Source organism: Peromyscus maniculatus, chromosome 18 (assembly GCF_049852395.1).
Source record: "Peromyscus maniculatus bairdii isolate BWxNUB_F1_BW_parent chromosome 18, HU_Pman_BW_mat_3.1, whole genome shotgun sequence".
NCBI classification, from domain to species: domain Eukaryota; kingdom Metazoa; phylum Chordata; class Mammalia; order Rodentia; family Cricetidae; genus Peromyscus; species Peromyscus maniculatus.
In genome coordinates, this window is record NC_134869.1 from 22915943 (window position 1) to 22988031 (window position 72089).

Here is a 72089-nt window from a genome sequence, read left to right on the forward strand (position 1 = left end):
GTAGCTTATAATAAGTTTTGGGTTTATTCAATCGCTGGGCAAGCTTCAGTGAAACATTTCACTATTAGGATAAAAATTTGTACTATATCAAGATGATGATAGAATAATAAATAAATAAAAGTAAAAAAAAGAAAATGATCTCAAACTTGATAATCACTGTTATACGGTGCTTTTGTACTTTGTTAAGAAGAATAAATGCAAATTGGCAGTCAAACACGGAACTTTAAAAAGACTGTGTTGTAGTTCAGTAAATTAAAAACAACATCCCTTGGGGGGAAAAGATGAGTCTTTTTTTTTAAAAAAAAAAGAACATCAAAAGGTTCTATGTAGGCTATCAAGGTAAAATAAGTAAGTGAACAGTTAAGAATCTTAGCCAGCTGTGAACTCTATGAACTACAATGATGAACACATTCATAATAAGACCTGATCATGGGTGCAATCGTGGCACAATGTTTGGGAGTAACTGTTGTAGAAATATCATTTTAAAATGTGCTACTTTTGTTAATTTTGCATTTGTTCAACTCCATGAAGCTGTGTTACTTTGCCTGTCTAAACACCTGATGGTTCAATAAAGAATTAACCGGCCAATAGCAAGGCAGGAGAAAGGATAGGCGGGGCTGGCCGGCAGAGAGAATATATAGAGGGAGAAATCTGGGAGGAAGAAGGAGAGATAGCAGCCATAGAAGGAGAAGGATTCCAGGGGCCAGCCACCCAGTTACACAACCAGCAAGCCATGGAGTAAGAGTAAGATTTACAGAAGTAAGAGAACGGGAAAAGCCCAGAGGCAAAGGACAGATGGGCTAATTTAAGTTAAAAAAAGCTGGCTAAAAACTAAGCCAAGCTAAGACTGGGCATTCATAATTAATATAAGTCTCTGTGTATGATTTATTTGGGAGCTGGGTGGCAGCCTCCCCCGCAAAAAAAAGAGTAAAAACCCCCAACAACATATAACCAACTACTTATTGGTACAATTTAAGACCCATTCCACAGGAAGAAACATACATCTGGCACTATAAATCTGGTCAACAACCCAAGGTTGGGATGCTTCCAGTTCTCAGGACTCATAAATACATATCTTGATATCCATTGATTAGTGTGACTCTCAGACCTTATCAGTGAAGTTCCTGTGCGCAACATACAGTAATTAACATAGAAGTTCATGACTTATCAAAGTGCAGAGAATAAGAGTTTGGGTCAAGTTCAGCCTCAAGAGGGGTGCAAAGATTGTAACAGGCAGAGGTCGGGGAAGAAGAAAGGGAAATAGCTACCTAAAACCTATGTGTTCAGCTCATCATAGTTGCACATACTTGTTATCATAGCGTTTGGGAGAATAATAAAAATCAAATCATATCAGACTAGCCAAGCAAAAACATGCTCCATATTTCCACCTATGTGATTTTGTCTGACTGTGATGTTCCGTGGTTGATTTCTTAATTATTACAAAAAGTATGTGTAAAATTTTCAGTTAAAAGCATGAGTACCTTTCAATCTGGAGGTATTTACACAATAGCCAACATTATAAGGAGAAAATGAGACAAAATTTAATCTCTACATTAATTGTATGTAGCCAGAATAATCCCTAAAAGGATGATTGATATGTTTTGTCAAATAATAGTAGTTGCTAAAACTTCTGAAACTTTATTGCTAAGATGCATTTCTTTATATTATCTAAGTAGTTTTTCATTAGTAATCATGGCAATAATACATGTCTTCAAACATCGTATCTGGAAATTAAAATAAAAGAACTTATAAAATTGGGAGAAAACAAACAGTAACAAATTTTAAACCTGTGCTGTATGCCACCCCCAGTTGCCAAGAGCAGCACAACATTAATAACCGAGGCAAAGGAGTGAACTTTGGAAAATGTTCCGGGCTCTGAATCACAAGCCTATTCATATATAACAGCTATGAAAGCCAAGGTGCAAAGCATACCATCTTGTAAATAAGTCCATGAATGGACTTATTTTAAATCAGGCCAGCAGAGTTAAACATGCTAGACAAGCATAGAGCAGCTTCAGCCAGAAGAAGACTTGGTATGAATCATCACTAACCTCAGAGTGAAGAACCTAGGAGCCAAATGTTAAGACCGCTAACACAGCAGGTTTGTGTAAACCTTCATACGAGCGCAAGTCGGAGATTTTCAGTTGAGAGTCCCACAAATGCACTGTGTTTAGTTCTCTTACTCTAGTAAAAGCATCTATTGATTTCAAATGTTTTCCAAAGTAAGATATATTTACAAATGAAGACAAAACTTCTTGAGTTTGTGTACAATGTACATAGTATGTGGTTACCTTGCTGATGACTGAAGGAGTCCAGACCATACTAGAAGGCATTCATCACCGTGTGGGGTGAGGGAAACTTAAGAATAATCACTTCGTTTTAAGACATGATCTATCCTGAATCCAATGTTGCAGATAGACTACATGTTCTCACTAGTCCATGGGAATCCCCCAAGGGCTCAATCCCCAAACTTACTGAAAAGCTATAACATCTTAAAATATAAGACAAATAAGTAAATAAAAAATGTATTACTTCATGTCACTGGCAATAAAGGACAGTGCTGCAAATTTAGAGTTCAAGTTAGATTTACAGAAAATCTAAGTTGATAGTTCAGAAATCCACACAACAGATCCATCAAACATTTTGTCTCTCAGAAATGTCTGTGTTAGTATGCAACATTTATCAGTGCTAATGAGCCAGTGTTGTTACATCTTCATTCACTAAGGTTTATAGATAGCTTTTATTAGAATTCCCTAGCTCTGCATTGTATAGCAGAATTACATTCTGTGGATGTTGGTAAATATATAATGTAGCAGACACCATCACCTCCTCCCACCCCATTTCCTGTAGCCTACAGAACAGCTTTGCTATCCCTGAAATCCTTCTATTTGCCTCTTTCCTCTCTCTGTCCTTTTTCAATCTCCTGATATTCTTTTCTAGAATGGCATTTGGGCTAGAATTATACAATACACAGGCTTTGCACATTTGGCTTCTCATATTTAAAAATATATAGTCAGTTTTTTCTAAGCCTTAATAGCTCATAATTAAAGCTATCTGAATACGGTAAGTTTTTAAGAGAATTACAGAAAGTACAACATAAAGAAGACATATGAAAAGGAAAAAATTGAAGTCACATTACAATAACACAGAGAATGTTGATGGTTTCTGATTACAGTAACTTCATCTATTGTTATCTATCTGTCTATTTATCTGTCTCTATCTATCTATCTATCTATCTATCTATCTATCTATCTATCTATCTATCTATCTATATATCTATCTATATCATTTATCTACTTGTTTTTAGTGCTAAGGAATGAGCCTAGGTATTACAAATACTGAACAAGCACTCACTATTTATACAGTCATTTTTCATTTTATAATTTAATTTAATTTTACATATCAGCCACGGATTCCCCTGTCCTCCCTTCTCCCGCCACCCCACCTCCCACAAACCTTCCCCCAGCCCACCCCCAATTCCTATCTTCTCCAGGGCAAGGACTCCCCTGGGGATTCAGCCCAGCTTGGTAGATTCAGTCCAGGCAGGTCCAGTTCCCTCGTTCCTTCACTCAGGCTGAGCAAAGTGTCCCTGCATAGGTCCCAGGTTCCAAACAGCCAGTTCATGTACTAAGGACAGGTCCCAGTCCCACTGCCTGGGGGCCTCCCAAACAGTTCAAGCTAATCAACTATCTCACTTATCCAGAGGGCCTGATTCAGTTGGGGGCTCCTCAGCTATTGGTTCATAGTTCATGTGTTCCCACTAGTTTGGCTATTTGTCCCTGTGCTTTTTCCAGTCATGGCCTCCACAATTCTCGCTCATATAATACCTCCTCTTTCTGGCCAACTGGACTCCCGCAGCTCCAAATGAGGCCTGGCTGTGGATCTCTGCATCTGCTTCAATCAGTCATTGGATGAGAGTTCTACCACAACAGTTAGGGTATTTGACCATCCTATCACAAGAGTAAGTGAGTTTGGGCTTTCTCTCAACCATTGCCAGTAGTCTACTGTGGGGGTATGTTTGTGGATTTCTGGGGACCTCTCTAGCAATTTGCTTCTTCCTATTCCCATGGGGTCTTCATTTATCATGGTCTCTTTTTCCTTGTTCTCCCTCTCTGTTCTTGATCCAGCTGGGATCTTCCACTCCCCTAAACTCTCTTTCCCTTGAACCTTGCCCTTCATTACCCCCCTCACATCTAGTTTGCTCATGTAGATCTCATCCATTTCTCTGTCGTTGGGTGATCCCTGTGTCTTTCTTAGGTTCCTCTTTTCTAGGTAGTTGTGAGTTCTTTATTTTATATTATCCCTGGAGTTGTGAGTAGCAGTCTGGTTATCCTTTGTTTTACATCTAGTATCCACCTATGAGTGAGTACATACCATATTTGTCTTTCTGAGTCTGGGTTACCTCACTCAGGATGATTTTTTCTAGATCCATTTATTTGCCTGCAAACCTCATGATGTCACTGTTTTTTTCTCTGCTGACTGGTACTCCATTGTGTATATGTGCCACAATTTATTTATCCATTCTTCAGTTGAAGGGCATTTAGGTTGTTTCCAGGTTTTGGCTATTACAAACAATGCTGATATGAACATAGCTGAGCAAGTGCTCTTGTGGTATGATTGAGCATTTCTTGGGTATATGCCCAGGAGTGGTATAGCTGGACCTTGGGGGAGATTGATTCCCAATTTTCTAAGAAAGCGCCATATTGATTTCCAAAGTGGTTGTACAAGCTTGCATTCCCACCAGCAGTGGAGGAGAGTTCCCCTTGCTCCACATCCTTTCCAGCATAAGCTGTCTTCAGTGTTTTTGATCTTAGCCATTCTGACAGATGTAAGGTGGTATCTCAGAGTCATTTTGATTTGCATTTCCCTGATGATTAGGGATGTTGAGCAATTCCTTAAATGTCTTTCAGCCATTTGTTCATTTTTCAATTTATTGCAAGGTCTTACTAAGTTGATCAAGCATATCTTGTACTCCCTTTGCAGTCTAGAATGCCCTCAAATTTCTGATATTGGGAGGCATCAGCCTCCCAGGTACCTGGAATTACAGACGTGTGCCACCATATCTAATTTATTCTTTTAATTATTAATTAAGCATGAGAAATTTGAATAACTATTGGGAAAATTTCACTTGCCATAAGCTAAACACAAAGCAGAATGTTATAAGCAGGACACGCTCCCATTACTATTGGCGTCTTCCATCCATTTCACTTAGAAGACAGACAAGAATCATAACTTCAGACAATGAAGCATGGAATCAGCCAAAAAAGCTTTCAGAATATGTCTCTGCTAAGATTCCAAGAGTTCTGTTGTTTAAGATTCCTTCTTCTTCTGTCAGGGGTCACTGAGTCATTAGGGAACATTGATCTCTCAGGACGCCAAAGATTTAAGGGAAAGCTTTTGTACCAAGGTCTGACTTAGCTCATGGGTTTATTGGATAATGGGCATTCATCAAATACCTGTTACTGACTGGAAATATACCAACAAATGAGAGTCAATTCAATAATGTCTTTATGGAAATACCATTCTGCAAAAGGTAATATATGAGCTAATAATTTACACAATAAAGCCACATTGTTTCAAATATTATGGGGAAATTGTTCTTATTTTAAACACAACAGTCAGAGAATGAATAACAGAGGTCACATTTGAGCAGAGCTAGGAATGAAGTGACTAGACAGCCAATATCAACATGAAATTCTCTCAAGTAAACATCTAAAAAGCTTTTTGAATGACATGTATCAGTTGTTTTGATTGTAACTAGTAACACAAAGGAAAATATTTTCATAATATCTTTTTTTCTAGTAATTTAAATCTGAAAGGTAAAAGATGTGGAGCAGGTATTATCACCTCCTTCATTTTCAGGCTTAAAGAAGAGCTCTAGAAAGAGTATCCCATTCTGCTCAGTTACTTTATACAATGTGTAATCTCCTCTCTTGGGAGGAGTAAATTTGATCCTATACAGTTGTAGGCTTTGTATCCTACAGATACATATTATATAAAGTCTGTAATTTGTAAGGACAGAATAAAGCAGGTGGGCATGTAGGGACACTCCTGTAATCTCAGCAGCAAAGAAAGTGGACAAGAGAATCTCAGATTTGAGGCCAGACTGGGATCCATGCATATAAACAGATTGGTAAAATAATCAAGCAGTAATATAGAAGAGGATGGGGAAAAACAAGTCTACTTTCATGTGCAGGAATCAAGCAAGCCTCCTTGTGGTAACATGTATGCAGATGCTTGTACAATATTAAAAGTGACAGGAGGAGAGGCTGAGAGATCAGTGACCGTAAGAAACATGGACCGTAAGAAAATAAAAACAACAAAACACCAGGCACTGTGTAGGGAACACACTTCTCACTTCTTGCATAAACACAGAAGAGAAGTCCAGTTGTATTATAAGTGCAGGTGGATCTGAGAGAAAAGAGCTAATCACTCGGTGTTTATCCCTTTGTGGGAATGAGATAAAGACTATAGGTCAATGGTTCTCAACCTTCCTAATGACCCTCAACCATATTATTTTTGTTGTTACTTCATAACTGTGATTTTGCTACTATCATGAATCATCACGTAAGTATCTGTGTTTCCCAAGGGTGTCAGGAGGCCTCTTTGAAAGGGTCTTTCAAACTCCCAAAGGGGTCACGACTCACATGTTAAGAACTGCTGGTATAGAAATTTTTGTGACAAAAACGCATCTTATCTTAGGGTTAGTAATAGAATCAACATAAAACCACTGTCTCCCAGTCAACACTGAAGCTCGTTGTTGATTTAAAGTCAAAATAGCAATAGTTCTAACTTCTCACGATAGATGGAAAGAGAGGGGGGGAGATGAATTCAAGTGCAGAGAGTTATGATAATGGCAGTTTTTCTGCCATGAGTGTTGCAAGAAAGAGAAGGTAGTGAAAAGATGATAGAGCCCGTGGAATGCAGCTCTCAGACGGCAAGAGACAAGCACATTCAAGAATACCTTAGTAAGACAATGAAGTAACTAGGGTTAACAGCTGGAGGACGTGACAATGAGGGTAGGTGACTGGTTAGGAATGTGACCTTTTTATAAATGAGATGACAATACGATAGCATGCCACCAAGACAAACGGAGCATGCATATGGAGAATCATGTCGCTGGGAATGATGATATGGGTATGTGTGGAAGGTAGGGGGAGCTAGGAAGAAAGCTGAGTGATAAACCCTGATGAGAAGGTTGGTACCTAAGCAAAGTATCATAAAGTCAGAATAGATTTATCTGTTGACAGAGCAAAGAGAAGGAATCTCTTGGAAGATAAAATGTTGGGAAGAAGTTCTCCCATCCTTGAGTTATGTGATGTAATGCAAGTGAGAATGACTGCCAGAGAAATTTTTTTCCAGGCGCTATAGCTCTCAAGATAAAGTAAAGAAAGGAAAATCTTCACCAAGAAACAGAAAACATGGGTATATAGACAACAGGTCAGGCTTGGATGGTCCTAGGAGGGAATTGCATAGGACTATGGGTGCAGGCAACATGGTGCATGTAGGTTTATGATAACAGTGGTAGAAATTGGGTCTTGTACCTTACTAGTGTGGAGAAAGCCTCCAAGGCAATGGAGGATTCATGGTAATAGGTCTTTATAAGAAGATAACAGAAGATTGTGAGATTTGGTTTCATTGATTAGCATCAGAGGGATGAAATGTATGTGTCCTCAATTGTACTGCTTTGATGTAGCCTTTTAGAAGCAGTACCAAGGGAAGGCGACAGATTATTCTCAGAGTTACTACTGCATTTGGATCACCATTGCTACAGGATAGAGAGAAGGCAATCCTTAAAAGAAGTGTTATTTTTTCCCCAGCACTAATGCAGTTAAAGCAATCAGTCTAGTTTTTAATTCTGCAAAGAGTTGTAGCCAAATGATTTGTGAAATGTTTTGGAGCTTAAAAGGGAAAAGGTTCCATAAAACCTCAGTTATGACCTAATACAACTTGTCATAATAACTGATTCCCCTGGGTTTCTGATAAACAAGCTTAGTCTCTATTAGGAAAATTATCAGGAGACTAAAAGATGTTTACTAAGGATAAAACAGACTGGAACTGGTAATTAATTCTTCCTCCCTGCTCAGTGGTGATTAGGCCCCCAGGAGGTTGTTACAAGCTTGAGCAATAACAGTCCAAAATAGATTTTGAAACTTTGCAAGAAGTCCAAACAAGACTAAGGGAAATGATTCAAGAAATTACCAATTTCTATAAGAAATGGAAGTGTGATTAATTTGAAAAGCTTGAGGAAGTATAATTTTTGCTGAAATTTTATACTATGACAAGTGACTTGTCTATTCATTTATTTTATTTTATTTTAACAGAGGCTCGTGTATCCCTACCAGACCTTAAACTTGTGTTAAGGCCATCAGAGGATGGCCTTAAGGTTCTGATTTTCCTTCATGACTACCCAAGTGCTGAGATTATAGGCATGCATCACTGTGCTCTGATTAGGAGGTGCTCCAGTTTGAGCCTCGAGTTTGGCATAAACTTGGAAAGCACTATACCGATATCCCCAGCTAGTCCTGGTTTTTAAATTGTGATAAAATTCTACTACTTTGGTAGATAGTGTTCTGAAACTGAAGGAAGATATCATTTAAACACCAGTTTACCCATGGACATGATGGAGATATTATTTCTGGAACTAATCCTGAAAATTCAGCCAGAACTCTGAAGAAAACTCTGTGTCTATCTAATGCTTCCATTCCTTGGCAATATGTATAAGAAACTTAAATGATAAGAGAAGAAAAGGAAATGTTAGTTATTTTGTGGATTATTACCAACCTACTTATAATTCTAAAGAATCTAAGAGCCCTAGAAACTACAGACAGGAAACCAGGTCTAAAATAGAATCTAAGGAAGTGAGAGCTGCGGTTGCTTTAATCCCCCAACCCCATAGCCATCAGCTAGGTTCAGTATCATCCAAGGCACATGGTCCTGAGTCAAGGTGGGTAGAGGAAGATGTTTTGGGGGCAGAGAAATTTGGGAAAGTGGTACAAAGAGAAAGGGTGGAGCCTGAGAACAGACCTTCATAGTCCACATAAGTTTGCCCAAAACCAAACTGACTTTCAGAATCCAATAAAGCTATTTATATTGGTCATACAGGAAAGATTCTTGATGCACTGAGTAGGGCTTCTAGATGTCTATAAAATGTTAACAGAATAGAAGATGTCACCTTAGTTGTTCTCTAGAAGGAAGGACTTCTGTACTTTGGAAAGTAAGGCATGGAAAACTAACACACATTTTTTCTCTCTCTCTCCCTGTCTATAATAAACCTCACTTTACAAACTATTTCCTGTAAGAAAAAATTAAAACCTTTTTTTTTTGTTTAGAGGAGATTTTTTCTTATGTAATTTGATTTGTTTGGCTCTGTTAGATAAAAGAGGAGAAGGATCCTTTCTAGAACACTCAGATCATATTTTATGTATTATTTCTAGAAATAAGGCTTTTAAAATTTTTTCATGCAAAAGGTTCATTGTTCACTGTTATCAAAGCAGTCCCGGCAATCAGAATAATTTTGGATATCTTTTCTTACACACAGTGAAATGGGTAAGGCTTTTGTAACATTTGAGATTTCAGTTAACATTACTGAAAAGTGATGAATGTAATTCAAGACATGCAAAGTGAGGGGGAATTATTTATTAGACTATTTACTTAAAAACCCCTCATCTACAATAACCTCATGTTCATTCCCTTCCTTTCACAGTTGGTGAATTTGTTATAGACGAGACATATTAAAACTAACAATTTTGACTTATATATTTTAAGGTGTCATGCTTGCAATTATAACTCTAATTAACATCATTGCAAGCTTTGTGTGCCGTATAATTGGGATTATGCAGCTTAGCTCGTGTGACTATAAAATAATGCTCTGTGGTTTTTAAAGACAGAGAAGCATTCTCCAGGTTAGGTTTTCCAAACAGAAAGTTGACTGTTATAAATTCCACCTCCCACAGACCAGAATTCATATCCATTGGTCAGGGGCAAATACCAAGGGCTCTGCTGCCTCGGTTACTTTGTGCCACTTCATCAAGTCGGAGCCAAAGGTAAGTTTTTACATTTGTTTTCTTCTTCTTCACCCTAGTATAACAACCTTTAAAAAAATAGCTCAACTTGCTTTAAGGTCTCCTGCTGGACTTTAATCCAGTGGGTTTGGTTTAACTTTACCGCTGACTGTATATTGATATTATTCTTGGAAAATCCAAAATTGTGGATTTGCTTAGGAATTAATAACATTGGGCAAAATAGTTAATCTTAATAGTTGTAACAGATGTGAATAAAATTATAGTGGCTTCCAATATATGCTTTAAATCAATAGCCCTGACCACAGCTTTTGGGAGTAGAGACAGACAATATTGACTGATATTGATTTAAATACTATGCAGAGGTAGATGCTACTGATGCTTCGGGTGTTTAAAATGTACTGATAATTAAGTGTCACTTTCCTTTTAAACTATCTTTTGTGATAAATATTTTAAAGCTTAAAGAAAGCTATAATTTTTGGACTATTATAATATGAAGTTAAGTGAACAACAAACTGGAAAATTCAACCAACAACTACATTAAATACAAATATAAAGATATATAAAAATATAAAGATATCAATGTAGAGAGATAAATATTTGGAACAAAACATACATAGACAGACACTCTTATCAGTTTTGCTTCACACAAGCTGCTTGTCCTTGTTCTGGTTGCTTTGTTAGGAAAGTCACATGCTAATGATCTCTCATATGCAAACACTTGTAACCAGAGAGAGAACATGAAGTGAGAAACAGAATTATTAAGTGCATGTTATTCTTTGAATGATGGAATTTGCTAGACATGTACAAGGAAACTTTCTTTTCAGTTATGTCTCTGCTAATACACTACACTTGACTCTGGGAGCATGGTTCATGGAGGAATTGTGAAACATGCTGTCCTGCTAAGTAAGATCATTGGTTATTTCTTCTAACAATTCTAAATCCACAGCTTGCAAAGGTATTTCCAAAGGCAACCGAAATAGAGCCAAGTAAATCCAGTGTGAAAAAAAAAAGTATTTGAATTAAACATAGAAAGGTGCTTCAAGTAACTGAAGGTGCATTTAAGTAGAAAAGTAATAAATTCTCTTCTCTGTGTCTTCTGGGGCACTAACATCACAGATACTGTCCTTAAACTCAAAATGGATATGCAGAACATAAAGTCTTTTTATATTACACATTAAGGAAGAGACTATATTATTTTGCATGGTGAACAATTGACTATTAGTTAATATTCTTGGTATTGCCAATATAAACACTTAAAATTAAGCATGAGATTTTTGCTCTTAAACTAAACTGTAGTCAACATAGTACATACAGAACTAAAATCCTTTAGATGATAGGGATATGACTGTGTTTGAACGGCTGCAAAGTCTTACCTTATAACAGAAAACAAATTATGCTTGTTAGCAATTGCAGAGCAAAAGACTGTGCCATTTCAATGTGTGTGCAATCTCCCTCCTAATTGTGAAAGTATTGCCCATCTGATGTGTATTCTTTTGCTTTTTGAGTCTGACTCAATTATTATTAATTAAAACAAAATACTAAGGAATAAAAGTTAATTTTATACTATACTAACACATTAGAAAACAGTGCATTAAATATTAATTTAGAAATAAATTGATTTATATATGCAATCAGATTCCAAGAGTCAGCAAAGGACTGATAAGAGGGATGACTCTCATTAATTTGTTTTGGAAAGGAAAAGCTTTGGACTAGGATACAAAAGGAAGAGTTATGAGTGTCAGTTGTATCAGTAATGAACGCTGTCTCAGTCTCCTCCTCTATAAAATGGCAAGATAATCAATGGCCCTTTTCGTCATTATCCTCATTATACATCTACATCCCAAAGTTAATGAGAGTTCTAGTGCTTATTAAGTGGTAATGGGAGCTGTGATGCTCATAATTACCAGCTGGCAAAAGGTTTGTGAATCAATACATCACAAACATTTCACATCCTAATATTTCCCTTCTTGTGAATAACATGAAACATGTTTCACTGTAGTTTATATTATAAAAATATGAATATATGTGTGAATGGAACATTTGACTTCAATGGTCCTTTGACATTATCAATTTGCATATGTTATATTCTTAAATTACTGTGAAGAAATCTACCAGCTTGAATTTCTTGATGCTGACATTAATCAGTCATTTCTATATAGTGTGAACCATTTCTGAGCTATTATCAATCATGTATTTGCACGATTTTATATTTTATGGTTAGGAAAGCTTGAAAGATGAAAATGCTAGCAAGAACTGTCCTGGTACTTATCATCTTTGATGTTACATTGACGGCCCCAACTACAGAGCTCTTTAACTATGACTCAGAAGTCTACGATGCCATCTTGGAAGACCTGGGAACCTTTTATAATTATGAACAGATACCTATCAACAAAGTAGAGGTAATGTCTTCTTCCCACACGTGGGGCTTTTAAAAGCATTGAATGATGATTGATAAGAGGTTATTTGTTTCTGCAAAAGATTTTGCTTACTTATAAGCAAACGTTGGATCTCAATTTCCTATTAACATTTAGCTGCAACACGTGCAATTTTTTCAGTATGAATGATGAGACAGTCTTTTGGTTCCCAACAAGAAAAACAAAACAAAAGCATTTTAATGTATGTGTGTGTGTGTGTGTGTGTGTGTGTGTGTGTGTGTGTGTGTACACATATTTTTGCACACCAGGACATGTACAGAGATCAAAGGAAAATCTGATGAAGTTGGTTGTCTAATTCCACCATTTGGGGTCTGGTGAGCAACCTTAGGTAGAGGCAAGTGCCTTCACCCATGAACACAAATCACTAGCCTGAAAAGAGCAACAATCCATTAAGTTACAAGAGGTACAATTTTAAAAAGCAGTCAGAAAGGAAAGGAAGAGTTAAAACATTCATGCAATACCGAGAAAAACATGTGAGATTAAAACAGACAAGAAGAAAAACAAACGCAGCAGAGGGAGCACACTGACTAAGCATTATGCTGTGCACCAGGAGGTAATGTGCATTTCTGAATGGCTGATGCCTCTCCCCAGCAGCAAAAGAGGCACTGGCAAGGTTATAGCCCATTACATAAATCTGATATGACATGTTTCTAATTAAATGCTGGGCTTCTTACACTTTCACATAACTAAAGGACACAGGCTAATTCTCATGAGTCAGAACACAAACAGACCTTGAACCATGATTTATGTACAATATTGACAAAAAGTAGATATAAATTAATAAGGGAGAAAATCAGATTACATTCAAAGGATCATTGCAAATTTTGGACCCTCCTTCAAGTGTAAATCTTAGAATTACTATTTTTTTATGGCCTTGACTATAAAATATCTAGACAAGATCTTACATTTAACTTATATGAAATGTAAGATGCTGAAATGTTCAATACACTCATGTTGCCTTATGAAACAGGAATCAGATTTCATAACAAAACAATTTTCACACTTTTTCTTTCCTTCACTCTCAGCCTGACTCTTTGCTCATATTTTATCTCATTTTCTTTTGTTTATAATAAAGTCTCAGTCTCTTAGTGGTTATCTGCCAAAATAAATATTTTAGTTCATACTTATCTGATTTAATTCTGCATTTAAAAAAAGAATTTTGAGCTGGGCGGTGGTGGCGCACGCCTTTAATCCCAGCACACGGGAGGCAGAGGCAGGTGGATCTCTGTGAGTTCGAGGCCAGCCTGGTCTCCAAAGCGAGTCCAGGAAAGGCACAAAGCTACACAGAGAAACCCTGTCTCAAAAAACCAAAAAAAAAAAAAAAAAAAAAAAAAGAATTTGGAAATTAAATAGTTAATGATGATCACCAAAGAATTCTGTTTAAGTATGACTGAGGAGTGGGCTAAGGGTTTTGTTCATTTCCTTCAGAAGAACTCAATGAACAGCTTAAGAAACACAGATTAGTTCTGAGTCTTTTTCAGGCAACATTATGAAGGAAATAACTTCATTTACATAAAATGTAAAGCCCACTTATCTCTGTCATAATCCTGTACATTGCCCCAACTGTCCCAGTATTCTTGTAAATGAATGTAATTCCTCCTGCCATGAAGCAATTTGAGAATATGGCGGTATAAAGATGATTTGGTACACAACCTTCCCTCAGTGTTTGCATATTCTAAATCAGTGCTTCTCACTCAACCTGTGGGCCATGACTCCTTTGGGAGTTGCATATCAAATATCCTACATATCAGATATTTGTATTATAATTCATAGCAGTAGCAAAATTATAGTTATGAATTAGCACCAAAATAATTTCTTAGTTGGGGGTCACCACAGCGTGAGGAACTGTATTAAAGATCACAGCATCAGGAAGGTTGAGAACCACTGTTCTAAATGAAGATACTCCTATGTTCCCACCACATGGTACCTACTTCAGCTCTTACTTCATGCTAATGTCCCTCATTTAAGGCATAGCTTATGCTCACTTTATTCATTGAACAAAAGTTTTGAAGAAGAGTTATTTACTATTTCCATTGAATAGATGTCACTACGAAGACAAAGTTTTTGAACAACTTGCCTAAGATTTCGTGCTAAGGCTACATATATAAACAAGACTATCTCACAACAGAAAATAAATTCCCAAAGAGTACTAAGAGATTGTGTATTCCTTCCCTTGATTCCTACACTTTTCCAAATTATCCCTTTAGCTTGACATTGTGTTTTTTTTTATTTTAAACATAATTCTTTATTGAATCATTAGAAATTTCAAATCACACACCCCAATCTCACTCATATGCCAATCCCTCTTTATCTTCCCCTCACCCCTGAAGCATACCCCTCCAAACTTAATTAGAAACAAAACAAAACAAGCAAGAAACTTACCTGGCCTCTCCATCATTCCAACACCTCTTTGTTCATCCTAATGGCATCAGGAGCTGTGGTGTGTCACTCAGTACATCCCTTTTGTCCAATCAGCCCACCCCCCCCAAAATGTTAATTGTAATGAGTCATTGGTCTGGTCCAAGGCCTCTGGTTTCTGGTACACCATCATCACCGGGCCTTCATCGAAAAACTCCTCTCAGGACTGAATTCCAAATGCTCTAACACCCTTATAAGGGCAAGGAAAGCATTCATCTATATTGGTATAATATGAACTAGAAGTAAGCTTATAGAGAGCTCTGTCTGCAACCTGATTTTTTTAACAAAAGAATAACTCAAGGCTATAAAGAATAATTGTTGCATAGACACTCTGCAATATACGTTTCATTTATAGACAACGGCCTACACACATGCATGTACAAAAATATATTGTAGTTATGTGCTATGTTGTACATTATGTACATACCATATATAGAACATATATCTCCTAATTTAGTGGTTAGGAAAAAAGTTTTTGTACTTGCTTGAACCATTCATCAAAAACTTCAGTTTTCAGAGGCTGGTATTCTTCGTTATGTGGTTTAACTGTTTCTGTTGATTGTGGTTAGTTGCTGTTTTTTATTTCTAAGATTTAATTTTTAGGTTATGGATAGTCCATTTCTCCTAGGTTAAAAGGGACTCCAATCTGTCTTAAGAATATTGGACTATCCGTGAGTATTATATTGCCTTAGAAAAATGTTTCATGACAATTATGGTGCTGATGGCACTTACATCTTTCTATTGCAACCTACAAGGCTCCACCTAATTAGACTTCTCCCCACATAAACTACAGCTTAGTCCTATGTATTTAATTTTTCTTAATCTGGACCACACTGACCCCATGTATTCAATAAACAGAAGTATTGTATTAGAGAATCCAACAGGGTTTGACACTATGGTTGCTGTGAGGTGGTATGGGGAATGTGCCATGGTAGCACACAATATTCTTTCTGAAGATGTATAGGAGGGCTGTCTTTCCTGTAACAGTCACAGGAGTACAAACTTTGAATGGCTTTGCTCTTGTTTAAACCACACCCTATGCTACTGAATGCTCCCATTAGTCTGCTTTGCCTGCTCACAATTCTAGAACTCATCTTTGTCTCCTTTTTCCTTGGTTTCTTGTATCTTCCTCCACCTTTATTTTCTAGTCACCCTAAGACCCTGTGGAGTTTTTTTTTTTTTTTAAGAATTCTTGTATGCTCTCTTAAAATTGTTTTTTTTTTAATGTCTGAAATGAGATGGATTAGATATCCATAAGTAAATATTAACCAAAAAAAGGTTGGCAAAATTTTTCATAAGAATGATGTCCTTGTTTTAGCCCTCCAGTGCTGAGGAACGACTTTCTCATCATGAACTTTTAAAGGTTTGTTTTATTTTATTTAATGAACATGTTATGGTTATTTAGTATATGATTTAAAATTAACAATAAACCTACTATGCATAAAAATAAATTATACATTTTTATGAAAAGGCAGTCATTTTTCATGAAAAAACTCATTGAGTGGTAACAATGGCACTGTTTTATGTTTTTGCGAATCCCATCAGTGCTTGGCCTAATAGAGGTCAGCTTCTCTTTGTATGTGTTTTGTCTTCAGTGTATTTGGCTGCCTTGGTTGGATTCTAAAGAAATCCCACTTCACATAGATATGTGGTTGATAATACAAAAGTGTTTTAGTAACTATTTAAGAGAATTATATACATTCTTTGTTGCTAGTCTAGACTGGGCAGTTTTACTTCAGAGATTAGTTGTACATTAGAATCTGAAGCAGCATCCTCATCGGTGAATTCTCTTCTGCTATTCCTATCCTTTCCCCCAGCCACTCACAAGTCACTGTTCCCCACCATCTCCTCAAATTATACTCTTTTTCTCTTATTATTGTTACAAGTAGATGCACAAATATGTAAATGCAACCCGCTGATTCCATTTCCATTGTTTGTGTGCCTATGATTCCTCTGTACTTTGCACTGGATAACACCATTTTGTATTGGATAATGAGTTAGGTAACTCATTCCTGGGAAAGGTGAATTTCTTTCTCTCCACATTAGTGGCCTGTACTCTTTGTGTAGGGATTTAGATTGTCTTAAAAATATTTGGTTTTCTGAAAAAAAAAATGCTTACATTAGTAGTATTGTTATACCTAGCTCGTTATGTACCACAAGGGAGGAGGGAGACAACACTTATGGGTTCCAAAGATTTTAATAATTTACCACAAAAGCGGGTCTCTGATCAATTAGGGCTTCAGGACAATGACTCAGGAGCCTTGTTTCTCCTGACAGTGCTGAGCAAGATCAGAAGTGGGGTGTATAAGCATGAAAATCAAAAACATTTCTTGTCAAGTCAGTTACAATTTTCACCAGTCAGGATTTAGAGATTAGGGGCTTCTTGAGTGTTCATTATTGTCGATTAATATACAGTGCAAGTCTTCACAACGCAAGTCAATACGGTCCGATCAGATTCAACTGTTCCTTCTGTTATTGGGAAGAGCCATTGTGTTTCTAAAGAACAAAAGATGCATAACAACTATTTCTGTGGTTTAGGGAGGAGGTTGGTCAGCCACTGGAAAGTTCTCAGCTCACCTAGGGCTTGAGAACCTGAACTTCCTTTCACCCTGCAGATAAAATGGAGTCTGAAGATAAAACGGCAGAACCTAGGCCAAGGTGCTTCTGCCTGCTCTCATTAGTATCATTATTATTTATTTATTTGGGTAACAAAATATAAGCTATGATTTAATCTTTATATGTCAATAGTTCTGCTTCATTTGGACCAATTAGAGTGCATGCTAAAGTTTCAAACATGTAGATTGCCTATGAAATGTATTTCTGTTAAAAGAAGGATTAAAAGGCCTTTAGTCCCAGCTCTCAGGAGGCAGAGGCAGGCAGATATCTGTGAGTTTAAGGCCAGCCTGGGATTCAGAGTGAGTTCCAGTAAAGGCTCCAAAGCTATACAGAGAAAACCTGTCTCAAAGAAAAAAAGAAAGAAGAAAAGAAAAGGAAGAAAGAAAAAGAAAGATTCTAACTTATTAACCTTAAATAAACATTCTTTTCTAGGTTTGATGAAAAATAAAAATGAACCTCCCTATTCATTGAAGAGCCTCTCGTTGAAGGTGGAGGGGAGAATTTTACTGATGAATTTTCAATAGACTAATCTGACCAATTATCCAAAATTTTCTTTTATAGAGAGTTCTAAACAATATGATTCTTATTTTCGGCTGTTTTAAAACTGTAAAGCTAGAACATGAAGAAATATACAATCATGGTGTGTCACTGGGAAAATATATTCATAATCTTTGCCAATCACTCACTTGTGTTTGTCTTACATTTTTATTAGCCCATACCCATAAATTAATTCTGACTACTTCTGAAAATAAGACATTATTGTGTCCATTGAATAATAGTAACTGAGGACTCAAATTTTGCTCAAGGTTATTTGTCCAGTAAATTTCAGAGTGAAATTTAAGCTAGATTCTTTTAATGCCAAAGCAAGAAGACTTTGGCACTAACAGCCTCTGTTATTTTTCTGCTTGATCTCTAATCTTGAATTCTTTTAACTATGTCCAAATAGAGCTTTATTTTCTATGAAATTAAGTCATTAGAAAAATAGCAGCTTTCAAATGGTTATAATTGGCACAGTATCACAATATGAGTCTTAGCTGTCAACATTGGTAAAGGCTCAACAGAAGAAAAACAGGTCCTTCTGACCTGAAAGCAGATCATGGAAATGTGAGGAGGGTGCCCACTGCCAAACTCACTTCTCCCTGATCCAGTTTCAAGGTATATAGAAGAAAGCACAGTTTTTACTGTCAAGTGTTCAGAATCACTACTTTTAAATAATTAATACAGATTACTTCAATATATTTGAGGACCAGGCTCAGGTTTAAAGTAGAATTTCTCAGTGCCAAACATATTTGTGTGCCAAGGTGTCAAATTCATCAGAATGCACCATTAGCAACACAAGCTGAAAAGCTCAGAGTCTTTTCACACCCTGGCATAGAGTTGTTGACATAATAGTTACTGAGTAGTGCCAAAATTTATTTGCTCAACTATGAGATATATTTGGGGAGACAAGTAAATTCAGAGATCCATTTTAATCAATATAATCTTTATTTTGTGTTTTAATAAATCTCTAAATGGCATGCGTTTTCAAACACTTTCTCTAAGAAGTAACAGAAGGGGAAGCTATAAGCCAAATAGGATCTGCTGAAGACCAAGGATTACTGGTTAGAAATTGGGTGGCACAGTGGCATTACAAAGTAAATAAGTACACACTTAAGTGGATTTGCTTCTGCATCTCTTTTCCCCTGGCATTGTAGACCGAGCATGCATACTTTCAAGGTGGCAGGAGATGTTATGCATTAGGAACCCACTTCTGTATCAGGATGCAGTTTGTCACCACGTACAGTAATTAGAGTCAGATTGCCTAGAAATGAGCTGCACGTTTGTCATACCAATTGCATGACCTTAGGCAAGCCTCTAAATCCCTCTCAGTCTCAGATTCCAAATATACCTTTTGAAGTTTGGGTAAGACAAACATGTTACTATTTAATGGAAAGCCCGGGGCACAGAGAAAATCTAGTAATTGCAGGTAGTTTCATAATGGGCTCAAAGAAAATCTACAGCAACTTATATTCTGCTGATGTAGATTCTTTCATGGAAAAAACGTGTGTTAAGCAATAATAAGTGGTAACCTCCACTGTGCTTAGATTGACATTTCAGGGGACCTGATCAGACCACTTCTGCAGTTGTTGGGTTTTTTGCTTTTTTCTTCTCTTAGGTCTTTAGTCTTTGGGGGCAGCCACCCAACTCCCAAGTAAATCATATAAGGAGGCTTATTCTTACGTATAAATGCTTGGCCACAGCTTGGCTTGTTTCTAGTAAGTTTTTCTTAAATTAACCCATATACCTTTTGCCTCTGGGATTTTTCCTTTTCTTACTTCTATATAACTTAATTTTACACTTACTCCATGCCTGTCTGTGTGTCTGTGTGTCTGTCCCCTAGCATCCTCCTCTCCTTGTTCTCTTTCTTCTTCTTCTTCCTCTTCTCCCAGATTTCTCCTTCTATTTCTTCTTTCTGCCTGCCAGTCCCACTTAACCTTTCTTCTGTCTCACTATTGGCCATTCAGCTCTTTATTAGACCATCACATGTTTTTGACAGGCAAAGTAACCCAGTTTTACAGAGTTAAAGAAATGCAACATAAGATAATGCAACACATCTTTGCATCATTAAACAAATGTTCCACAGTATAAATGAATGTAACACATCTTAAAATAATATTCTACCATACACTTCTCTCTGTTCCTCAATACTTTTAGTCTAGTAGTCTTATAAATATGCCATTTAAATAAACCAGAGGAAAGGAAACGGTATATATACTATTTTATATATATTATATATATATAAAATATATATAATTATATATACTATTTTATATATATATATTATATATATAATTGCAATATAAATTTGTATGATTCTACTCACAAAATATGCTAATAAATTGTCCATGAATTTATGTTCATTGAGAATCTGCTAGCCAATATGATGTGAATGTATTTTACCTGTGTATTATTCTACCACCTTTTCTGATCAGTGTCTACGGTCACTAATATAAATAAATGTAATGAAAGATATCCCAGCAGTGAAGAGTGTATACTGTTCTTGCAGTAGGGCTGAGAGCTCAGTTCCCAGCATCCATTTCAGGAAGCTTACAACTACCTGAAACTCCAGCTCCAGAGGGATCTGATGCCACTGGTTTCCATGGTCATCATCATTCCTGTGAAAGTATCCACACAATGACACACAGAGAAAAACATATATGAAGGTCTTATCTGCTCTAAAGAATCAGAAGCTGTAGTTAAGTTTCTAGTAACCTTCACTCAAGGTTAATTTGATGACCTTTGGAGACGCTCATATCCCAGGCAAAGCAATTTCCCTCTTCTCCCTGGTTTGTGGGATACTATGTGGCAATCTCAAGCACCAGCACTTGTTTGAAATTCCTTTTACTTTCAATGAATTGGCATTCCCATTTTTCCATACAAACTCTATATTTGTGATGCTTGATATTCATTACGTGTGTATTCTGTCAGATGAAAGACTCTTGGATGAAATCAAGGATTTTTCTAATAGGGCTCTTAAAGGTAGACACCATATACATTGTTTCTTCTCTTGCAGCCTTCCAAGGAACTTCAGCAGTGTGACTTCTGGAGAATTTGCCTGTGGTTCACACTTCTTTTAGTTTTAGTTGAGTAATCCACCTCAGCATATTCTTCAGTGGAAATTCTTCTATAGATATTTCATAAAACTTTTGTTGATTAGTGAGAAACAACCTCTCTCCCTCAGATTTTGAACTGTATAGGATTGAATTAGCCTTCCTGTCTGCTGCTTCCCTGTTCTATATGAGAAAATGCTTCTCTGGTTAAGGGATTATCTGACATTGTCAAATATTTGAAGTGTGTGTGTGTGTGTGTGTGTGTGTGTGTGTGTGTGTGTGTGTGTGTAAACATGGTACACACATGCAGAGGTCAGAGGACTTACTTGGCTACCAACCCTCACCTTCTACTTTGGTAAAATCAGGGTTTCTTTTTCTTTTTTCTGTTGCAGATGTCAGCTTAGCTGGCTCATGAACATCTCCCGGTATAAACCCCAAGATTACAGATGCTCCTAATCTCTAGTTTTCATGTGGGTTTTTAGAATTCAAACTCATGCCTCACATATGGATAGTAAATGTTTTACTAACTGATCCCTCTGGCTAGATCTGAATTACTTCTATAGCTTAAAAAAATCTCCTGAATGTTGAAGCTACACTCACAACACTGAAATCAGTGTTGATCAGTGAGGTTCAGGTTCAAAGTTGAGGTGCCTTTACTGTTTTTTTCAGGGTCACTTATGTTGTACTCTTAGATTAATTTCACATGACCATTTTTCTCCTTTGATAATATGAATATGAGATAATATGTATCCACTTTTCATTTTCCTCGCTCAAGTCCCATCTCTAGCCTTCCTCTAAACACATCTTCTTCCCAAATGTTTGTCTTCTTTTTTATTAGGATAATACACTATATCTAATCAGTGATGCCCATATCTGTGGCCACAACCTGAAAGAAAAATTATTTTCTCTCTCCTAGCAGCTAACAACTGCTAATAGCTCCCTAGCTAATCACCTCTGCTGACAAATTCATCTTCTATGAGTTCAGAAGGCTGATAGCTGAATCATGTCCAGAAGACAGCACATCACAACACTCTATCCCATTATCCAGATCTTAATTTCTTTCTTCTTCCTCCTCCACAATGTCTCCTGGGCCTTGATTGAGGGCAGGTGATAAACATGACCCATTTAGGACTTTTTCTCATCACCTTGACAAGTTATTCATCTTTCTGTTGACTTTGGCCCACAGTAAAAGAAACTTCACTGACAAACTATGAGAGAATCTCAGGCCTAGATATAAATATAAATATTTAGAAGGTAATTGGATTGTATGAACATTTAGATAAATAAAAATACCAAGTTCTATCCTAAGATCTATGACCTCTGAGGGCACAAGTTTTTAAATAGCACTATAATACCAGTCATGAAATTTCTTCCTGTGGAGCATTCTTCCACAAGAATGCTGTTAGTTACTTCATAACGTATCTGCTACTATTGCACCTGGGGGTACTTTTTTCCTGGCAGGTTGGTGGGGCCTGGGGCATGGTGGGTCAAGGATAGTTAAAATGACCAGGATCTTTTCTTCCTTAGCAGTCAACATAGCACCATTCTGTACTAGAAAAACTAGCCAGGAGGGAGGAAGTTTCTAAGTTGTCTTGAGATTGATCTTCTTTTGATGACCGATAACAAAAATGTATGTTGTCTTCGGCAACTGCGTCTTACTATATAGTTCTAGTGGAAAACCAAGGGCATTGGTAATAGCTCATCTTGTTTTGGAGAGCTCTTGGATCTTTCTTGTACAGGAAGCCTGTGCTTTGCAGTGTGATTTTCATTTAATAACCCATGTCTTCTGGGAGTGGTTTTGTCCACTAATGTAGGATGCCTCCATTCAAACTCTTTTTTAAATTTTGTATTTGAAAATTAATTTACTAACTAGTGAATTTTCATTAATCTTTTCTTACATCCTTAGTTTTCATTAGCCCACCCACTAACACTTCTATCCCACTACCTCATCTCTACTTAATCCCTTCAGCCACCAATTTCACCCCCATCTTCTCTCATATCATAGGTAATATACTATCCCTCCAAATACATTCTAATTGAGTTTGTGACATCACACTTCCATATGGCTTTTACCTACAACCTTCCTTTAGATGCTCTCATGTCCCCCTGATCTCTTTACTTCTCTTAGTACTGTGTGTTAGAAGGAAATAGGGAATCTTCTTTTATTTCTTCATTACATTACCTTTCAGGTTTATTATTTCACCTTTCTATCATCATCCCCTAGATTTTTCATTACCTCACATTTCATAGTGACAGAATCAAACTAATGAACACTAAGAGATATATCACCACCCAAGAAACGTTTGAGTATTCCAGGGCACTGGTACATTGGTTAAGTGCTACCACAAATGCTTGAGGACCTTAATTTCAATCACCGGGCAACATGTTATGAAAAAATACACACACATACAGAGAGAGAGAGAGCGAGAGAGAGAGAGAGAGAGAGAGAGAGAGAGAGAGAGAGAGAGAGAGAGAGAGAGAGAGAGAAACCAGGCAAGACATGGCTAGAAATGTGGAGGCAAAGACAGGAGGATCCCTGGAGTTGGATAGGTAACCAATCTAGCAAGTTTGTGAAGTTCAGGTTCAAAGGGATCATGTCATAAAAATAAGGTGAAAAATATGACTAAGAAGATACTCAACATTGACCCTCTATCCTATATACAAACATTCACATATCTCCCAACACAGATACATGTACATGTACATGAACATATAACACACACATACACACACGTAACATAAAATTAAGAAACTTTCATTCTTCTCTGTTTTTGTAATGCTACATAGATATTTTTCTCAAGGAACAAATTTCTACTCTGGGATTGGACTAGTCCTATCTTTTCCTTGCCTCCACTAATAGAGTGTATAACTTTCACTGATTCCATACATTTCTAGTTCTTTCTTTCCTTGGGCAAGTGCTGGTAAACTTCCATTGAGTTTGCAAGAGGCATGGATTCATTATGTGATTCTTAAGGTCCACAGCTGATCACAGATATCAAAACAGGAGTTATGATAGAAAACTTACTAACAACCTAAAGTGAAGCAAATGACATCAAAATGACTTTTCAAAATGCTACTCAATAGCCACATTTAGTCTGCAACAAATTTGACAAATGAATAAAGATTGAGGAGGATCAATAAATTTGGATAGCAAAAAGGCAAATAGGGAGATTCCAGAGACTGACATCATCAAGGCCAATAATCCATCATTCTCCAATCTTCTCCTATTGACAAGCTGAATTCTATCATGCTTATAATGGCAAACGTGACAGTATTCAACCAAAAGGTGTTTTATAATCCCTTTGGCAATAGTGTGTCTTGTTCTACCAAGCTTTGTAACTCTAAAGGGCTGTAGTAGAAAGTTTTCTCTGGTCCCACCCAGGCCCTCGGTGCCATAACCACTTATAAAAAAATCACTCAGAGGCTTAATATTAATTACCAATTGCATGGCCTATGGCAGGCTTCTTGCTGGCTATCTCTTCCAACATAATTCAGCCCATTTCTATTAACCTATATGTTGCCACATGGCTTTGTAGCTTACCAGTACTTTCACATTGTGCTTCTCCTGGTGGCGGCTCACAGTGACTCACTCCACTCTCCTTTCTTCTCTCCATAAATCTGCTTGGATTTCCTGCCTGCCTCTAAGCTGCCTTGCCATAGGCCAATGCAACTTTATCAACCAATCAGGGCAACACATGTTCACGGTGTACAAAAAGACATCCTACAGCAAAGAGCTTGCTTAGAAGAGTAATTTGTTTGATATTAGAATAGGAAAAAGTTAAATTAAAAGACATTAAAAAGTGGCCAAGTTAACTCACTAGAAATAAATAACTAGAATTTAGAAGGTTCCTCATACGGTATTTTCACCCCCTCGGCTGCTCCCATTTCACAAGATGACTGATGTTAACACACACTAAACTTTCTAACTTGTCCCCCTGACATGCTTACTTGGTGAATTTGGGAAACAAAGAGAAATGAAGCTTGAACTGAATCTAATATGAGATATAGGTATGTTTGCCAAACTGCACTCCTAATATTATTTAGAGACTTTCAATATGAACTAGATGATGCACTTTGGAGAGGATACCAGAAACTGAGGAAGTTTCCAGAGCTTGAGGAGCTAAGGTCAACAGAGTGTAAACTAAACGTGTATAAAACTCAAGGAGAAATCCTTCTAGCAATGAAAGATAGAATATTGCAATTTTCACCTACAATAAAAGGAAAAAAATAAACATATGAACTAAAGTGGAAAATCTCACAGTCTCTCAAAAGACAGATTAGAGTCTTCAAGTCAACTTTGATTTTTTTGCATTATTTTTACTTAAACATTCAACTGATTACAAGACATTAGCTACATTTTACAGTTACACATTTATGAAAAGTAAACATATATTGAGGCAAGCTGAAAAACTACTAAAAAGATTAGCATGTCCTGAATTACTAATCACATCATATCCTTGCAAGTCATTATTAAAATTTTTTTAATTTTTGTTGTTAACTTTTAAGTTGCTATACAAAGTCAATAGTTTTTGTTTTGGCATTTTCAAGTATATTTCATTCTTCTGTGTCCTCTTTTACACTGTCATACGTACTTCTGTCACATTGCTGCCCATGACCTTGTCCCAGCCCCATCCTCTGAAGTCTCTACCTCTCTTCCCACTGTACCTTTTGTAGTCTTATGGTCTACACACCACACACACACACACACACACACACACACACACACACACACACCACACCACATCACACCACACACACACACACCACACCACACCACACACCACACACACACACACACACACACACACACACACACACACACACAAGTTTGTACAGATTCGAATCTAGATTCTATGTGTGAGAGAAACTGTGGTGTTCTGCTTTCTAAGTCAGGTTTAGTTTTCTTAACATAATAACCTCCAAGTACCGATATTCTTGAAGATATCATTTCACTTCTTTTCAGTTAAATAAAAATCACACTGGGCATATATGCCTTATTTTCTTTATCCATTCATCTGCTGACGGGCGTATGAGCTAGTGTTAGCTCTCATGAACAGTGTGGTGGCAAGAAGCATGGATGTGAGAGAACTTAGGGCATGTGTCCAGGAATGGATGGTATAGCTGGGTGACATGGAAGCCACATCTTTAGTTTTTATTTACTTTTGTTGTTGTTTGGTTGTTCATTTGTTTTGTGATGACTCTTAAGTGAGCTTTCAGTGTTATTCATGGCTGATACATTTCCTTTTCTTGTTCTGTTTTATTCAGTTTGAGTACCAGGGTTATATTAGCTTCATTGAATGAGTTCGGTAGTGTTTTCTCCTTGCTTTTTATGTAACATTGTGAAAAATATTTGTATTATCTCCTAAATAAACATTTGGTATAATTCAAGTGTGAATTTGTGAATTCTTGGATTTTTTTTTAAATTCAGAGACATTTAACTATTGCTTTAGTCTTATTTGTTGGTATAGGTCTGTTTAAATTATTTATTTATTTTTGGTTTAAGTTTGCTATGTTATGTGTGTTTAGGGCTATATCAACTTCTTTAAGATTTTCCAGTTTTTTTTTTAATTAACATTAAAGCTATCCCTTAGTGACCTCACAGGTTTCATTAGAGACTATTGTAACATTTTCCTTGTTGTTACTAATTTTAATTGAATATCTTTCTGTCTTTCTTTGGATTGGTGTATTTAGAGAGTTGTCAGTCTTGTTTATCTTTCAAAGCACTAAAACTCTCATTGATTCTAGCCACTGTTAATTTAGTCTCAATTTCATTAATGTCTACTCTACTGTGTATTACTTCATACCATTCACTGCATTTGAGTTTGTCTTTCTGAGTCTCTTATGCATCATTAGCTTATTTATGTAAGCTCTCTCTGACATTTTAAAGTAAACACTAACAAACATACTTGCATAACCTTAAGATTTCCTCTTTGCAAGGCCTTAGGTACATCCTGGAGGGCCAAGAAAAGTCCTAACGTTACCATGAAATATGACAAGTCTATGCTATTTTTTAAGCAAAATGTTGATTTTCTAAAAAATTTTCAAACATTTGTTCAAAGTATAATCATAATGCTAAAGTGTAATTTTGGGTGGTACATCAAATGCTGAGTATTAAAAGTAAGAAAGCTGATATTATGGGGAGCTCACTCAAATTTAGTAATTGATTATTTCACAAAATACTACATAAAAATATCCATGAATTATAGTTTGAAGAAAGGAAGACAGAATCTCCAAATAGCAATAGCTGGAGACCTTAGAGTCCCCTTTGCATTTACTTCTTTTTCAATCACAAATACATTACTTTATGGAGACCCTCATTTAACACCTGGGTGCATATTAAGTGCTGATGCTAAAAGAACACTAAATATCAACAAAATACAGAATATTGGCTTTTATTAATTCAAACAGAATGTTCAAGAGGAGCAAGTAATTTGTGATCCTCAAGAAGTCTATACTGAAGGCAGCCTGTTCACCCTGATGCTGCTTTCCCTTTTTGTACAGAAGCATTTGAATGCCGTGTAATCACAACAAATCAAACAAGCAAATGCCCTCTTAGATCCTCTGTCTTTCTCGCCTCTCCAACATCTCTTCATTCATCTTAGTGTCACTGGGAGATGCAGTGTGTTACACCGTATACCCTTTTGCCCAATCAGCTTTACTTGCAAATGTTCATTGCATTGAGTCATTGGTTCAAGGCCTCTGGTTTCTGGAACACCATCATCACTGGATGTTCTCAAAAACTCCTTTCAGATGTCTTGTGGCTACCCTGAACTTCTAATTCATAAGTGTATTTTTATGTGCAAACGAATGTGAACATTGTCCAAGGTACTATAAAGGAGCCCATGAGAGGAAGAAAGATGTATGGAAGGGGGTGTGGACTGGGTAACAGAGCAAATAGTGTATGAAAATGGAAAGGGGGTCGTAAGTGTTGAGTGGGGGTTAGAGAAAAGGAGAGGAGAGGAGAGGAGAGGAGATGAGAGAGAGAGAGAGAGAGAGAGAGAGAGAGAGAGAGAGAGAGAGAGAGAGAGAGAGAGAGAGAGAAGCAGGTATGAGAGAGCAACCCCAACTAAGGACTGTAAAAGTGCAAAAGTGCTGTACAGAATCCCTTTGCTTTGTATGAGAATAACAAACTGAATAAATAAAAACAACTATTTTTAAAAAGAAAGATCTCTATGTTGAAGGGACTCTGACAAAGAAAACAGCCTAGGAGAACTATAGCTTCTATGTCTTAGCACACTCAGTTTTTGTATTATTCCTCTGAAATTAAGCCAAATAAATCAAGTAGTTTTACTAATAATGATACAATGACATGAATCAGTCAGATGTGTTTTTTCACAAAAAAAACCATGAATTTGGTCAAAATAATTTTGACAAAATACTATTGTCACTTAAAATAGCACAACATACTTTCATAAGAAGATTCTTCTATGTATAAGAATAATACTGCTAATGACAAGAAATGCAAATATTAAATATTTTGCAGGATTATTGATATTAATATTAATATTTTAGTACAAATCTCAGTACTGTTTGATATAAAAATACATAAGTGCATTTATTTTTATTGAGATGCTTTCTTCAAGTAGCAGACACTTGGTCTTACTCTCACCATGTCTTGTCAGGTCCTGTGCCCCGAGAGGGAACTATGTGCTGGGATGACTACCTGGAATCCCAGCTCTGCAGGATACAAACACTGACTAGCCCTGAAGTGATCAATTCTTACTTGGAAATCACCTCTCCTTGCCATCATCTGCTGAGTTCTCCAAACCCATGACACTGTCTCCAGTTGGTGTCATTTCTTATATCCACTCTTTTGTAGAAATAGAATATACTCCTTAACATAGTCTACCATGATAAACACTACAGTTCATGGTCATGTAAGCAAGGTACTAGGAACACACAAGTTACTACAATGCCAAAATTTAAAAAAAAAACCCATAAAGTTAAAGTTTGTTTTGCTACCTGGCACTAGGTTAATGTTAATTTCTTCAAGTGTAGTGATTAGGTTTTTTAATGCTTATAAAGCTCAGAGAGATATAATACCCTGATTAAAAAGTCAAGTCATAGGAAGCAAATCAGAGTAAAAGCAAGAGATAGAGGAAGAAAAGAATAGAGAAAAAAATCTGAAATAATCAATGGATATTTACAGAAGAGACTCAGTTGTGCTTTCCTTTGAGTGATCCCAATGATAGCTGAAGGATATTTGGGGGTGGGGGTATTTATACCCACAATTAGGTTTCCGAAGCATAAGTATAAAGTCTATCATTCTGACAGACAGGTGTTCACAATTCCCTGACCGCAATTTTTTTTTTTTAGAAGAAATTGCTTCTAACTTCATATTTGCAGTTTGAAGACTGTTAAAAGAGGGGAAAGACGGGAGCCCAAACAACTTCTATTTAATAGTCAGAATAAATGTGTCTACCAGGCAGAAGACTCTGTAGGCACAGTACAATGGGGTTACAGTTCTGCAATTTTGCTGAAATGAAAATGCATTCCCTTTCCTTGGTTAAAAGGTTGTTCTTTTTATTTTCAAGCAAGCATGAACAAAACAATTTCTGATGAACACCCAAAGCTGTTTGGCCTCATTATATCGGATGACAAACGAGACCTTACAGCTTCACATCAAATCAGTGGAAAAACAATTATCTGGAAAAAAAAAAAGTGGGGCAGGGGATGTGCAAACATTTTCCTACAAAGTTAAAGATTCAAGGCTCTGCATCTGGAATATTTCCCTCCCTTTAGAGAGCTCCTCCATTCTGTGAAACATCTGTCTCAATTTCCGCCCTTCCTGGAGCCTACTTTTAGTCTCTGGAAAGCTATTCTTCTGAAGCTGCCTCGCTATGAGCACGCTGATGGAAACCGTGTGTCTCTCTGTAGATGCACCCCAGCTTCTCAGCTGGAGATTTCTGGCCAGGCTTTACTGAATCTTTCTGGATGGCTCCTACATGATCAAGCAATTTGCTTTTAGATTTCATGTTTTGAATTCTTGAAAATAGGCATTGCCACATCCGCTGATTCTTAGCAGAAAATCCTTAAGGTTATCTGTAGATATGAATTAAAACCATCTTGGACAAGAATTTTTTTGAAAAATAATATCCATAAATCTTATGGGTTGCCTATTATGCTGAATCCTAGAATACAAAGATAAAGGCTTAATTTAGTGTTTACTACTTAATAGGCCTGGGTAAGAAATTAATCAATCAGCAGAAATCTAAGGTAGAAAGGGGATAAAATAGAGAGAGAGCCTATGAAATTGTTCCCTTAAAAATATTATTTTAATTAGCAATGAAATGTATAAAGATCTATCAAAAGTGGCATGAAAAATACATGTATCTTTAAAAAAATTCACATGGTGTATAAAACAAGCAGTAAATAAGCAGCCTAATTATATTCCTGTTTTTAAAAGGTTAAGTAGTTGTTACACCATTCTGGTAATAAATAACTTAGAAGTCATTTGTGGGATTTTGCCTTTTTAATGAGCAAAAATAAAGGCAGATGGGTGTGTAGCGATGTGATCAATCAAGAATGTAAGATTTCTGGGGACATCAAGATAATAACAGACAGCAGAACCAGGACATTGCTGCTCTAAATGTCTTAAGCAAATTCCCATCTGGAGCTTACAAGGTCATCGAGAAGAACACCCTTACCAAGAAACAGAAAGGAATAAACACTAGTGTAAATGAAAGGTACTGGAGATGATGGTGCCTCGAAATAATTTTAGAAACAACAACTTGTAACAAAAAGGTGTAAGGTGAAAAGATAGTGACATTTGAAAAAAAAAAAACAGTATTTTGAAAAATGTATTTTTTTTTACCATTTGCAAATGCCCCCATTGCCAAATCTCTCAAAAATGTCAATTTTAACATTATCAGATATTGTTGCTGTATCCATGTGGAAATGTATGTAAGACATCATATCTCATAATTAAATCAGTAAGTGAGATACTTTGAAACCTATCAAATGAAGAAATAGATGAAGTTAAAAGAAAATAGCAAAAAAAAAAATGCTATTCAAACCAGTTCCCAAGATTTGAGAAACAAACTTAATTGAAAACAATAACAGCATTTCTTGGAGACTTGCTGCCTCAAGCTGGTGGGCGAGGCACACTGTGCTAAACATAAGAACACGGGTGACATCTTGTGGCACAAATGGGCACGTTTCAAATTTGTACCATGGACATAGAGGGTGATTGAGGTTGCTGTGAAATTCTGCTTGTTTTCAGGGTGAAAAAGTGACGGAGAGGCTTTCTGGGAACAGAGAACTCCTCACCCCAGGCCCACAGCTAGGGGACACTCAGGACGAGGACAAGGATGAAGAATCCACTCCCCGGCTGATAGATGGCTCTTCCCCACAGGAGCCAGAATTCCCAGGGCTTCTGGGTCCACACACCAATGAAGGTCAGATAAGTTGAAACTGAATTATAACTGCATACACTTTGCGGTCTCTCAAAAATGTCAAGCTTTATCTCACTGCACAAGGAGTCTGTCTTGTCCATGCCTAAAGACATTTCTTATTACAGACTCATTCTTGTTCAAACTCCTTAATATAGGTAACTGTGAGTGCTTAGCTACTGATAGAACAGCTACAGGAATGCCCACTACAACCGAGGGCTCAGGAAATATCTTGGAAGAGGGAGCTCAAAGAATATGGGTTTTGAAGGATGGAGGCGGGGTGCTATGAAATGCTGCCCTGTGGACACGATATAGCTGTTGCACTCAAAACATCACAGCAGTAGTTACCTGCACAAGATCAAGACAGTTAAAAGTTTCAGTATGGGTGAGAGAAGCGCTCCAAAGACTCTACCTGTCCTAGTGAGGGAGTAATTGGGTTCCCAATGCTGTAATGAAAAAAGAAACTCAACAATCATGTGCATGTGGGCAGCCTTAACTGAACTCAGTGGGTCAAAATAAATAAGAGTATATGAAGTTAGGAGGGAGATGAGAAATGATCAAATAATCAGACTCAGGATGAAAATATTTGCCAGGCTTGTATTACTGGAAGTCTTTTCGTGGCATGTATTTCCAGAACACAGCATTCAATGAACTCATGAAAACTCTTTCTCTGAGATCAAGGCAGCAAAGTTCAAAGTCATAATGATGTTGATTAGAATAAGGATAGTATGTGCTAATTGGGCATCTGGTGTCTGTGGACCTTAGCAAGAGCACACTATATCCTTCCATTACCTTTTACGATCTGTTAGTAATACTCTTTTTATCTTGTCACTAAGAAAGGCATAATTAGAAAGGGTAGTGATTTCAGGCTGCAAGTCAACTTGTTGGGATTCCAGACTGTACTTTTAGGAAAACGTTGGTTCTCCCCACCTCTCAGTCTGAGAAAGTAGATCTCTACAAGTTACGTATCCTATGTAGCTACCTCTTTATATATCCGTTTCCCTTCTACATTTCCTTATGCCCTGACCATTCAACTCCCTGTTTAAATTTTCAATTATTAAAACTGAGTTCTACAGTAAAGTCACATCCTTTCTATCCCATCATTTACAGTGATTTATGTCAACTCCTGGCAAAAATCACAAAACTCTGGAGTAGGAATGATCACCTCCTTTATTAACAAAAAAACTAAAACACTATTATGTTATAAATTTGTGCAAAATCATCAAAGTGAACTGGTGGTCATGGAATGCAGACATGGACACAAAAATCTCAGGCCATTTTCTTTAAGGAATATATCACATTCTTTCCACATAGTTAAATTTCTATGTAATAGAATGTCACAAACAGAGCCAAGAAGATACACATATAAGGAAGTGGTGTAAATTCCACAAAGAAAGCACCCACATAGGAAAACTAAATGTGTCTAGAGCAGTTAGAATAGTTTGGAAATTTCAGTCTTTCAAAATCTGGCCACATGGGGTAACAGTTGAGCCTTGGGCTTTTAAAAGATATTTTTAGATTATAATTGTACCATTTCCCCCCTTCTGTTTCATCCCTACAAATCTACCCAAGCCTCCTTGCTTTCTGTTGGTCCAGGGACAATACAGACACACACTACACAATCTCTAATTTATTTACTTTTTAAAGAATTACATACATGATTACTACATTTACATCTTACTCTCTTCTCTCCAAGTGCTCCTTTTGTTTTCTCCAAATCCCTCTCAATTTCAATTTGGTGGCCTTTTTCTTTTATTATTATCAGCTCACACAAACATGCCTACGTGCGCGCGCACACACACACACACACACACACACACACACACACACACACACACACACACACACCACTATGCGAGTTTCTTTATATATAGCATCCTGAGTCCATTTAGTGTTGCTCCTATACCCAAGTGTGTTGGGGCTGACCACACAGGACTGGATAACCCACCTGGGAGCCTGTCCCTGAGTAAAACTGTTTTCCCCTCTCTCAGTAGCCACAGACTATATTTAGTTCTTATTCTGGGGGCAAGATCTTGTGAAATTTCCCACATCCATATTGGCAAGTCTACTAGCATTGTTATTATGCAGGACTTTGTGTGGACAGCCATTTTTTTTTTATATTTCACGGCTGTATCTTCCCTGCCTGCTCTAAAAGACCCTCTCTAATAGCAGGCATCCTGATCATCCAGGTCATACAATCTTTCTACACCCTCTTGCATAATTTCCCCTAAGACTTAGCTGTAGGAGTTGCAATGTAGATACATCAGTTGTAGCTGGGTACCTCACAGTCTATGAGTTTTGACCAGTTATGGATCTCCGTAAGTGTCTCCCTCATCTGTTGTGAAGAGAAACTTTGATGACCGAAAATTGCTCTTTTTCTATTAAGAATGTTTTTTATTCATTTTTCATACCAGTCACAAATCTCTTCCCTCCCCCCACCCCTCCAGCCTTCCCCCTACAACCCACCACCCATTCCCTCCTAAAATAGGGAGTCAGCAGAGTCTGGTACATTCAGTAGAGGCAGGTCCAAGCCCCTCTTCCTGCCTCAAGGCTGTGCAAGGTGTCCCACCATAGGTAGTGGGCTCCAAAAAGCCAGCTCATGCACCAGCAATGGATCCTGACCCTACTGGGGTCTCTTAAGCAGATCAAGCTACCCAACTGTACTCTTCTCTGTGGACATAAGCATAAGTATTTAGAATGTATTTAGAAAGTTAGAAATTATATTGGTTTAGAAAAATAGTTTTAGTATGTTTTCCTCTAGAGTCTATGACCTCCCACGTCGTGAATAGTTGGCTAGGTTTACAATACAAGGCTTGTACACAGGCCCAGCATCTCTCTTACCCATGCCATCCCCATATTCCCAAGCCTATCCCTGTTAGCCTAGCTTGAGCACAATCTTTTTAAAAGCTATAGTCAAATTTGGTTTCAGTAATTTTTGAAAGAGTATCAAAAATTGATATTTTTCTTACTTTTGTAACTGAGTAGACTGAGGATATGTAATGAAGTTAAAACTTAAGTTACATTTTAAATTCCAGAAAAGAAGCATACACGTATGAATGTTTAACAGGGTGGAAAATTTTAAAATTCAAAACTTTTTGTTTATCAAATTAATCCAATCCAAATGGTCACAATATCTGAGCAGTGAAAAAAAATCACAATCCATGTGAATATGTATAAATTATTCTGTGCAAGTAATGGCAAAATATAAGACAACACTGTAAAAATCAAACACCCTAATTTAAGACTTATTAGTGGAAATAATGAAATTTTAATGACTAGAGGACATCACAAAGATTAAATAGTTTGCAGATCCTCTTTAAAAACTTCTTTTTACTTTTTTTGGCTAAACCATTTTTATTCTGAAGTTCTTACCGATTTAAAGAAAACAATAAGATATTAATGGATACATTATCAGTTCTTGATCAGAAATGACAAAAAAGACCCCTTTAACTAAAGGGAACAAACATTCCTCTTAGTCTGAGTATGAGTATTCTAGGAAAGTTCCAGGTAAACTGGTGCCTGAACAATGCTAAGTTACATTTTTTTAATTTTCTCCCCTTCCCTCTCCTAGTCTAGAATATAAGTTGCTTCTTTCACCTCATAGTCTTTCAGCTGTCCCAAAGCTACTTCCTCTCCTCCATTCACCTCATCCCTCACTGCTCTCATCCATGTCTATCTTTTTTACCCCTCAGCTCATCAATGTCTTACTTCACAGAGAAAATGCACTCTTCAGTCATAACAGATCCACACTCTGCCTATATTAACAATCACCCCTCCATCCATTTATTCCTAGTATAACTGAGAGACTGTATGTCTTCCCACTTGTGGGGTATTGATCCTTTTTTTATTTCTGTGCAACAAGGTCCAATTCCTACTACTTCTGCTATGGAGTTCCTACTTGCAATCCCTCTCACTGTGATTACCTACCCCGATGGTTGATTTTAATTGTCAACTTGAAACAAATTGGAATCACCTGCCAAGGGAGTCTCAGCTTGGGATTGTCTATATCAGACTGGCCTTTGGATGTATCTGTGGAGATTGTCTTGATTACCCTAAATGAAGATAGAAGATCCAGCATTAAAGTAACTGACACCATTGTCCAGTTCAGGACCATGACTTGTGTTACAGGAATAGGAAAGCCTACTTGAGTACCAAGCATGCATGTTATTTCTTTCTGCTCTTGGTTGTGATGTGACAAGCTGCTCCAAGCACCTGCTGTTGTAACTTCCCTGTAGTGATGGAGTGTAACCTAGAACTGTAAACTGACATAAACCCATGGTACATTAGTTCATTTGCAGGGGAGAGTCAATTTATCTTATCACAGTATTGGAAATGAAGGTAGAACACATTGCTTTACCAAAGCACAAATACATCTTAGTTATTTTGCCCATCAATCTTTTCAGTAAACACCTATAGGACATTGTCTTGTTTTTCTTCCCTCCAATTTTATCTGTAAGAGTTTATAATTTGGCATCCTTGCCATCATTATACAGACTCTACAAAGGCTGAATATCCCTGCAATACCAAGTTCAAGAACATTTTCATGGCTTATTCTAGCAAACTAAGCTAATTAAATATCCTTTCCTTTCAAACTCTTCCTCCATTTGGTGTCCACCAGTATGGCCCTATGGCCCATTTTCATACTTTCTGATCATTTTTGTCTCCTTCGAAGCTTATCATTCTTCAGGTAATAGTAAGCAGGTCATGAAATAAAGACATTCTCTTCCCCTCCCTCCCCCACTCTCAACCCCCTCCGTCTCTGCTGTCATCATTGCCATAGCCGAGCAACCACAATGTATCATGTACACCACATCTCTATCTGCAGCTCGTATCCTCGCATCCCCCTTGGCCCTCTTTCAGTCTGTCCACCCTCCCAGGCAGAGTGAGCTGGTAACGAGGAGACAGGCACAGTTACTCTGTCCATCTATAAGAGAGGGAAGACCTCCTGTAGCACAAGACAAAAGGGCTCTTACCTGGAGTATGGTTGGCCTCCTCCGAGTTTAGCTGCAAGGACTGTCTTTGAGTCTTAGAGAATGGTCTTTGGCAAATGTGCCTTTCATTTCCTGTCATATTCTTCTTTTACTCACCTATGTTTCAACTCCTTTCTATGTATATTGCAGGTTGACATTTGCTGCCTCTGAGATTCCCTCTCATGATTCTCCCACTAAGCCAAATGACTCTATATTTATGTTCATATCAGATTTTGAGATATCAGTTTCTGTGGTTAGCATTCATCTTACATAATACATCAAAAAGCAGGGCTGTATGTCTTTTTTCACCAGTGTTTCAGTAGCCACCATCATATCATGTATATGAAATACATATGTATTGAATGAATAACTATCAGTTTGTATGATCTTCTCTTGAAACACATTTTAATGAAATATTTAGATATTGAGTCATATATGTAATGAATACATGGTGATTTAACTTTATAAAAAATATAAACCCAATGTTTATGTTTTGAAAACAAAATTCCTTCTAGGTATAAAAGTAATAGCCTTAATATATCCATTAAAATAGGATTACAATGTTGTAGATGCTTTAACTTATTGATTTGACTTTAATGTATCATTTGCCAAAAATGCTTTGAGAGAATGTGAAATACATCAGGAAATTCTGAGTGATATTTTAATCATTACTACAAAATAATCAGAACTACATTGTCCTTAGAATTCTTTTACTGATATATAATTATTTACCTATACATTTCAGACTTTCCAACCTGCCTTCTGTGCACTTGTATAAGTACCACTGTATACTGTGATGACCATGAACTTGATGCTATTCCTCCACTCCCTAAGAAGACTACATATTTCTATTCGCGCTTTAACAGAATTAAAAAGATCAACAAAAATGACTTTGCAAGCCTAAGTATGGATATTTTATTACAGATCTACTGCAAATTTGTGATTTGTGGTTCGTGTTTTATTTGAGTAAACCACACTGAAGAATATTTAGCTACTGACATCACTTTTTTTTTCTAGGTGATTTAAAAAGGATTGATCTGACATCAAATTTAATATCGGAGATTGACGAAGATGCATTCCGAAAGCTGCCTCGTCTCCAGGAGCTTGTCCTACGTGACAATAAGATAAGGCAGCTTCCAGAATTGCCAGCCACTCTGACATTTATTGATATCAGCAACAATAGACTGGGAAGGAAAGGGATTAAGCAGGAAGCATTTAAAGTAAGTTTTAGGTGTCACATGGTAGCCCTCATCCTCCCCTTCCTCATTTGTCATGGAGTAGCCATTTCATGCCTCCAAAATGATTTCATGGAATAGTACCAGTCAGTAACTTGTAAAATAAACTTCCCTGCATTACTTATGGAAACTTTGAAAATAGGATAGATTCCGGTTTATTCTAAGAGGGGTCAAGCACCAAGAGTGGAGAGTAGGGCTCAAATTAGAAGTGAGTGGTAATTGGACATATGTCTGCTTTTAAAAGCTCCTGGAAAAGGCTCACATCAGAAAATTGAGGTTTCTTTAGAACTCCACCTAGAGGCCGATAAAATGTTGTTAGGTGATGGGCAGGGAGCAGAAGTGCTCTGAAGACACAAGGCCATAGAGAGTCTAGATTGTGACAGGCGGTGGTGGAGCACGACTTTAATCCCAGCACTCGCGAGGCAGAGGCAAGCAGATTTCTGTGAGGTCGAGGCCAGCCTGGACTACAGAGTGAGTTCCAGGACAGGCTACAAAGCTACACAGAGAAACCCTGCCTTGAAAAACCAAAAAAGAGTCTAGATTGAGTTATCCTTTGGGAACTTGTTTTGTAAGTTAAAAAATTGAATTTGGAGGTCCTGCTTAGAACAATGCTGCAATCTAAGAACAATATCAACTGGCTGTCTTACACACTCCCCCATCCCATTCAAAATTTTCCTCTAGATAAAGGTTGAATGATGAGTTTTTACTTGGTTTTTGAAGGCAAACATATTATACTCAGGGAGATGGTGTTGGTTGGTGTAAACTTGTTCTTAAGTTTCTCTGTTAATTATGCTGCCAATGGTAGCTAAGAAGGTTAGGGAATCACATGGTAGACTGGCAAGGGTTGAAATTAGAGGGCATGAGTGGAGATGAGTCATTGCTTTACTGTGCTGTTTGCTTAGCATAGAACAGTTATTGTCTAAATGTTTTCTGTCTTGCCTTGCTATCATTTTTCTTATTTTTCTTACAAAGCAACCAGTCTTTGGCTAAAAAGAAATTTTTATTTCTCCAAACCTATAAAATAAAGGAAGCTCTTGCTATGTATGAAAAACAATCTTAAGGATCTAATTTCAAAAAGTATTCCATGGAAAATAGCTACCTTGTGTAAACTGAGAAAGAATATTGTACATAAGTGTTTTCTAAGAGACTGAAAATCATTTTCATTTTCATAAAGAAGTATGTTTGTAGTCAAATTTTCAAAAAATTGAATTGTATTGTTTAGTGCTTTAGAGAACAGGGTCCCCAAAGGGACATGCTAATTTACAAATCACTGCATGGAGAAGAAACTTAGCAAGCCTTCCATATGGGTGTTTACAGGACATGTATGATCTCCACCATCTCTATATCACGGATAATAGCTTGGACCACATTCCTCTGCCACTTCCAGAAAGTCTACAGGCTCTTCACCTTCAGGTAGGTTTCTTATGACAAGATAAGCCTGAAAACTCCAGTGAGAACAAATGCAAATAGAAGGAGCCAGGACTAACACACTTACTTATCCACCATGACACATTGACGTGTGCCTTGCTTTTCTCTGCTCCTGTCTCCCCACACATTTATTCCATCAGCAAATAAAGTGTTTGCACCTTCATGGTGCTGTCTATTCTGCTAAATGGCTGGTAACCCCAGTCATTATCTTTGTTATTTTAGAAATAAAACTTAGATAACAGAGATTTTTCTTTGAATTAAAAGCTTCACCTGGAAGGAAAAAATGCATAAGGATCACAAAGGGAAAATAAAAATCTAGCTTGATATCTAGTTTTCAGAAAAACCTGTCAATTTTATTTTCTTGTATACATAAAATTTTATATTGAACTAAGTACAGTCCAAAGGCATCCACATGTCCTGAAAAAATGACAATTCTCCAATTCTTCAGTTAAAGAAACTGCAGGTTTTTTTCTTTATCTTCTCTTTTTTAAAACCAACACACACATTTGAAAGTTTGCAATGATTCAGATCCTATTAAGCAACATTTTATTTTTAGAGGAATAAGTGAAAACACATTTTCAAAAATGCTGTGATCTAATAGTTTCTAAATATCTTTCACTGTCATCCATATGAACACAATGTGCTCAGTGAAACATTTTTAGTTGTTGAAACAATGGGAGATAATTTGCTTCATATGCTCATGCAAGTAATTTGCTTTATAGCTATATTCAGCTTTCTCTAGTATTTTCTAATTTTTGGTGGGATAAACAAATAGGAAAAAAATCCATTATTTTCTGAAATACAACCTGTTATAAAAAGGGATTTTACTTTGCAAGAGGTAGTCTTTGGTTCCAATGATTTTCTCTGTACGTTGTGTTAACATTTACTTCTGCATTTTTCTTATTACTAGTAATGTTTACATTTCCATATTTTTTGTACTTCTGTAAATATCTGAGATCTGGATAATGGTTTCCTGAATTTTCCTGCTCATATTCATTTCCTTAATACATCATAATCTTTTACAAACTACCCCAACTAATAGAAAAGAAGAATACATCCTGACTCATCATTCAAACATTAATTTTATCCAAATAAAAAATTAGACTTAGGCAAAGCTATCAACAGAAGAGAAAACTGCAAATCAATGCATGTTATGAACATAATCTAACATGTAAAAGTAATGACATACCATTAGCAAGTAGCATTTATTTCAAGAATAAAAGAATAGTTTAACCATTATCAGTTAAATGTTATAAATATGCTATAGTAACAGAATAAAACTACAGACTGACCTTGAACTTGCCAGGGAACCTCTTGCTTTTGCCTCCTCAGTGTACAAATTTTAAGTGCACACTATCACCACAAACAAAACTATTCTCTTTAAAAATGTCACACATCTTAATACATAGAATACATTTAACAAAACAATGATAAACTTTGTGCAATCACAGCCGCAACACAAATGAACAGGTAAGAAGGTCTAGATGAAGTCCTAATACCCTAGTACCACAGAACAGAAAACTGGGTTTATTAAGATGCACACACTTCTCAGATTCATTTCCAATTTTTGGCATGTAGCAATTTATAATGAACTTACTATGCCCTTTGCATAGCATAGGGTCTCAACAGTGTAACAGACTATAAGATCAACGCATTGCTGTATTCTTCCATATTATGATAAGACTCATAATCCATCATATACTATTCCATGATATTAGAAGAGCAACTGTATCTCTGCATACTGGCAGTAAACAAGTCTACAATGAGCTAATACTCATACCTACAACTATTTGTCAGATTTCAAGGAAATGTGTATTCTGCCATTCGGGGTGTAAAACATTGTAGCTGCTTGGAAAATATGTCAAGATTTCCTCCAAATAAAAAAAATATAGTTACAACTCAAAGATTTGGTATCTGTTTAAGTGCAAAAGAGAAAGGATACATACATCTCCATATAAAACTTGCATACAAATATTCATGAAAACTGTTTTCATGAAAGCCTGAAGGTATGGTTGTATTGCGTAAGAATTTACTTTTTCATTAACAGATAAGTTGATAAATTAGAATATATACATTTAATGCAATACTCTCAGTTGGTAGAAAATAAGAAACACTACCATATACTATAATCTACATCAATTTTTAAGATATGCCACTAAGTGAACTTGTGTTCACTGCCTCTTAAGCTAATTTGAAATGGCCACTTTCTCTTTCTCTCAATATTCAATATTTTTGGAAATATGCATTTCTTTTAGAAGATCACACTTCATAATTCTACATATGTAAAATGCTCAGAACAGAGAAATCCATGAAAATGGAAAGTATGTCAGTAGCTGTCTAGGACTTGTGGCCAAAGAGGAAAAGTGTATTTCCCCAACATCTACTTGGGAGCAAAGAGGAAAAGTGTATTTTTCCCAACGTCTGTTTCCTTCGTTTCTCACTTCACTTCAGCCATGTTGAGTTGAATGTTAACTGTGCAGAGGCAGCTCCATGCTTGTTTTTTCTCTTCCCTGGATATTCTACCCTTGGCTCTCCCCAGGCCCATGCCTTCTTGCTACTGCATTGTCTTCAATGTTTTCATCATTTTTAGAATCAGTTTTTTCCTTCAATAATCTTCACCATCTACTTGTATTCCCCATATGCTCCATACTGGTAAGAATCTATCTGTCTTGTTAATTAATTTATCCCTATGGCACAAACAATTCTTGGTGTATAATAATCAAATACTGCATAGTCTTGACTGACAGAATACATACAAGAATTAGAAGAGGTGACTCAAAATAGACTGCAGTTTTATTCCAAACCTTAGGTGTGTTAAGTCTTGTCTTTTCACTTTTTTGTCTTCTTTTAGAATAACAACATTCTGGAAATGCACGAGGATACATTCTGTAATGTTAAAAATTTAACCTATGTCCGTAAGGCATTGGAGGATATTCGACTGGATGGAAACCCTATCAACCTCAGCAAAACTCCTCAAGCGTACATGTGTCTACCTCGTTTGCCCATTGGAAGTTTTGTCTAATGTTAGAATGTTAGGCAAACATCACGATTGTGATGCTTCTTGTAGCCAAGGGACTCATAGCTCTCTTCAGAAACAAACTCAGTGTATTTCAGATACATTGAAGAATGTGGCATGATTATAGAAAGCAATAAGCTAAGGGTGTTAAGATAAAATAAGGATTTAATAATTTAACTAAACATGAGTTAGGTATAAGTTTATGAAATATGTAGAGAGTAATTGAAATGACAACCTATTTCAGCTACTCTTACAAACTACATACAATTTGAAAATTTTAGGGGTTTATATTAAATATGTAAGAAAGAAAACATTTGAAATGAATACTTTAGATATGTTGATAAGATGTACACATTTTAATTGAACTTGTCTAGTCTTTATTTTCACTGGTGTATGGTTCCCACCTAATTCATGTAAGAAAGCAAAGGAAATTAAATGTGTTTGAAAAATACATGGTCTTGTGAGAAAGTGTTTCATATAACCATGGTGTGCTGTTTCCTAATGACATCTGTCATCTTTAAGACCCATCAACTCATTCTACACCCTTGATTACCCGAGTAGTGACCTGTATTTCTCTAGCTTTGAAAATAATATATGGGATATGCAACATATTGAAGATACTGTGGTAACAACACTAAGGAAGAGCAGAAAAAACCTTATAAGGAGAGTGGATTATTTTTGAAATCTTTGAAAATTAATCATAATGTAAATACATGGTTCAAAACTGAAACAATGGAAAAGATTTGCCTTCAGGAGCAAGACCACAAGCTCCAGTCACTGATCTTATATAACTCTATAAAAATTTCTCCCAGAAAAAAAAATAAAAATAATTCTGCCTTTTATAGAAATATATGTCTGCAAATGTGATATATATATATATATGCATAGTATATGTGTGTGTGTATATATGTGTGTGCACAGTATATATAAGTATATATATGCACAGTACTGTTACATGTCTGTACATATAAACATCCATTTTAAGTGCAAAAGATACTAAGTATTCAGAATCTTGCTTATATAATTTCAAAATAGTGCCTGGGGCCATTTCCATATGAGTACAGCCCCTGGCATTCTGAGAACCTGTCATTCCATTCCATGAATATTAAAATTTTGCATTTACACTAAAACTGTAAATAATGCCCATGCTTGAGCATAAATAACCATATGCTTGAGAGCACGTCTATGGATAAAGTCATAGAAGTAAGATTCTGGGTCAAATGCTATTTAAGTTCTTAATAAATGGTATTAAATTTCCACAAAAATGCTAAATAAATTTGGTTCAGCCTTGAGCAGCGTGGAGGTTTGGTATGGATGCTGTGCCTCGGGTTAAGCACTACTAACACTTATTCTCATTTGACCAGTTGTGTGTCTCTATATTAATCTCCATCTGCTGGGGAAAAAAGTCTCTGATGAAGGCTGAGAGCTGCACCAATCTATAGGTATAAAAATATGTATTTAGGAGGCAATTTGATACAATGTGCATTTAACAAAATAATAGCAGGTTCTCCTTTGGACTCCTCAAAAACTTTGCAATCACTTAATTTCCCCATGTTCCTTATCATTTATACATGCAATACCTATAGACATTAAAATTATTACTCAAATTTTAGAGCAGTTTTTCTAATGTGGGAACCTGCTTGGGACTGACCTAGGCCCTCTTTATGTGTGTCAGTTGTGTGGCTTGGTCTGTTTGTAAGGCTTCTAGCAGTGGGATTAGGACCTGTCCATAGCGCTTGAGCTGGCTTTTGGGAACCCAGTCCCCATGCAGGGTTGCTTTGTCCAGCCTTGATGCAGGGGAAGGGGCTTGATCCTGCCTCAACTTGATGTGCCATGCCTTGTTCTAGCCAATGGGAGGTCTTCCCCTTTCTGAATGGAGAGGCTTTCTTGAGATGTATAACTGATGTGGGAGAATCCAATCTGTTTTAGGCAGCACCATTCATGCCTAGGCAGATGGGCTTGTATAACAAAAGTAGCTGAGCCAGTGGGTCAAGGAGTAAGAAACCTTCCTCCATGATTGCTGACTCCAGTTTCCTTCCTTGAGTCCCCGTACTGAGCACACATTTCTCTGCTTTCTTAGTTTTCAAAACTAAGTTATTGTTATTGCAGGATTAATAGCATTTTCAAAAGGTGATAGGGAATGATACCATATGCATGACACTATTTATTATACATGCATTATCTGGAAAGGAATAGCAACACTCTTTGTTGTAGCTAGAGTTTTCCTGCCTTGCCCACAGTCAGGACAAATCTTTGTCACCCGCCAGTCCCACAGCCGCTCAGACCCAACCAAGTAAACACAGAGACTTATATTGCTTACAAACTGTATGGCCGTGGCAGGCTTCTTGCTAACTGTTCTTATAGCTTAAATTAATCCATTTCCATAAATCTATGCCTTGCCACGTGGCTGGTGGATTACCGGCGTCTTCACATGCTGCTGGTCATGGCGGCGGCTGGCGGTGTCTCTCTGCCTCAGCCTTCCGCTTCCCAGAATTCTCCTCTCTCCTTGTCCCACCTACTTCCTGCCTAGCCACTGGCCAATCAGTGTTTTATTTGACATACAGACCACCCCCACAGCACTTTGTACTTACCATAAAATTAAGTTTTTCTGTATAATTTAAAATGGCTTAATGGTTCATAGATGGGAAAACCCATACCTCACAAATTTGTAAAGTAGCTGTATATCTTCCCAAGTTCCCAAAATAAACGAATAAGAAAATTTCCCCAAGCCCTCTCACTCCTTAACAAAATGCTCACTTATTTTCCATTAATTATATGTCTATGAGTAATTAAATAAATACAACCTGCTGAGTCCACATAGTGTTACATGTATTTATATGCTTTTAAGGCCAACCACTTGGTATTAGATAACTCAGTGAGGGGGATTATCCCTGGTGAAAGACTGATTCTCCCTATCTCAGTAGATGTTAATTGTCTACAGCTCTTTATCTTAGGTTGGGGCCCCATGAGATTTCCCAAATCTATATTGGGAGTTCAACTGGTGTTAGAATTATTCTGTTCTTGTTTAAGCAGCCATACTGTAAAGCATTCCTGTGTCAAGCTTCCCTATCATATGAGGGAGACTCAATCTTGTGGCATACTTTCTAGGCCTATGGCTCTTACAATCTTTCCACCACATCTTTGTCAATGTTCCTTGACCTCCAGTGAAGGGTTATATTGTACATGTATCACTTTTTTGCTGGGCATCCCAGAGTCAATTGTTCATCGCATTTTGACCAGCTGTGTCTTTCTGTAAAGGTCTCTATTTGCTGAAAAAATAAACTCCTTTGATGTTGAGTTGGAGCTACACTTAGCGATGGGTATAAAAAGAAGAATTTAAAATGCAGTTAGGAATTATACTGACTTAGGAAGTGGATAGAAGGATCTTCTTTAAGACCTATGCCCTCACTGGCCATGAGAGTGGATTATTTTCCAGAATCAGACATTATTTCCCTTCTGTTAAATGGGTCTTATGTTCAATTAGATCAATGTTGGCTACTGCCAAGTTATAAATGCCACTATTGCATTTCTAGGGATGTAAATCCATATTAATCTTTGTTGTGGTTCATGAGAACCACAGTTGAGTAGGACTACTGATTGTGTTCCTGTCTTCGAAGCTTATAGAGCACCTTCCAGTACTGTGAACTTAGTCCTCAGAGAGGAGGTTGGTGAATCAGATCTAGCATGAATCCTTTGGATCCTGTGTCTGAATTATGTGATGTCTTCAGCAAGAGAGACCTATACTGGATGTCTGGGAGGTACAAAGGTAAAGGCAAGAGCCTATAATGTTTTGGGAGTCTCTTGCTCTCCCCTCACCAATATCTGGAACAGAGATTTTTTATGCTTGGTACTGGTTTTTGTTACTCTATTTCTCTTGGGAGAAGCACTGTCACCCCAAGTGACTTAACCTTGTGTGTGTGTGTGTGTGTGTGTGTGTGTGTGTGTGTGTGTGTGTGCAATTTTAGGTTCTATAAAAATTAGATTCATCGTGTATTTTTCAAACATCCTTGGTGTTATGTATCCTTCTTCCCTCCTCCTTCTATGTTGTTCTCCCTCCCCTTCCCAGTTAAAGCTACCTCATCCCTATTTTTTCCATCCCCTTTAATAATTGCCTGTATCCAAACAATTAAAATGTATTTTTATTAGATCTTTGAGAGATTAATACATATCTTTGACCATTTTTGCCCACCCTCCCTCTCTCCCTGAAATTCATTCCCAATTCAACACTAAACCTTCTTATTCACACATCTTTGTGGGGGTTTTTTGTCATTTTTTTTAATCCTCCAAGACAAATATTTGCTGCTCAAATATTCTTGGATGATGTGTGGTCTGCCACTAGAGAGTGGTCAGCTTATCAAGGGTTGCACTCTTCAAGAATGCAGTCTGCCTGTCTTTCTCCCCATAGCTGATAACTGCCCATGGCTTTGTGGCTTGGGGTATATTGTTTGTGTGACTCCTCTCCTCATTCTGGGATTTGGTCTGACATGGGTATGCACAGGTTTTGAACAAGCTGTTGAAAACACTTTGAGTTCATATGTGGAACTACCCTGCTCTGTGCAGAAGATAATGTTTCCTTGTAGCCATTCACTCCTTCAGGCTCTCATATTCTTCCTGCCCTCTCTTCTTCAGTCATTCCTGAGCCTTAAGAGGGGGGGTTGGTTTGGCTGTGTTCAGATTGTGACTGTGCCCTGCTTCTTCCCTCTTGAAGTAACAAAATATTTCAGTTTTTTAATTTTTTTTATTTTTAAGGTGATAATGGGTTTGAAAAGACTTTGGATTTTAAAAGAGACAGGATATTTTAAAGAGAATGAACTTTTAAGTATTTGAACTTTTAAAGACCATGGGACATTTAAAATTTGGAATGTTTATAACTTAATGTTGATATTAATATGTGATCTTGAAAACGAGCAGGACAGGAAAGGTTGTGGCTTAACAGGAATGTGTTGCTGTGTCAGGGTGACAAAGGGATCAGTTGTCCTTGCTAGTTCTATGTCAGTTTGACACAAGCTAGCGTCACCTGACAGAAGGGAACCTTAATGAAGAAAATACCTCCATAAGACTGGGCTGTCAACAACTTGCAATGCATGTCATGTTCTTCATTAGTGATTGATACAGGAGGACCTAGCCCATTGTGGGTGATGCCATCCTTGGGCTGGTAGTCCTGGGCTCTTTATGAAAGCCCAAACTGAGCAAACCATGAGAGCAAGTCAGTAAGCAGCACTCCTCCATGGCCTCTGCACCAGCTCCTGCCTCCAAGTTCCTGTCCTGTTTGAGATCCTGTCCTAATTTCCTTCACTGATGGACTAAAGTGTGGAAGTTTAAGCCAAATTAACCCTTTTATTCCCAACTTGCCTTTGGTCATGGTGTTTCATCATAGCAATGGTAATCTTAATTTATACAGAGACTCTAGAAAAGAAGTTACTGCCACCACTCTGCTAGTCCAGCATAACTCCTTACTACATTCCAAATCTTACCCTTATACCCACAGATAAGTGTAGCTACCACCCTTCATCAAAGAAACTTCTTTACGGCAAATAGAGATCAAAGAAAACCACAACTGCATGCTATGCAAAGATGAACAGATACCGGGGAGCTCAGTCTCAGTGGCTACATCTATATCATAACTCCTGCGTATAGGGCTCTGGGAACATCGTAGAAGAGGGTTTATAGAGATCATATGAGCCAGTTTACCAGGGAGTCTGCTATGAAATGGCTATGTAAAGAAGCCCAGAACAATGTCAGTATCAGTGGATGTGCTAACGTGAAAGGGAGGAATTATATGGGGGATCCCACCCTTAGAGAGCTACAGTCAACCAATGACTGCTGGGAGAGGGAGAATCAGCCAGTCCCGGGGATGAGCCCCCTTATTGATTACCCAATACAATGTATGGTTTCAGCCCTGAAACTATACGCACTAAAACCCAAAGTGGATTCAGTACGTTGTATTTATATAGGTGCTTACGTATGTGTGTGTGTGTGTGTGTGTGTGTGTGTGTGTGTGTGTAATGACCAGAATCAAAGGAAAGGGTCATTGATTTGAGAGTGGGGTGTCATGCAGGGGTTGAAAGGTGGGTACACGGAAGGAACTAGAGGGAGAAAGGGGGAAGGAGACAACATCATTCTATTGTCATTTGTCATTTAAAAGGTACAACTCTTAAAAATGAGGCCTTTGTGAGTCTGTTTATTCTGAATAAAGACTAATGCTGACTGATTTTTGGATGAACTACTACTGCCACCAAGTGTTAGGATTCAAACACAGAGATGTATGTTTTCAATTGAAACTGTATCATAAAGTACGCCAGCCTATGTCGCTGTATAGTGCCAAAAAAAATGTCCAAATAATGTGAATACTAGTGAAGAAATAAAATAAATTTTACTAGATTTACTTAATATACTTAGTAAACAAAACATAAGATAAACACCAGTGATTTTGTTTCTAAAAATGCCATGGCCTTTATTATAGCAGACAGACAGACAAATGGACTGACCCACAGACACACACACACACACACAGCATACAAGGCACACTTTGGTAGGAAGAATTAAACTGATTCTCTTTACTGGCTTAATAAAGGGAGGAACTATGTACAGTGAGTCCATTACAAGTAACTAACTTTGGTTCCAAGGTCTTGCAGATGGCCTTTGAGTTATGGCAGTAACTTCTAGGTAACGGACAGAAAGATGGCAGTGTCCTCAGCCACAGCCACAAAAGAATGAATCCTGCCAATAACATAAATGATTTTGTGATTGGATTTTCCCAAATTGGTTTCTCAGGGGGCAATCTAACTCAGTCCTTTCCTTTCGGCTTGTGTCAATCTTTAGTGAAGAGGAGGGCTATACCATTCCTGGGATCCTAAAAATTAGAAGCTGACATATGAACTCATGTTGCTTTAGGCAACCTTGTCTGTCATAATTTGATTATACAAAGAGACAACTAAAACAATATATGGACCTCATAAATATTTCTTGTTGTAAGTTCGAATTCATCGGTCAGCATTCAATGTACATAAATGAAGGGCAAATGTCTGTTTTTTTTTTTTAAATCCCCATTATACTCCCGACTGTAATGTTTATAGTGCCAGTAAATCACCTTGAGCTTTGGCTGCATTCTTCTTCCAGTATATAAAAAAGCTTATTCTATTTAGAAAAATCTGAAAACCCAGAGATGAGAGATGTGGTTTGGTGGCTAAGAGTGCTTGCTCTTCTTCCAGAGGACCATAGTTAAGAGCCTAGCACCTATGCGATTTAGCTCACAGTAACTTGTAATTCTAGCTTCAGATGAGCCAACACTTGGTTCTGACTTCTGTAGGCACCTGCTCATATGTGTCATATACTCACACAGGCACACGTTGAAAGTAAATATAATAAAGTAATATATTTAGAAAAAGAAAAGATTTTTATATCATGAATTACAATATATTGCTTTCTTCCTTTTTTTATTTATTTCTTTATTATGTATACAGTGTTCTGTCTGCATGTATCCCTGCAGGCCAGAAGAGGGCACCAGATCTCATTACAGGTGGTTGTGAGCCATCTTGTGGTTGCTGGGAATTGAACTCAGGACCTCTGGCATAGCTGCCAGTGCTCTTAACCTCTGAGCTATCTCTCCAGTCCAATATATTGCTTTCTTAAGAACAAGGTAAACGTTATTGACTCAATACATTTTAGCAGACTATACAACTAGTAAAGGTATGCTAATACTATTGACTAAAAGTCATATCAACTGATCAAAAACTGAGGAGTAAAAATTATTGAAAAAAATGATACACATCTTTTTAAACTTAGAAAAGGGAGATTTTACTATAGTAATGTATATATATTATATATTTTAAAATATACATTATTTGTATATATTTGTATATTATACATTATTTATTTTGATATATCAATATTTACATATTGATCTTACATTTAATACCATACTGAGTCCTTTAAGAAACAGATCTTGGCTAGCACTGTGCCATTCTGAGTTAACAGTAACAATGTCTGCCTAGAACTTATAAGTATGCCCCTAGAAGAGGATCCTTGGAGACTAACAGAGTCATCACTCTGCATTTTGAGTCAAGTAGGCTGCCTTAAGCAAGCCACTGAACAAATGAAACTGAATGACCTCTGTGGAATCTACATCCCCAAGGCCACTGGAATCCTGACTCCAGAAAGCCCATTCAGGTCTCAATTTTCAATTTACACTCCACCTTAGTGGGCTTCAGAGCTTTTGCACATGTTGCTCCTCTGGCATTGACTTGGTGTTCCCCAGGGGGCAGTGCTCTCTTTCCCACAGTTCTGTTCACCACAGGAACGGGATAGTAGTAATATTGGACCTCTTCTCCTTCTGTGATCCTCTGTGATCCCTTGATGTTGCTACAAAAAAAAAAAAAAACACGGGGTCAAGGCTTGGAGTGAAGGAGGGAGGAGTGGAGATGCCCTATTGTTGCTCAGACATAGAGCCAGGTGTTTTTGCATATTCTGTATGAGAAGTCAATATGAAAATCATGGTTTAAGTTACTGGATATTTAGTGATACCTGCATTTTTTTCCCAGTCTTCGTTCAAACCCTAGGGAATACATTCTCTATATAACAGAACCATGCTCACAGTATGAGCGAGGAACCCCAGGCTACCTAAGAGCTCACAAAGAAAAATACGATTCATAGTCGTTTATCTGAGTCAAACGCCATGTCTTGACTGTGTCATGAATCATTCCTGTTCTCAAAATCAAGTTCATGCCATTCTCCACGATAATGCCTAATCAACAGATCCATCTATGGAACACGAGAATTAATAAGGTTGCTTTCTCATATGTATTCCATTACTTATCACAAGGGGTCTACTAAAGACGAGTTGGTAGTGCAGCGATGTTATGAACTCATATCTACGGTCAGACAGGGTTGGGTTTACAGGCTAGCTATGAAGTCCATCAGTCTCCACGACCTTGGGCAAAGCCACTTCAGTTCCCGAATCTGTGAAACCTGCTAACCACCTCTTGAAGTAGACATGGGGCATTACATGCTTGGGATGCACACACTGTAAATGTTTGTGATTATGTTTCATGTACCATGAATCCAACTTCTGAACTTAGACAAGTTGGGAAGAAATGGGGGCCCGATTTCCTTTACTGCAGCCACGCACAGAGCTCTAGAGAAGATACAGGCTTCCCCCATTCCACTCGGCTGAAGCTGAAGGCCCATAGTATAACATCCCCCAACAGACTTCAGGTAAAAATTTCAAATGCCTCCCTCCCCCAAGCGTTGTCAGGGTGCGAGCATTGCCCACTTTTACCTCTGCCTCAAATCCTGCGTCACAAGACCCCTAGCGAATGTTCATGGAACATCCAGTTCCGGCAGGAACCCACCCTCCTCACAGAGAGCCCCAGGCCCACCCCAATTGGCTGTCGTCCTGGGCAACCCAGGACGCAGTGGGCACGCGGGGTGGGGGTGGGGGGGACCAGCGGGTATTTAAAGGCTGCCCCTGCCCAGGCCCATTCAGTCCGGCCAGGACGGCGACGGTGAAGCACCTGGGTTGAGAGGGAGGAGCAAGGTAACAGGCGACCCCTGCCTCTCCCATCCCCAGCCCACGCCTCGGCTGAGGCGGGTGTGTGTGGGACCCGGGAGTGGCCCTCACAGTTCATCGCCCACCAACACCTTCCTCCCCCACCATCCTTACCCTACCCAAACGACCTGGGCGAGCCAACCCAGGTGCGAAAGACAGTGATTCTGCAGGAAGAGCTAGTAAGTGGAGAAGAAAGAGGGTGATCCTCCTCGAGAAGAGGGAAGGCGAGCTCACAGGCAGGAGCACGTGGCACTCAGGGACCCCCCAACCGAGGAGGCTCTTCTGATTGACCCATCGGATCCCTGAACCATGACCCAGACGGTCAACGAAAGGGAGGATCCCCTCAATCTGGGCGGCGGCGGCTGGGCATCCTCCATCCCACTGCGAACCTGGTCCTCCTACCATCGACGGCGGCAGAGGGGCTCGCAAATGTCCAAGAGGCGATACCGAGACGGCCCCAAAGCTGAGTACGAGGCTTCCAGGAAACAACCCAAGCAACAGCACAGCCCTGGCCCTTGGTTCCAACCACCCAGACGGCCCTATTGGGCCGTGTACTCCAACTGGGGGCGCTGCGGAGGGCCCTGGCGCCCACCCCTGATGGCATTCCAGAGCCCTCTGTGCCCAGCGCAGATGATCCGGGCCTACGGTCTGCACCCGCTCTGCCTTTGCTGCTGCTCCTGCTGGAGCGGGCCCTGGAACCCCTGTTGGGAGAGACCCCCGGGCAGAAAGAAGCGCTGGGGCCGCAGGGGCCGTGGCCTGCGCCGCCACCCTCGTCGCTCCTTCCCGAGGAACCCACCGATAGACCTGAGCAAGCTGCTGCGGCCGGTCAACCTTTACGGGTGGCGGGCGCCCGGGATGCGAGCGCCCCGGAACACCACCCAGTTCATCATGAACCAGGTCTACGAAGACATGAGGCAGCAAGAGAAGCTGGAGCGCCAGCAAGCGGCTTTGAGGGTGCAGCAAGCCCAGGCCTCCTCGGGAGGCTCCACTGCCAAGGAGGCGCCCCACAACGGCGTCGAGGAAGACTCGGAGTTGCTGGAAGATCTGTATGGCTTCATGCAGGATTCCTCTCTAAACTTCAGTCCTGCTCCAGTGCAGCAAATTCAGTCTCCCACCCCACAGCGGGAAGAGGAGGAAGAGAAAAATGATGATGATGATGGTGATGATGGTGGTGGTGGTGATGGTGATGATGATGATGATGATGAGTGTGATGACGAGGTTTGTGATGGAAAGGAGGAGAGCGAGGAAGAGGAGGAGGACGAGGAGGATAGAGCCACAGAGGATGAAGATGTGGATGAGGAGGAGGTCGAGGAGGCTGACAATGGGCGAGAAGGAGAAGAGGACCAAGAAGAGGATATGCTGGAAGAGGAGGGGCTGGAGGAGGGAGAGCAGAGAGAGGAAGACAAATTCTTGCCTCTGGGAATGCCTTTGTCAATCCTAGTAGGGGACGAAGAGGACAGAGAGAACTTTATAAACTATGATTATTTAAGCCAAGAACAAATAATTCCCAATGTGCCAGAGGCAGATCTGTTTATGGTACCGGACATTAGCCATTAGCCATCAGGAAGGGAACTGAGAAACGAAATGGAACTGATTTGAGGCTAATATGGATTAACAACTTATTAAATAACAAATTCAAAAGTGAGTCCCATTAATAAACATCAATGTAAACACCTTCGTTGGCCATTATAAAATATTTAAACATTGGTGTGTTTGTGTATGACTATGGGTGGGGGAGGGGAATATTTCAGATATATTTTATTGGAAATGATTAAAGGCCAAATATTTTATTACTACAGTTTGAATATTTTCATTTGCTGTCTCCCTCTTCAGACAAGTGAGGCTTTGTAGTTCAAAATTTTTGCAATATCGAAAAGCATTTAAATTTACACAGTAGCTTAATGAGCTTGCAATCAACAGATTTTTGGCTGTCCTGTGCTTAAACAGCATAAATGGCGGCCACTGTCATCTACCAGTGCTCTTGTTACTGAGGGCACTTAGAAGAGGATTTTTCTACAGCTGTAGACTTTCCACCTTCAGAGTTCATTTTTGAGGGCTGTGTTTTGGTAACCCCTTTCCAGTCTGTTGTGGCATTGCTCATTTATATCCCTTGTTCCACAGTGCTATGGATCTTCCTCAGAGGAACATGAAGTTGCTTCTGTGGAACTGGTTATCTGCCATGGCCTCAACAATCCATAATCCATGCATGGAGAGGATTCCCCATGGTCAGAAGTCAACTTGCACATCTAGTTAAGATCCAAGGTAACTGCAAACAAGGGCACATCGCTTAGGTTTCGAAGCCTTGATCATGCATGTATTCCTTGTATACGTTCAGAGGAAATAGAAACATAGTATTGCAGAATGGATTAAAGAAATGATTGTTGACTTTTGCGGGGGTGGAATATCTAATTTTGTCTCCCAATTTGTCTCTTTTAAGAAGGAGAGTAAAAGTGATCTGTAAATATGAGCTTGTGTGAATAGTTTTTGACAATCTGTAAACTACCACCTATGGAGAATACATCTTTTCAAATAGCAGCTTTGGTTCAAAGTTTTTTGCCCTGGTTGTGTGTGGTCTGCTGACAACATTTGTCCAGGATCAGCCAGATGAAGAATTTGAATACAGCTTCTTCAGAATTCCACCTTGTCAGCGAGGCTTAACTTGAAACACTAGTATTTATTGGTTGATCAGAAAATTTTCTTGTTGATCTCTTTCTTGGATATTGATTTTTAACTTGCAGGACTATAAGGTCTTAAGTAATAAAATTATTAAAAATATCCTAATTTGTATTCAAATATCAGAAGTCTATGCAGCTGCACTCCAGTGTCCAACAGGATGAAGAAAAAAACTGTAAGATTCTAAAAATCACACCAAACATTACAAAATACATCAGTAAATATGGAACATTTAATTGTAAGCTAAGAAAGTATTACTTTTTGTATGACTCAGTTTCTAAGTGTCCTATCAAAGTAGCCATCATTTGCCTTCTAATTACAGTTACTCTATGTATATATAGAGAAAACAAAACCATTTGCCCCTGATACTGGTCATTCCCTACTCATCAAAACTCAAATGTGCTTTGCTCAACATGTTTGTGAACAATCACTGCATCAAATGCACATAGCTTTCAATAAATCTATTTAGGTATGAATGTCTTTACATTCTCACACCTGGAAAATTGCCAATTTCTTCTTGTAAGATGTATTTCTTTTAAGTTTGAAAATTCTAAATTTTATTATTTATAAATTGTATCCATGTAAGCAATGTATTAGGATGATATCCAGTCCAACTGAATTTTCTCCCTTGGTTCCCTGACATATTATCATAACATCTTCCCAACTTTGTGGCCTCTAAAAAATTAAATTCAGTACATTAAATGCCTTCAAGTCTTTTTTTAAAAAATAACTACTAGGGATTGTCTTAGTTTCTGTCCTATTGCTATGAGGAGACACCATGACCAAGACAATTCCTATATGATCTTTTGATTTGGGCTTTCCTACAATTTCAGAGGCTTAGTTCATTATTATCATGACAGGGATCAAGGGGGCATTCGTGGCAGGGCAAGGTGCTGGAGAAGTAGTTGAGAACTGCATCCTGATGCATACACAGAGAGAGGAGGGGCGGGAGAGGAGAGACAGAGACAGAGAGAGATGGGGGGAGAGGAGAGAGAGAAAGAGAGAACACCTAGGACTGCTATTATTTTTGAAACCCCAAAACCCATCTCTAGTGACACATTTCCTCCAAAAAGGCCACATCTGATCCTTCTAATCCTTGACTTGCTGGTGCTACTTGCTGGTGACAAAGTATTCAAATCTATGAGCCTACAAGGGAGCGGAGGCATTCTTATTCAACTACCACAGGGATGTAAGGGATTGTTCAGGAGTTTACATTCTAATCTAGGGACTGTCGGTTCAACAGTTACTGAACTATTATTGCTGATTATTGTTCACTAAACAATGTGAAATATAATGACAATGCTGATCGACCAAAACTCTTTCATCTGAAGAAACATTATGAAAGCTCAAATCCTAAGGAAACCTTAGAGTGATGTTGGATATTTGCCATGTATTTGGGGGTGGGGAGTTTGGAGTCTAAGCTGGCCAGTAGCTGGGAGGAGCCTTGTGACATTGAGGAACTGAGGCCTGACCTAAGGAATAGAGTCTGAAGGAAGAAGCAGCCAAGAGGAAGCAAAAGAGGTAGGCAGACATTATTTCATCTACTTAATCCCTGTGCTTATCTGTATCCTTTGAAAGATGTGAGCAAAATTTAATGAAAGAAAAACTAGTCACTGATGACTCCCTACCTAAACTTGTTTTATAACAAGCCACTGTGATGGTCCTGTAGGCTAATATGAAACAATGAAACCATGTTGAGAAATGGAGTGCCTGACACCATAGTATACCTATCACTGCACATTTCATATCCTAGGTCATGCAATGAAGTGTGTTGAGATTGCTTAGCATGATTGTTGCGTCTACTTCTTGCCATCCATTCAGGAACTCGACACAGCTGATTCAGATAATCTATGGATGGTTCAGCAGACTAGAGCACCAGTGTGGCTCCAAGTAGACCCATGGAGATAAATTGTACTGGGCTTTCCTCCTCTTCTTCTCCTCCTCCTCCTCCTCCTCCTCCTCCTCCTTCTCCTTCTTCTTCTTTTCTCCTTCTCCACCTCCTCCTCCTTCTCCTGCTTCCTCTTCTTCCTCCTCCTTCCTCTTCTTCCTCTTCTCCTCCTCCTTCTCCTTTTCCTCCTCCTCCTCCTTTTTCTTCTTCTTCCTCTTCTTGTTTTCTTCTTCTTTCTCCTCTTCCTCTTCTCCTCTGGTTTTCAAGATAGAGTTTCTCGTTCTCTATATTGCCTTGGCTGTTATGGATCTCCCTCAGTTGACCAGGCTGACCTTGAACTCACAGAGGTTACTGGGATTAAAAGTGTGGGCCACCAGGCCAGGCAGTGGTGACACATGCCTTTAATCCCAGCACTCAGGAGGCGGAGTCAGGTGGATCTCTATGAGTTCGAGGCCAGCCTGATCTATAGAGCAAGATCCAGGACAGGCAACAAAACTACACAGAGAAACCCTGTTTTGAAAAAAAGAAATGTGGGCCACTACTGCTGGAAGTTTATTCTTAAGGCCATTTAAAAGTGGATCAAATGGGCACAGTGGCATCTACCATTTGACATTTTACCAAATGTGAGAAAACACTTATATCTAGGTTTAGTAAGTAACATTGCTGTCTGTTTGAGATTCAACTTCCATGAATACTTGTTAAATATTTGGTATAAAGTTATATGAAGACAATTAGACATAGTTATTAGCAATTAAAGTGTATGGGCCCTAATAAAAGTTGTGGGAATAAATACTCAACTATGTAAAACTGATCTTGTTTTATTGTTTTGTTACTTATTATTGTTAAAGGAAATCAAATCAAACTTTTAATTTAGAGAATTTCAATAAGAATTTATAAATGATACTACATATACTCTAATATTTTCCTCTTCTAGCCATAGAATTTCTTATCTTGTCTCCATGGTAGCTAAAAGAACTATTTTTCTGTGGAAATGCTGGCTTTCTGAGAATAGTAAACACACTTGGTATTTACAAATCAACTTTGATCTCCAAGTATGATATCGTAAAAAAGGTATACCTCTGTATATAAAGAAGATACTATTTCCAACACATTCAGGTTCATTAAACACAAGGAAGAACCATAACGTGTCTTGCCAGCTTCAGGAACTATATATATGCATGAAATAAATGATACAATCATCAATTTATAGGTATCTGTAGAGGAAGAGAGTAGATGAAACAAAAAGATGGCTTAATGTAATTTGGAATTTTTCATCATCACAGTGTTAGAGCTATGATGTTTCTATCAGTCAGGTTTATACTAATGGGTAATGCACATTTTCATGCAATACTTCTGAGTCACTTTGCATTGGATTATCTGTGCATACAAAACAAAAACCAGATGTTTCTGTAATAGCTGTTATGTATGTGCTTAATTTTTTATAATTAATGGGAAAGTCAAAGTTAGTTGATAGGAAATGAAAAAGAATTCGGCACATGATAAGAACTCCTGGATGTATGTTACCCTGGTGCCTACATGACCTGTGGCAGTAGCCAATTGTCTTTGATTGTTTTCCCAAACACAGTGATAACACTCCATTGTCACAGACATCTACTGTTAAGAACAAATACTAAATATTTAGGGGTTTTATTATGGACAATAAATCAATGTAAATTACTATAGGCTGAACTACATTTTGTGGCCAAAGTTATGACCCTTGAATTCTGAACATTACATCTGTCTAATTCAATAATAAAGTCCAGGAAATTTTATTCTATCATTAAATATTATAGTAGTCACCCTGAACTAAGCTTGAGCATGCTTAACCTTGAAATCTAGTTTAAGGATTTGGTAAAATCATAAAAATGAAAATCCCTAGTGCTTTGATATTTAAATTAAACTTCATGAACCAACAAAATAATTGCAGTTAGATCCATTGAAGAAAGCTTGAAGGAATTTCCTGTTTCATACATTTAAAAATTATATCATTTGCTGCTAGTGTGACCTCAGAGGGGTTACCACAAATTATGGCTTTTAGTTTTCCTCACCTATAGTATTTACATAAAATCTAGTGAGATTATTCAAACCAAGTGGCCAATACTTACCAAATACACAAAATGGTGACATTAATACATGCTAGTTTTAATAGCAATAAATGCACAGTAAGACTATTGATATGTATTATCCCAATACTAATTGTAAAACAACTAATATTTCTCAATGAACAGAATATTTTATTTGACTCTGTCCCATTTTTCCTAGTATAACTGCAATCCGATGCATAGCTCAGAACTTCATATACTATTGTACAGACTAGGAGAACAATTCACATTTCCATAGTTGGATCCATACCCTAGATAACATTTCCTGTTCCTTACAGTGCAAATTCCCCTTCACCCAGTGAATGATTTGTCCTTTATTTTTAGAGCTGACATTGTACTTTGATAACAGGTGCTAAGATTTATCTATTGTGCTCTATATAAGCATTAGTTTCCAAAACTAAGATGGTATTTGAAGGAAGCATTTCAGTTATTACTTGTTAAATGGTTTGTGTAAGTTATATGAAGACAATTGAACATATTGACAGTATATATATATGTATATATGTGCATATATAGAAAGGTTTAAATAAACACATATATTTTGGGTAGAAAATATCCAAGGAAAATAGTCTAATTTTATTATATCTCATTAATAATTACAACAAACATTCACTTAAAAATACTCATGAATGTATGGGTTATGCAAGTTTGCAATGTGACAAGATCATTTGTAATAGTTAAAAATTCTGTTTATGCTACACATTTAAAAATGTATTATAAATATACAATGAAAATGCTGAAGAATATGAATATTCAGCATAAGACTATAGAAACATACAATTCATATTCCAAAATACATGTGGGCATATATAAGATCTTTGGCATACATTATCAATTTTAAGCAGAGAGCCATCCTCCCAACTTACCAGTTTTACTTACCAGTTACATGTAAAGGAAAATTCAAATGAGGGAATAATTTCCAGGCTCCAGTTGTCTACTTTTAATTTGGAATTATAGATATGCTTTCCTACTTGAATATATTTCCCGTTAACCAATTTAGAACTTTATCAGAAAAATGTATATTAAGCTACAGAACACATTATACACACACACACCAGTACACACACACACACAGACCCTACATCAAGAAATGAAAAGATAGAAGAAAGGAAAAAAAAGGAGAAAAGAATGGAAGAGATAAATTAATCAATTTAGAAACAGCATATCTGAGTTTGATCTGAATTCTGAGTAGCAAAATAAATAGTCTCTTCAGAGACCCACCACAAAATAGGCACCTAAGAGATGTACCAATATTGCTACCTTCTCTTCACATACATGGAAGTTTCATGTCATGTGCAAGATTGATTCTCTCCAGGCTACTAGACAGAGGTCAATGATGCTAGAGTATATTCTTCTCATGCAGTTAAAAGGAATTAAAGGTGATCTTTTTGGAATCATCAGGAAACAGGAAATAAAGGCAGAATATATTTTTCTACATGCATGCATTTCGGTATAAAGATAATTGCTTTATTACTGGGTGAAAGGAAGAAGGATTTGAGACAAAATTATTGCTGAAACAAACTACACTTAAATATTTTTCTGGAGACTCATTTTTTGCTTCAGTACATATACAATAGCACGTAGACATTATATTTTTTTAAAAAATCACTCTGTACAGCTCCATGCATGAACAGAAGCACACATCAGACATCCTCCAACAGGAATACTGTGCATTGAGAAGGCTGTCCAAGCAGATGGACTGACCATTGGATGATAAAGACCTACAGACTATTACATAGCAGTAATCTTCCGTAACTGTGAACACTAGCTCTGATGACTTTGCACTTTTTCTTTTCTAGATATTTTTTTTCAGTAATAAGAAAAGAGCTGTTTCTCCATGGTCGATGATTACCTCCATGAGTGGGTCTCCCTTCAGACGAGAAGCTCTCAACTGTGTAGACCACGACTGCATTTGTGCTTTCCAATCACTCACTTGTGACTGCACATTTTTACAGGATAAATGACCCTAAATCAAAGGCTTCCAGATGTTTATGTTGAAAAGTTATAGGTTCAAGCCTCTTTCATCTCCTTTTATGTAAATTATGCCTTGTATATTTCCCAAATGAAGGACACTTGCAGAGGTATATCTTACCAGCAGAAATGCATAGTCTTATTTCCATCAGTGAGAAATCTTAAGGGTGATAGATATGGCTTAGTCAGTAAAGCACTTGCCTCACAAACATGAAGACCTGAGTAATGATCCCAGTACCCATGTAAAAAGCTGGGTGGATAGATATGTACATTTGAAACCCCAAGCCTTGAGAGGTAGAGAATGGCAAATACCTGGAGGTTGCTGGCAGTTTGCCAGCTACAGATGAGCGCCATCCCGAGGTGAGATAGTTGGTCTGAAACAAACCAAAACAATGAAGAACTCTCTCTTACACACACACACACACACACACACACACACACACACACACACACACACACACACACACACCACAAACATATACAAAATAAATTCAATGGACCTTTGTACATAAATTTGTCCCAAATTTTTTCTATACAAAAATGCAAAAAAAAGGTAACATATTTTAAATAAGATAAGGATGTTGGTTATTTAAAATATATTTTACAGACAGCCCACAAACTATCTAGACCACTGCTTCTTATACATGTGTCCCTAAACATCCTGCTAGGTTTCTATATTCTGAATTTTTTTCTTTGACATTGCTTTTTAAATAGATTGTTCCAGGTTTCAGAAACAGATTCTGGGCTACAACAGGTATGTATGTATGTACCTTATGGTTGGAATGCTGAATTTTGAGTCACCTTTATATTGCTACTTCACACTAAGTTACTGCTGAATTTATTCAACATTGAGATTTTAAGAATTATAGTGAGACACTTGCTTTATATGAAGTGAATCAGTAGGAATAACTGTCACAAAAGCCAGATGACTATTATCATGCCTTTTTACCTTCCCAACCTGCTCATATTCCATTAGAGATATTTAATATCCCAGTATAGTCAATTTGAATACATTTGTAACATGTAAGAATCAAGTTTTGCCACGTGGTGGTGGCACACAGCTTTAATCCCAGCACTCAGGAGGCAGAACCAGGCAGATCTCTGTGAGTTCGAGGCCAGCCTAGTCTACAGAGTGAGATCCAGGACAGGCACCAAAACTACACAGAGAAACCCTGTCTCGGAAAAACAACAACAACAAAAGGAATCAAGTTTTATATTTCTTTTTCCACTTCTCAGACAGACTTATTGCCATGTATGAAGCTATTTTTGCTACTGATGTCGACAGTAAGAGCTCAGACATTTTCACATGGCACTTGAAGCACTTATGACTGATAATTCTCACCTATGGAAATATTTATATTTTTCTTGTGCATTTTTAGTCCTATTAGTTGAAAATGTTTGCCTATATAATTTGCTATTTCTCAAAAATGCTTCAATTACATTTTGTTGTTTATCATTTATCACTAAACATTAACTGCCCAAGTCAGAAATTCAATGCTCCATGTGCAGTGAGGGATTTTGTATTTTGTGAACTTCTTATTAATGGTAGAATTTCCTTAAATGGGAAGATCATAATGCGGACTGCCGAAGTGAGGTGGAGATGAAGTCAGATGGCTTTCTGTGCTCTCTCTTTATATCCTGTAGTTTTTCCAAAGTCAGCTTTCTCATTTTAAAATGTAAATAATATGTTAATATTTTTCTTTCTTCTTAAAAGTGTTATGGGGCTCCAAACTACTTTCTGCACAAATATTTAAATAGAAAACACTGTTAATGGAACTGGCTCTTTTTCTCTCCTACTATATCTTCTATGCTCTGAAAAACCTATGTTCCCTAGCTCATTATACAGCTGCTACCTAGTGGCCATGGTACAAGTGATCTATGGATGACCAATATTTTATTTATAGTGGCATTTTTGAGAGACATAGCACAGATGACATGGGTCATGTTCCCTATGCTTCAGTCACCATTAGCTAGTGACACAGACATAGGGATAATAAGAAGTTGTCACAATGAGGAGAGAGATGGCTCAGTGGTTAAGAGCACTGACTGATGTTCCAGAGGAACCAGGTTCAATCTCCAGGCTATCCGGTGTCTGATCACACCAGGATTAAAATAAACAAACAAAGAAAGAAAAGAAAAGAAATTGTCACAATGTAAGTTCCTGATAATTATGGATTCCCCAATTTAATTTCAATTAATAAACAGCTCTTTCAGAAAAAAAGAAATAGAAATACATCGTACATTAATCCACATAAAATAATGTGGTTGTGTTAGCAAAATACAGCATAATATATTTATTTAAATATATTGCTATGTGACTCCCTGTGGTTTTTTTTATTCAGAAGACTAAGATATAGAAGAAAAATAGAAGTTTTTTTTTTTAAAAAAAAAAAAAACTTAGATTAATGGGCATTTTAGATTTCTGTACAGATACTATGTAGTTACAATAACTATCTGCTTATATTTTATCTAAAAGCATTCTCACAGTGAATCTTTTGAATTCCTTTTGACATGTAGGCCACTAATTATCACATTTCTCACTAACAATGTGTTTGTTTTATTTTAATGGTGCCAGTAAGGAGGACAATTAACACACTTGTGATTTATGTGCTGAAATATGAAATCCAAATTGCTTAGCTAAATAATGTTTAATACATTAATCTTAAGAAATAAAAAATAACAGCATGAGTTCCTTCTCTGACCTCCTTTTAAGAGAGAGAGATGTGTGCTAGCCCCTCCTGGGACCTGAACATCATTTAATTCATTAATGCTCCCAGCAGTCACTAATTAGAGCAACAGCTTACTAGGGGAAGAAAGAAACCTTCTTGTTTGTTGCTGGTTGGACAAACTGGGAGTAATTGATATTTTTATTACTTGCCTATTTCCGGCTCTTTGCAGCTGTTTAGTAGTGTTACGAGAACACATATGTGCCTGACATGGAGTCTCTGTGTTTACACCATTCTTGTACTCAGCCCCTCGAATCCCTTGAGGCAGAGCAGACATTACCTCTCCATGATCTTCATCGTCCACTTCCTGGATACTCTGTGAGCCATAGTTGTCTATCATTCTATTCCCTCTCAAAAACTATAGGGCAGAAAGTGGATCATCTATTTCCAGTGTAGAATCCTGTAATGATATCAATGTTTATGGAACATAGAAAAACTAAGATAAACATATGAAGCAAATGGTGACAATTAACTAGTTCTCACAGAGGAGCATAATGACTTACTCCAGTGTGAACTAAATCTGCTTGGATAGGGTTGAAAAGCACAGGGAAATTAGATGGGGTGCCAACTACATCTCTGGCAGTCCAAAGCCTCTCGTCATAGTATGGTCCTTGTAAATAAATGTATTTTTATGGGAAATAGAAATAAAATTTGTAAACGTAAGGAGCAATTCTTGGCTCCACCATCTTGATGACCTATGACCATGGAGTCACGGTGAAAACTGCCCTCTTTGAAAATGTTTGGAGCAACATTCCTTCCCAGAATGCATTTAAAAAGGCATGCTGATGTTAGAGCGCCTGGTATAGAACTTTTGAACAGTTGACACTCATTTTATTCTGTGGTCACTTTATCAAACTCTTACCTTGGGTGCAACTTTATATGACTCATACATTCTTGATTCACCAATGAAATGGCCAGAGCTAGAAACTACTAAAAAGACTCGGCCTTGGCCATATGGCTACTAGATGCCAGATTGGAAGTCACTGCTCTGTTTGCCAACATCATTAGTTCCACTCTGAAGTGGAGAGGATGTGGATAAAGTGTTACCGTCACTTCAGATTATTCAAGGAGGCAATTTTCATTCAATATTTAAAGCCGTGCAGTTTTTAGTCATGCTGCTTATTGTAATACTGTCTTTGCAAAGTGCTGAGTCTCTGTAACTGAAGTCCAAAGGTTATGTGATAAATTATTTATAGGATGAGATATTTTAAAAAGGGGAGGGGGGAGGAGGAGAGTGCCAAATTGTCCTGGCACATCATTAAGAGAGGTTTCCTGGCCCTTTCCCCCTTTCTTCTAAGGTGAAAGCAGACCAGTCACTCTGATTGAGAAGTCCTCAATTCTCTCAATTAAGAATTAGCTGCCACTAATGAAAGTGGGTGGAGATGGAGTATTCCTGGCTACCAGAGAAAAGGAATTGTATAGTTGTCTCTAGAAAAAAAAATAAAACCCAACATAAAAAAATAAACATCATATTATTGGGAGATCAGGAAAAGACATAGCATGAGGAAGAGTCCAAGTGTATCAACTGAGAAAGTTTGGCCTGTAAAAAGAATCAGAAATTAGAGTAGAAAGAATTAAAATAAAAAATACAAATTTAACTTAGAAAATAACTTAGTTATAACACTGAAAAACACTCCATTCCTCCTAGTTCACTGAGGTTACCAATGAGACCAAACCTAAGGATGAGAGCAGAGACAAAGCTTTAATTTTTTTTTTTTTTTTTTTTTTTTTTTTTTTTTTTTTTTTGGTTTTTCGAGACAGGGTTTCTCTGTGTAGCTTTGCGCCTTTCCTGGAACTCACTTGGTAGCCCAGGCTGGCCTCGAACTCACAGAGATCCGCCTGCCTCTGCCTCCCGAGTGCTGGGATTAAAGGCGTGCGCCACCAACGCCCGGCTCAAAGCTTTAATTTTGACAGACCTTAAAACCATTCTTCAAAGTAGCTTCTAGTCAATGGCACATCTATGTTCTATCTTCAACATCCTAACTTGAGTCTTGCCACTAGTAATATAGATAGAGGAATGCTTTTTATTATCAAACATGTACACACCCCCATGCAGATCCCAGGTGGAAAGGGAGAGAGAGAGAGAGAGAGAGAGAGAGAGAGAGAGAGAGAGAGAGAGAGAGAGAGAGAGAGAGAGAGAAGAGAGAAGAGAGAAGAGAGAGGAGAGAGAGAGAGGAGAGGAGAGAGAAAGTTTGTAGTTAATGCCCAATGCATATATCACATCAGAGTAGACTGCTCAGGTCAGAGAATTTGCTGATTTGCTGACAGAGGCATAGAGAACCTTATAGAGAATGAAACATAAGATTTAATATGAATTCAAATACAACAATGTACTTCTGATATAAGATGGAAGAAAGGGGCTGACTGGTTTAGAAGATATACACAAGATGGATTAATAAGAATTCTACTAAAATCCTTGAAGTCAAGTTTCCAAATGCAGAGTTTTTTGTATGTTTTTTAGAATGTAAGGTATACTAGTTATTCTTCTAACAATTATGAAACACTAAAGTTCAGACTTGTGCTGCATCTTCTGAAGATAATCTGTGCTTCCTGAACCTAACAAGTACCCATCCAAGTCTACAAATTCATCTTCATTTAACCAATGATGTTCTCTGTTCCATAACTCAGTCACCATTCCCTAAAATTGTATGTGTATACACCACTTTCAAGCATGTGTATAGGTAATTCACATATGTATGTGTAATTTAATGTAATGAATGCTTACCATTGGTTTACCAACATGTCTGGGTTGGCAATGGAAATTACTAAGGTAGCAACAGTTACCAGAAGGATACTCAGAGTAATTCATATCTTATTGGCATTGTAGTCCTCTACACTCTGTCCACTCCTTAAATACATTTCATTGTATGGAAAGATTATATATTTTATAAGGTTTCATATTTTGCAAGTAAATACTTAAAATGAAGGTCACAGCTAACTCGGGGACTTATGTGTTAATTAACCTGCACATTATGTTACATGTCTCTACTAAATGATAGGAATTAGTTTATAATTTATTGATATAGCCAGGATTATGTTCAGAATATTTTACCAATAGTTGTATGAACAGCAATTGTCCAGAACAATGACCAAAGTACACCCCATAAATGGTTGAAGCAGTAAGTATAGGCTCTGTGCCATGAGCTTACCATTTATTTAGTAGGGAAGATCTTTGGGCAGGATGTGGTTCCCTTTGGTATGGAATGTGACCAAATGAGAATGAGTGTGGTGATATTTTCTTTGTGTACCCCAATAAAGCTTACCTGAGTATCAGTGGAAAAAGCCAGGCACTATAGTAAACATAGAGGTCAGGCAGTGGTAGAACACGCCTTTAGTCCTATCATTCAGGAGGCAGAGATCCATCCAGATCTCTGTGAGTTCAAGGCCACACAGGGAACAGAGCCAGGCTTGGTGACACATGCCTTAAATTCCAACACTAGTTAACCATAAATGTCTGGAGGTCCGTACAGACATACAGGAAGTAATGCAGCTGGGCGGAGAAAGGAAATGAGATAACAGAACAGAAAGGCATATAGGTGTGGGTATACAGGAAGTAGGTCTCTTTGGAGACTGAGGTGTCGGTGAGGTGAGGTTGTCTGTGGCTTGTCCTATTCCTCTGATCTCTCAGCTTTTCACCCCAATATCTGGCTCTGGGATTTTATTAATAAGATTTTCTTATAAGATACTCTTACAAATGAGTAAGCCACATGTCATACTATTTCAAATCATCTTTGCAGCTTTTCCTATGTTTAGACTTTTGTCTACTCCACTATTCTTCCATAATGATATACTGAACATTAATACTGTTAATATCTACCCATCAGAAGATATCTATTAGCAGGGATTTTGTAAATACAAAATTAAAGAGGGCATAATACATATATTTATAAAAGCTTCTTACAAACAATGGTTTAAGGCCTTCGAAAAATCTACCTAATTCTTTTAAAAATACTTTATTGATTCTTTTAAAATTCCATACATGTGTACAAAGTATTTTTATCATATCAGTCTACTACTACTACTCCCTCCCAACTTCCCCTGTTGTCTCCACGTCTGGCCCCCTCCTAACTTCATGTCTATTTCTTTGTTTTTAGTTACTATGAATTCATTCAGTGTTTCTCCAATGTGCATGGGTGTGTGACCATCCATAAGGAATAGGCTTACCAATATCCACATCTGTTACGGGAATTCTGTCACCAGTATGCTGGCCAATTGAAAAGAGCATTTTGGTCCAAGAGGTGGGGCTTTTATTGGGGATGGACTTGACTGAAAAATAAAAAAAAAAAAGCGGTATGCAGACATGGTGATCCTTGGAACTTCTTGGCCAGCTAGTTTGCTGAATTACCTAGCTCCAGGATCAGCAAGGTATTAGGCTTCAAAAAACTATCATGACGAGTAATTGAAGAAGATACCCAAATGCCAGCATTTGGCATTCACATGAACACACACACACACATACACACACACACACACACACACACACACACACACACACACACACTACACTCACATGTACATGTGCACACAGGTGAGTGTGCATACAAACATACAACACATGCATAAAAATCTACAGTCAACTACCAACAACTCTTATCTACAAATTCTGTGATTTTTAATTCAGATTGAATTGAATTGAATTGAATTTAGATCTTGTAGAAAGAAGTCAATGTTTGAGATTAGTACCTTTTTCAAATAGGGCATTCGATTTTTAGCTGGGAAGCCACCATTAAAACTTCCCTGGTCCTTTGTTACTTTCTTTCAAAATCTTTTATCTGTAAGAATTATGTTAATACTAGTTCATGAATCATATGTTGTGTTTAATATAGGTTCAGAAAATTCTAGTTTCTCAGAAATAGTGATCAAAAGCCTAAAAAATTCCTAGACACAGTGAGCTTTAGGAAGAAATAACTTTAAGGTTTCATTCATGCAGATTTTTTATTTTAACACATTAGCGCCTTCAGACCTTTCAGGGTATTAATCAATGTTTCTTGCTGTATTTAAATCACAAAATTTGTCCTAGATACAAAGTTTATTATTGTAAATACATATATTTTTTCTTATAATATTTATTGATAAAAAGAATAAATGAGAAAGCAACTCCTATTGTGTAAACTAAAGCTCTCTTCAGGCCTCCTGATAGGAAAAGAAATAAAATTATGTACACATACTTTCTAGACCCTATAGGTATTCTGTGATTTCTAGAAGATTCAACTCATTTACTGTAGTGTGGCATTCATTTTATGGTTTTGTTTTGTTTCATTTTGTTTTTATGTCTGTCATTGGAATTAAGCAGCAAGGTGGTGCATTGCAGATAGTGTTGGCTCTGACTATTTCCCCTAGATGGCGATATTTTCCAAGAAGCTCTACAGGCACACACAGCCACTATTTTTTCCCCTTTGATTGGAGCTAGTGCTAACACAAAAACCTTACACCAACTACTGTTTTTATGTCTCGGTGGAGGGGGTACAATTTTGAGACGCAACATGAACAATATGATTTTAAAATCTTTTCCTGATTTTCTGAAACCGTAGAGATGCGTGTTGTGTACTTTAAACCTTAAATACAAGTATTTCAAGAAAAGCTATTTCAATGGCATTTATTCTGAGATTTTTGTTAATTATGGAAAAGGCTGTGAAAAAATTATAATTATACTTGAATGTTAGTTTCTGGGCTAAATGCCATGGATCCTTTCATAAACCTTGCAATGTTTATTAGTCACTTTAGATTGGCAGTGGGTTTCTCCTGCTGGCCTCTGTCAGTCTTTCAAAACATTTGATCACATTCATTTATGTGTGTGAGAGGGAGGGGGGAGAGAATGAGAGACACAGAGACAGAAATGAGACAGAGAGACAGAGGCGTGAGAGACATGGTTTGTGTGTGGCGGTCACACGCAATCTGTCGGCTCTTTCCTCCCACTATGTGGGTTTGGGGGATGGGACTGTCACCTTGCCAGTGTGCACACATACCTCCTGAGCCATCTCACCAGGCCTCTGTTGCTCTTTTGTGACCCTTCTTTCACCTGCTCAATTATCTGCTGAGTGAGGAGAGGCCCTTACTTTGGTAAGGTTGAGCCTGCTTAACATTTGAGGTTTTTCCATGGTAAATGGAAAGTAAGAAACAATAGTATGTAAAATAGTTAAACCACTTAGAAGTAGAGGTGATGTGGGATTTAAAACCTGCATAAAATTCAGAAACCTAAGCTATTTCTTTCCTTCTGAGCGTCTCCTCAGTTCAGCATCGGACTCTCTTAAGACATCCCACATGCTTGGTGCGTCCAGACCTCACCTTGTCCTCCTCTGCTTTGTAACTTCACCTTTTGTTTTTGTCTTGTTTTTCAATTTTCTACTGTTCCACCCAAGGCTTCAAGGGACGTGGAGGTCAACAAAAGGAAGCATGCCTGTAACTTCTTCTCCCAAACCTGGTACACAGCGCTTTGTTGAATCCCACCATCCTTCAAGGGGGGAGAGGAGAAATTTGAATTAGGTAACAGCATGATTATAGTCTTTTGCAAGGAAACTAAACATACATCATATACTGAGCATCTAGGAAGCAATAAGTACAACCTCCATTTTTTAGATAAACCTTAAAAGAAATTAAGGTCTTGCATCCGAGTTAACAAGTCAGTAACTGAAACTGTGCCACCCAAAGCTGTTTTTTTTTTGTTTTGTTTTGTTTTTGTATTTTGTTTTTTGTTTTTTGTTTTTTGTTTTTTTTGTTTTGTTTTTTTTTTTTTTTGGTTGCTTAAAACTCAATAGGCTACTCTTCTAAGCAGCTTCATAAAATGAAAACCAGCCCAGGCCCATGTCTGTAATCTCTGCACCTGAGAGGTGGAAGCAGGAGAATCTTGAGTTCAAGGCCATTCTCTGTCACACAGTGAAGTTCTAGGGTGCCCTAGAGTTAAAATTTCTGCAATGTTCCAAAAATTAAGAGACTATCTAAAAAAAAAAAAGAAAAAGAAAAAACAAATAATAATAAACTACAAGTAGAAAATAATGAGACCTTACCTCTTCCTTACTCTGCTATGGTCTCTGTGTGCATAACTGTACCTTGAGGCTCTGTCTGCATTCAGCCAAAGAAACTGCTTCCCATTCAAAGTGAAATTTCTATAAATAGGCCACTGGTGAGGATTTACTGAATCAACTTATATGAACCTTTCAGCTTTTCTGTCTTGAACCCTGAGTTGGGGCCTTTGCCAGTAAAGATGACCATTGGGGGTTCAGTGCACTCAAGAAAACTTTGGCCTAGTTCCATTTGGAACTTTGACAGGGCACCCTCCCTGTCTCTCACAAATGCTTCCTTGGCAACTGCTCAGAATGTAAAGTTCCTCAGCCCCCACACTGTCAATGTGTTCCTCCATCCTCTGTGTGATCACTGATGAGCTTTCTAGCTGGTTCCCAGTGTCATTCTTCAGTGTCTTCTCTGGGAGATATGGACGCCTCATATCAGGCCCAGAGACACGGTCCATGAGGCACAGCATAAAGCTCCAGTGTTCTGTGTACAAGAGTAGGGAGAAAGCGTTTTCCTTCTTTTGTCACTTATCTCATGATTTAAACTAAGTCGATGAATGCCTTTGTTTCCCTGTGTATGGAAATGAACATGGGCAGGCAAATGCAAACCTCACAAACGCCTATGTCTGGAACACAACTCCAGCTGCGAGAGAGAGAGAGAGAGAGAGAGAGAGAGAGAGAGAGAGAGAGAGAGAGAGAGAGAGAGAGAGAGGAGAGAGAGGAGAGAGGAGAGAGGAGAGAGGAGAGAGGAGAGAGGAGAGAGGAGAGAGGAGAGAGGAGAGAGGAGAGAGGAGAGAGGAGAGAGGAGAGAGGAGAGAGGAGAGAGGAGAGAGGGGAGAGAGGAGAGAGGAGAGAGAGAGAGGAGAGAGAGAGGAGAGAGAGGAGGCTGAGGAGAGAGAGGGAGGAGAAAGAAAGCATATACACACAGAGAGATAGTGTACATTCATGCATGTGCATGTGCACACACACACACACACACACACACACACACACACACACACACACACACACGGGCTGAGGGGGTAGGTGGCAGGCTCTGGAGAGAGATGGAGGCAAGAAGTCATATGAGGCAAGTTCTGATGTCTTAGTACATTCCCCAGTATTTTACCAGATGTCACTTCCAACACAAAATCAAAGATAGTATTGTCAGGAATCTCAAGAGAATGTTCACAGAGCATGAGTCCCCAAGTTCTGAGTTCCTTTTATGATAATGAGGATGTGTTTAGGGAGGCCACGTTTCAGAGCATCAAGCACAGTTTGAAGCCAGGCTAGCTCCTTTCAGGATGCTTCCCCCGGCATTTTCTCTGCCTTTGCTCTACTCAGCTCTCTGTACCCTAGAAAGCATGCTCCTCAGAAAGACTTGATTGGAAGCTTTTCGCTTATGAGAACAAGGGTGCCTCCCTTTTAAAGCATTCCTGCAACACTCATGTAAATGAGCTGTATGCCATGCTGGGTCTCTTCACTTCTCCTTTTCACCCATTGGCCTGATGTTAACTGCTTCACCTCTGACATTTTCTTCCCCTCTCCTGTCATCCTCTTCACTGTGCTGACCACCCACAGCTGGGTTGACACCACAGGGCCCTTGGCCTCTGCCTCATTGCTCTTTAATTTTAATCAGTGATTCTGTGATCCTATCCTGGGCCTTTTTGTGACAAGGATCCCTTAGATCAGTGGTTTTCAACCTTCCTAACGCTGGGACCCTTTAATACATTTCTTTATGTTGTGGTGACCCCCAACCATAGAAGTATTTTCATTGCTATTTTAGAACTATAATTTAGCTACTGTTATGAACTATAATGTAAATCTCTAATATGCAGGATATCTAATATGTAATCCCCGTGACAAGGTCATTCGATACCCCAAAAGGATCATGACCCACAGGTTCAGAACCACTGCCTTAGACAAATAAAATGTCCAGTATAAACTTCTTTGCCAGCTTCTTTTTTTGCTTGTTTTTCTGTTTAGTTTATTTTACCATCTCTTCTTACAAAGACAAACTTTTAGGGAAGAGAAATGGGTTCATTGGATATGGAAATGCAATAGTTATTTCC

The 72089-nt window shown here is 37.9% G+C and overlaps 2 protein-coding genes and 1 long non-coding RNA gene across 5 annotated transcripts; 2 read left to right on the top strand and 1 right to left on the bottom strand.

Moving 5' to 3' along the window:
- Nucleotides 1-12251: 12251 nt before the first annotated feature.
- Nucleotides 12252-42510, top strand: Epyc (epiphycan). The gene is made up of 6 exons (XM_042263390.2): nucleotides 12252-12424; nucleotides 31307-31481; nucleotides 37191-37349; nucleotides 37463-37665; nucleotides 38998-39093; nucleotides 41960-42510. The coding sequence occupies exons 1-6, from the start codon at nucleotides 12260-12262 to the stop codon at nucleotides 42128-42130; spliced, it is 969 nt and encodes a 322-aa protein (XP_042119324.1). The 5' UTR covers nucleotides 12252-12259; the 3' UTR covers nucleotides 42131-42510.
- A 9015-nt stretch (nucleotides 42511-51525) lies between these two features.
- Ccer1 (coiled-coil glutamate rich protein 1) lies at nucleotides 51526-54138 on the top strand. Its single transcript, XM_016007422.3, has 2 exons — nucleotides 51526-53312; nucleotides 53793-54138. Exon 1 carries the CDS (start codon nucleotides 51981-51983, stop codon nucleotides 53226-53228), a length of 1248 nt encoding a protein of 415 aa, XP_015862908.2. The 5' UTR covers nucleotides 51526-51980; the 3' UTR covers nucleotides 53229-53312; nucleotides 53793-54138.
- Nucleotides 53415-70350, bottom strand: LOC121823697 (uncharacterized). 3 transcript variants are annotated; one of them, XR_013045852.1, is made up of 6 exons: nucleotides 70036-70350; nucleotides 69317-69482; nucleotides 67196-67297; nucleotides 63312-63431; nucleotides 57310-60679; nucleotides 53415-54527 (listed from the first exon to the last, which is right to left on the bottom strand). It is a non-coding gene; the product is annotated as an uncharacterized LOC121823697 (long non-coding RNA). The 3 variants fall into 3 exon arrangements; XR_013045853.1 differs by having other exon boundaries at nucleotides 60618-60679; nucleotides 70036-70337; XR_013045854.1 differs by lacking the exons at nucleotides 53415-54527; nucleotides 67196-67297 and having other exon boundaries at nucleotides 59456-60679; nucleotides 70036-70321.
- Nucleotides 70351-72089: the final 1739 nt, after the last annotated feature.

Bases quoted from the DNA above. Each gene is read 5' to 3' on its own strand.
- Epyc (XM_042263390.2), top strand. From the start codon at position 12,260: ATGAAAATGCTAGCAAGAACTGTCCTGGTACTTATCATCTTTGATGTT. The intron at 12,425-31,306 runs GTAATGTCTTCT...GCTTGTTTTCAG, and splicing joins TACCTATCAACAAAGTAGAG to GGTGAAAAAGTGACGGAGAG. The intron at 37,666-38,997 runs GTAAGTTTTAGG...GGGTGTTTACAG, and splicing joins TTAAGCAGGAAGCATTTAAA to GACATGTATGATCTCCACCA.
- Ccer1 (XM_016007422.3), top strand. From the start codon at position 51,981: ATGACCCAGACGGTCAACGAAAGGGAGGATCCCCTCAATCTGGGCGGC.